The sequence below is a fragment of the Zeus faber genome, assembly GCF_960531495.2.
Source record: "Zeus faber genome assembly, chromosome: 16".
Taxonomy (NCBI): Eukaryota; Metazoa; Chordata; class Actinopteri; order Zeiformes; family Zeidae; genus Zeus; species Zeus faber.
The window spans coordinates 3,003,248-3,073,314 of record NC_137202.1 but is presented as its reverse complement, the minus strand read 5'-3'; the positions used below and the strand labels follow the sequence as shown (position 1 = coordinate 3,073,314).

General features: G+C 45.0%; 1 protein-coding gene across 1 annotated transcript; it reads left to right on the top strand.

The window, feature by feature from the left end:
• Positions 1 to 21,755: 21,755 nt before the first annotated feature.
• LOC307242501 (golgin subfamily A member 7B-like) lies at positions 21,756 to 64,942 on the top strand (the record flags this gene model as incomplete). Its single annotated transcript, XM_080016999.1, has 6 exons — positions 21,756 to 21,852; positions 41,110 to 41,141; positions 47,936 to 48,061; positions 49,515 to 49,667; positions 62,853 to 62,954; positions 64,856 to 64,942. The coding sequence occupies 6 exons, from the start codon at positions 21,756 to 21,758 to the stop codon at positions 64,940 to 64,942; spliced, it is 597 nt and encodes a 198-aa protein (XP_079873125.1).
• Between the last annotated feature and the right edge of the window lie 5,125 nt (positions 64,943 to 70,067).

Sequence of the window (70,067 nt, the reverse complement as noted above, 5' to 3'; positions counted from 1 at the left end):
TTATAGTCCTGTTCACTTCATTAGATCACACTGTGGGGTATGATGTGTTGCAGAGAACGGCAACCACACTCACTTTGTGTATGTCTTTCTCTTTGTTGGCCCCTCTCTCCTTCACACACACACACACACACACACACACACACACACACACACACACACACACACACACAGACACCACACCACACACACACACACACACACACACACACACACACACACACACACACACACACACACACGAGTAGGAATGTTAGCATTGCAAAGAGAGGTGTGGAAAATAAGCAACTGCAGTGAGCTGATGTGAACAAAGGAAATAAAGCATTAGAGCAAGCGAGCAAGCGAGAAAGAGAGAGACAGAGAGAGATAGAGAGAGGGGAGACAATTTGTGGGGGTGCACTTACAGGTGGCTATAGGTGATTTAGCCACGCTATGTGAGATATGCTAATGTGTGTGTTGGCCCTGAATAGAGGCACGCTGCCTCTCTGTCTCTTTCTATCAGTGCCACTGACACAGTGAGGCCCATTGCCGAGGCAGCAAATTCACTAGAACAGACTCCGAGACTCAAAGGACGGCGTTATTTGGTGCCATTGGCTTGGTGGCTCACTTGGAGGGTGTTCCCCCTTTGGAATTCCCAACAAAAACACCCGGGTCCAGACCGCAGAACACAAGTAGGAAAGATTTGATCACTTTTGACTTATTGTGCGGCTCGAGCATAAATGTTTTAGCACGCTATTTTGCAAATGTCGTCTATAAAAGTAAACAAAAGGATTTTCCGTGTTTGCAGGATTCAAGGAGGTTTGATTGTTAATTCAATTAAAAGGGCAAAAAAAAAAAGAAGTGAGCTATGCTGTTTGGAACGTGATGAAGTTAGACAGTCGTGTGATTGCAGAGTATAGGAAATCATTAAATACAAAACACACAGCTATGGCACTGCGTGTGTGTGTTTGTGTGTGTGTGTGTGTGTGTGTGTGTGTGTGTGTGTGTGTGTGTGTGTGTGTGTGTGTGTGTGTGTGTGTGTGTGTGTGTGTGTGTGTGTGTGTGTGTGCGTGTCTGTGCGTGTGTGTGCGTGTGTGTGTGCACGTGCTGTGGGAGCAGACACTCCTTATCTCTTCTCAGCCATTGAATATCACTTAGAAAGTAGAAACAGGAAACATCTTGTGACCAAATAGTTGAGATTACTCTGTGATCTGACCAGCAACTAGTCGACTGTTAAACTCTCCGTGGAGGTATTGGCGTGTGTGCAGACACTCCAATCAGCGGCGTAAACAAACACCATCTTCCCCTCGCCGCAGCCTTGTTTCCACGATCCTAACAATGGAAAAACCGGCTAATGATTGGATGGCTGAAGAATTCCTCCTCCTCATTATCAACATCATCATCATCATCATCATCATCATCATCATAATCATCATCATCATGAGCACTGGTAGATCTGAAATGCTATCTTGGATGAGATGAGTCATATTAAGCCTAATTAAATACAGCATGCACTCTCCCTTGCTCCTCCGCCCAATTCTCCTTTGCATGTCGGTGCAGCAACACCCCGCCCTCGTCTTGAGACTGCTCTCCTAACCTTTGAGCCACAAAAAATCAATATTAACTCCAGCTAATAATCTCTGGAACTTTACTCATTGCTGAACTAGAGAAGGGTGATTTATTTAGCATTGAAAGAGTCATGAAGAGTTCTACTTATAAGAGCAGAATTAGGCAGCATGGCGGTATCTCATGTGCATGTAAGTGAACGGGTCGTCTTTTCAAGTTTTCAAGTTTTCAGCATTTCCTCAAGAAACTGTCATTCATGCTAATCAAAAAACAATAGTTGTCTCCTCTTGTTCTGCTTCCCCTAACTGGCCCCTGTGGCCACTGGCCAATCGTTCACTCTCTCCAGATTTTAAAGCCCTCTGATTGGATGACGGCGGTAAGGTTAGGTCCAGCTTGTATTGTTAGGGGCCAAAGATTCAGCGAGGTTTGAAAAGAGTGTCTAGGCAATTGTGTGTGTGTGGGGGAAGAGATTCTAAAGAGGAAAATGTGTGGGTGTGTGTGAGGTATCCAACAGCCCAGATATGCCGACCACACTGTGTGGATTCTAAGCCACACAAGAAGACATAGAGGATTGTGGGAAATGGATCAGTCATAGCAGTAGCACCATGTCCCTCCTATACACTGTTTCTAAAAAACCCAAGACTAAGATGTATATAGTATGTAAAGAATATATTGGGGAGTCCTGAAATACACAAACACACACACACACACACACACACACACACACACACACACACACACACACACACACACACACACACACACACACACACACACACACACACACACACACACACACACACACACACTCACACACACACACACAGACTTACAGTGCTGCACCTCATTTTCCCATACTAGTCATTTAAATAAATCAAAATGTACTGGGGATGGGATATTAATACTGGTATTGCTTATTGGTCTGATACCAGGTGAAACTGGGGGGCATCACCATCAGGGAGTATGATAGTAAAAAAATCTGAACAAGAATTATATAGTCACATCTACAGTATATGAAGCGAAGGGGGGTGGGGGTGGGGGGGGGGCAGTCAATTGTATGTCTTGTCAGTGGATAGTTTCACAAACTGGTGCAGGGTGGAAAACAAAAGTTTACTAGGAGTGCTTGTTGTGAATAATGTTTGATTCAGCACAGCTTTATGGAGGGGCGGAACGAAGTGTTAAATGTTTTTTTGTTTTTTGTTTTTTTTACCAATCCCCATCTTTGGTGAACTTTTTCACCATGTTTGGGTCTATAAACAACTAATCACTACTGGTGAGAGAGACAAATAAACATAGAACCAAACAACAGCATGTACATGGAAAAGCATAAACATGGACGAAAACATGTATCGAAAAAACAGAGGTAATTAAGTCCAGGAAAACTGGAACAGCAATTGGGCTTGTGGCCTCTTCCTGTCATAGTTATGGCAGTAAATGAGGGAGAAAAGGAGAGGAATGCAACCAGAAGGGTGCTGGCGTGCGTTAAGAGCAGGAGCCTGTGGCGTGAGCGCGTCTGTGATGAGACCGCCTGTTGTGTGTGTGTGTGTGTGTGTGTGTGTGTGTGTGTGTGTGTGTGTCGTGTCGTGTCCACTGGTGAGTATTCAGGTCTTATCCCAATTGACCTTGATGTATAAGGTCGGTATTATGTCGTGGCGCCTCCAAACAGCAGGAAAGGCCCCGAAGCCACCCCTGAGTCCCGCAGCCGTATAGACACTCCTCGACTAGGGGAGGCACGCTGCTGTGCAGCCACAGAAGACCCCCCAGCCCCCAGAGAAGCCAAGAGAGAAGCCCCTTGGAGAAACTCCCACAGGAGCATGAGGGGACCCAGTTCCAGGAGCACGAGGGGACCCCACGCCCCTGTGGTGCACACATACAACCCAGCACAAGATAGGCAGGTGCAGAACCCAAGCCGCGGGCGTCAGACACAGACCGCTAGCCCGGAGCCAGGCCCGGCGCCGACAGACCGACACCCCGCCTGAACCGCCCACCCCGCAGGCAAGCCGGCGGGACCCCCGTGTCCACTCACGCCCCACAAAGTGTTAAATGTTATCTTACGAATACAATATTCTTCTACTCTGACGATAGTTGATGAAACTTGCGCTTTGCCTTTTAGAGAATTCTGTGACAGGTAAAGAGGTTTCAACCAACGTCGAGTGACAATGTAGAGTGCACATCAACGGGTATGTGCACATAAGAAAAACAAAGTCTTACATCCTTTATTTACAACTTTTTTAAAGTGTGCTGATGAAAAACTTCCACGATGGCAACATTCATGGCTTATTACAACATTTGGTGTCTGCTACCATGCCACGAAAGCGCAACACGCATAAGGTGAGGCATATCCATCTATCGACTGCTCGGAGGACGGCTTTTAAGAAGCATTTTAACGTGTTTGCCCATCGTGTTCAAGTTTAACGCTTCAGTGAATGAAAGTCTACATCATCTATTTTGCAAATATGTTAAAGTCAGATTTTGATATCTATCAGAATATATTTTTATGTTTAATTTTTATATTCTCTGCAGACGCCGCGCAGATGTGCGTTCAATGTGAATTGGCCAGCGGTTTGTGTGAGAAAGACAGAGAGAAAGTATGTTTTATTGTCATGGATATATCAGTAGGACCTATCTGGCGATGCAGCATGCAAACTAAACAATATAACCAATCATCAGTCGTATTTTGCGGCAACCCATTCACTTCATATGTCACTCTGCCATGGCAACTACAGACTTGACATTAAGTTCAAACAAGACGAGTTACTGATGTTATCCTAAAGTTACAAATTGCTGCACATGGACAAAGGGAAATTATTTATTTATTTATTTATTTATTTATTTATGTGGTGTGGAATGGCTCCATCACGGTGTAATATATGTATATATATATAAATTTATATAATATTAAGTATTATTAAGAAAGTATTGGACCACCCTGCCCCACCCCAAAATCGTACTAACCTGAATTATATGTCAAAATTATACCTCAAACTAACAGTCTAACCCTTGTGAAAAATAGTCGTTTCAGTCCATCCCCAAAAATTGTACTAATTATGAATCAAAGCATTCAACGTAGCTGCTTTCTGATATTATTTTTTTGAAAATGGACATTGTTGAAATTAATTAAATACTTCTGACACCTATATTTCTGTTTGAGATTATGTTTAGCTGGCTGCACCAAAGCCTTGGCTATGCACTGGCTCCATCTCCCACTGTTCACCCATCTTCCAGTCACACACACACACACACACACAGACACAGACACACACACATACACACACACACACACACACACACACACACACACACACACACACACACACACTCACACATACACACACACACACACACACACTCACACATACACACACACACACACACACACACACACACACACACACACACACACACACGTACACACACTTTCTCCCTCTCTCTCTCTCTCTCTCTCTCTCTCTCTCTCTCTCCAAAGACACAACCTGCAGATTATGAAACAGATGTAACAACTGAACTTTTCAAATTACCCTTGACCTTAAAGTGTTTAAAGGAATTGTTCCTGTAGTTAAGACTGATTGGGTTAATAGCTTAATTAAATACGGTCAGTTAAAAACAAATTACAATTTCGACAAACAGTTGGTGGTAATGGTGAGTTCAGCAGAAGGTTTACATGCAGGATACTTTTATCTCTATGTGGTGGTGTTTAAATTTAGGCCTGGACTTCATTGAAAACTTGAATCTATTCTGGGGACACTGACACCTCTTCAGTGTAGATGGCCTTCAGCCAAAATGATCTGGAGCTAAACTTCTAATGGATCGCCTCCTCTACTGCCCTTCAGCACCCTTCGGCCCCCCTTGCCCAGATTCGTCCCACTATGAATCAGACTCTCAGCAGCCGCAAGACGACCTCCATGAGACACCGCCTACCCAAGATCAAGGTGGAAAAACGGATGAATGCTGCCTTTACGCCCCTTTAACCCTAACCCTAACCCTAACCCTAACCCCAATCCCCTCCCCATTCCATTTTTGCCGGCCCTCAGGATCCACCACCCCCACAATCCCCACCACCACCACCTTCACCCATGTGAGGTGTGTCTCAACAGCACGGCTGATACCAACGCCAGATCAGATAACTACTGAGGTTCTCATGGTCCCTGCTGCTGTGGCACTGGTGACATGGGACTTCTCTCATACCAAGCTGGGACCCACCCCCAGTGCCTGTATCCTTCCCCATTCCTGTCCTGATTAGAAATACAGTAAAAAAGATGTACTCACCACTCACTGCAAATTTATCTCATCCGATCGTCAACCACAACCTACCATAGAGCACCAAACAAAAAAACACCCATAAAACTAGTTTTGCTTTATGTCAGATCGGCAGAAAATAGCAGGACAAAGTGCCCGTCTGAATGATTGTATAAAAGGGATTGGAGTTTGAAAACCTTGTTTGATGAACTCAAAAACCTCAATCAGTTGATGGTGTTGAATCTGTGGGAGATTACAGCTTGTTAGGCAATCTGAGTCTAAGTCCCTCTTGTTTGCAAACAAGCAAATTTTGGTGGGGTCAGTCAGTCCACACGCTACAATGGGTAAAGATCCCTAATCCTTGAACACACACACACACACACACACACACACACACACACACACACACACACACACACACACACACACACACACACACACACACACACACACACACACACACATTTAGGTACACACTGAATAAATTCAGCTTGGAATCAGCATTATCACAGTTCTTGCACAGAACAAACGCTGGCAACTCTGGTGGCAACATAAAATATACGGCTTACATGGTCGTAATTGCTGCCCCGGCTGGGTTAGTTCAGTTCTGTGTCCACAGAGAGAACCGTTCGAGGAGGACTGTTGCACATGGTTGCTGAAATGTGATGAAATCATGTTGGAAGATTTTAGCACCACACAGTCAGATAGTGCTAAACCCCTGGATGCCTGCCTGTCATGCTGGGCAGTGCTCGCCAGATATAACGCTGCTGCCAACTGTTTGCTCTCCTTCCTCCCCGGACACCCACCCAGACTCTCTTGGCCTTTGCACTCACTTTGCTCTCTCTCTCTCTCTATCTCTCTCTCTCTCTCTCTCTCTCTCTCTCTCTCTCTGTCTCCTTCCCCCTCGGTTTTCCCTCCGTGTTGTTGCTCCCACTCGGACGCTGAATGGCCCTCCTGCAGATGTCAGGGACTGACACCGGGTCAGAAGGTACACTCCCATAATCACACAGACAATTTCACCTCCTTTCACCCTCCCATCCCTACAACTACCCTCCACCTCCACCCCATCCTTCCGTGTCCTCCCCCACCCCCCGCCTCCCCCTTCTTCGTGAAGCTGTCAACTTGAGGCCAGATTCTTGCATTTGGCTTCAGCCTCCCCCCAATGAGGCAGTGGGTCTCTGTAAAAGCGCTTTGACTAGATTACCGTCATGGACGCCAATGTGAAGAGACAGAGAGGAGAAAGGATCCCCCCAAACTAGGGCGAGGTGTGTGCAGGGTGCCTTTGTGTGATTGTGTGTGTGTGTGTGTGTGTGTGTGTGTGTGTGTGTGTGTATGTGTGTGTGTGTGTGTGTGTGTGTGTGTGTGTGTGTGTGTGTGTGTGAGTGCTTGAGATGCAGTCAACTTCCAGTAAAAGGCTTTGAGTAATGTGAGACTTTCACTGATGTGTCGGCATCACCACAAAGCCTTATGGGATACACACACACACCCACACGCACACGCACACCCTATAAACACAAGCAGTACAGTATCCCCGACACACTGTTATTGTCACAGGGCCAGAGATTATTGCTCTTGTCAGCATTTCACGTAAAATTTCTATCCGGGTGTTATAATTCACACCATGGGTTATGTGTGTACGTAAGTCTAAACATGCGAACATATCCTGTCAAATATGACATTGTGGAAGTAAATGCCTCCAAACTGGAGAATGAATATACCTTTTTCAGCCTTGTCAATCAACCTCTAGCGACCTCTAACAACTATACTACATATTTACAACGGATGTCACTCTTGGCCATTCACACATGTTGAAGTGTGCACAAGCGGAGATGAGTAAATGTTCACATATTTAACAATTTCGTCAGCACCCACAGTGTATAGGAGGAAGACAAAAAAGGAGCAAAAAGAAGAAAAGACCAGAGAGGAAAACAAACCAAAAAAAGACGGCAATGACCTTGGGAATATATTCCCTGGGGGGAAGTTAACTGTTCGCAGGGCACTTTCCCAAAGCCCGTTGCTGTGTGTCTTGACAAAACACAGTCTCACCAGATATAACCACTCAAAAAAAGACCAGAAAAAGAGGGAAACATTTACTGACTAATTTCATTTTAGGATCAAGCTGGACAAAGTTAAGAGCAATGCTTCCAGTTTTTTTTTTTCCCCGCTTGACATTTTTACTACTTGATCTGTGTATTTCTGAGAAATGACTCCTCACTGAGTTCAAAGTAGGGATTTGATTAGCTTTGAATATCTCCTTTTCAAACTGAGGTTTTGGGGGGGTGTCGGCCAGGGAAGTCTCACTGTAATGAAGTTTTGGGCAGAGCTGACCATGACTTGAACACTCCAAGTAACGCCAGGTCAATCCCAGACATGGAAATCCTACTTTCATATAATTGAATATCCAGAACAAATAAATGTTGTGTTTTTAAAACGCTAATATGTTTAAATGCTTGATCTCGAACTTTATGTGGTCTATGACCCCTACCCTGGGTTCACCCACACTGCTCATATCATTTGACCTATAATTTGAATTATGGAGCTGTTTGGTTCATAAGTTGCTGTGAATCTGTGCATCAGTAGAAAGAATCAGTGAATGTGTAATTATCATTTTGGGGTTGAGTCTGACATCTCCTAAATGAACTGCAATCTTTTTCCATGCCTTACCCCTTGCTCCACTCTGGTATGTTGTCCACTGTGTGTGTGTGTGTGTGTGTGTGTGTGTGTGCGTGCGTGTGTGTGTGTGTGTGTGTGTATGTGTGTATGTACACGTGTCCCCGTCCCGGTATATGTCTGTCTGTGTGTGTGTATGTGTGTATGCACACGTGTCCCCCTCACGGTATAGGTGTGTTTGTGTTTGTTTTAGTACATAGATGTCACCAAGGACAGATCCTCTCTCACGGCGTAATCTCCTCATCATTGCTTGTGTGGTCGTCTGTGTGCGTACGTTTCCGAAACACTCATCTCTAATCGTCTCTAATCATCTGGGGTCATCAGTTAAGGATCCGGCTTCACCTCCTTCGTACGATAGCGGGATAGGAGTGATGACAAAACCGCCGGGGAATTTCTCATATCTGAGAAGAAACGATTGTGTGGTAACCTTTTTTATGTGTCCGGAGGAAAAGTAAAGCCTTGCCGTTTATGACAACAAGGATTTGTCCGACCCTTGAGAAGTCCTTCTTTTCCCATCGGTCCTGGAAAACTCCGACTCCATTTTTGAGGTGAACACATTTTGCGCTTATTATCGATTATTCAGAGATTTATTGCGGTCTGATTGGACAAAATAAAGTCATTGTTCACTTCAGATATTTCTTCTTGAAATGTGAAATACTGACACACACCAGGCATGCAGATGCAGACGTGATGGAGCTATTTTGGTGATGTGGTTTTGCTATTTGAACGTACTTAATCTGATGAAGACTCATAAAACCATCACCTAAGATTAAAATCATGTCTAATACTGACACAAACTGACAAGTACCAAATGAATGAAAGAATCTGTAAAAGCGGTGCCCTTTTTTCTGTCTTCAGTTTTTTCAGTTTTTTAGTGGTGACTGGTTATTTGAAAGGGAAAAAATCAGGCTTTCAGCAGAATATTCAAAGTCATGGAAATGATTTATCTTTAAAAATAAATGGTCCATTTGTGGAGGCTATTTTTATAGTGTCACCACATGACAACTTCTAGATTTGTCGATTTCTTGTAAATTGTTGTTTTTGGACAAGATGCTTATACTTATATTAATACTTATACTTCTAAACAACAGTTTGAGGGAAAAACGGGACAGGATAGAACAGGACAGGACAGGATAGGAAAGGACTGAATAGGATGGGTAAGGGTTAGACAGAATAGAAACTGAACAGAACCGGACAAGGATGAGTGGAATAGTAAAGGCCAGAGAACAATGTCGCATGACAATTGATCCGTTGTTCTTAATCTTTGTGAGAGGGATCATCATCTTGTTCAACATTGTTGCCCAGACTGTACGACCGAAATGTAGACTGTATATTCTGTGTTTCCTGCAGCATTATGAAGGCACTGCCAGGGAAGGTAAATGGAGAACCTTGTCTATAATCTCTCCAACAACTGCTTTTCAGGTGTCCTTAAGTGGGAGTCCGATGGGAGCCGCTCTGTGGCCAGCAGTAGAAGACTGCGGTCGGCTTGGAGACTTCCCAGGTTTGAACACGTTTAAGTGCAAGAATGCAAGGCAGGGCGTCGCTGCAAAAGAGTGTGCACATTCAGCAAATTGTCCATAGATAAATAAAGGCTCAGAAAGAAAGGGGAAAAAAACAAAACAAGTTCATTGTTAAATACAATGGATCTTTTCACTCATTTAGCAGACAGACACACTGTACCTTGGCCACTGCATCTTGTTAATGGAGGAACAGCGCTCTCACATTGGCAGACAAGCTGCCGTTCCAAACCACCTCATCTGTCCTCCTGCAGCCTAATTCACCGTACACCCCTGCTGGTTTTGGACGGCACTATCATTGGACGATGCAGAGGATAATTCGCTAACCGCCCCTCTCCCAAAACACACGCACAGACACACACACACCACTCTTTCTCTCGAACACACACATAAACATTACCCCACACATACCAATGTGAACATATGAAAAATGTCACGGACGGACCACCTGCGTATTCCACGCCAGGCCAAAGGAAAATCCTCCCTTCTCCATCAATGAGGTGCAGTGTGCGGGGCCCTTTTCTGTCCCACTCACATATCACGGCCATTAGAGCGGCATGTGTTGGGCGGCCTCCAGCGCTGGGCCGGCTCCGCCTCTTCCTCCGCTCCATAAAGTCCCATTCATGACACCAATACAGGTGCTAAACTGTCCGACACGCAGGAAACATCCCTGATAATCCTGCTGGTGGAAATCCAGCAATGTGGAGAGAGAGAGGCCCGTTGGACAAACCTGAGCAGCACGTTCGACTGTTGCCAGCTGTGTCAAGTATGACAGAGCAACACATTACATCATGGCTCCTTCTGCACCCAAACAGATTTGTGTTAACATTGAACAGGGAAATGGCCTCATTCCGTCATGCTCTTACTTCCGTCTACGGAAAACGGCTAGAAATCTCCTAAGGAGCCCGTGGAGCAGAGAAGTGGGACTTCTGGCACTAGTTGAATAAATAAAAGCCTATAATATAATAAGAATACTGGGGCTGCCCCCAAATTGTCAAACAAATGTTGGTCGACAAGAAGATTTTTAGTCAACCAAGTTTTTTTTATCAGAATCAGAATCATAATCAGAAATACTTCAATAATCCCAGGGGGAAATTACTCCTACTATTACTTCATTGGTCAGTTGGTCCAGGAGTCCATTCGGGGCTGCACCTTGTCAAAATTAACCTTAAAACCTACATGTCTGGATCCGTGTATATATATAATGCTGGAGGGCTTTAAATTTGAAACTAATTTTAACAAAAATAAATGTCTGAATAAATGTCTCCTTTCTGGTTGTTTCTACACATTCAGAAGAATAATTTCAGCTTTTGATTGTTTGCCGTTAATTAACAGGCGTCTCGCTTTATGCGTAGGCGCCGTGCAGCACTTGTAAGTTAATGACATTTATATTTTTAAAGCTGTTTTTAAGTTATTCTGCTGGTGTAACTGATAAATTAACAAAATGTTCAGTCCCCTCGCTGGTTGTTCCGACACATTCAGAATAGGGATGTTCTTAACGACTAATTTTCCTGACCCTTATCACATTCTTCAATAACCAAATCGTATCTTAAATGCTCTGACGTATCGGGCGGATGTGAGCCGGAGGTAGCGCCGGAGGGGTGCTGTAAAGCCGGCAGCCAGATGGGGTTCCCGGCTGGGGACGGGGAAGGCTGGTTTTAAGGGTTTGTATTTATCTGTAATGTAGCACAGTATTAACAATCTTAGTTATAACATTAACATTGTGTATATATATATATATATATATATATATATATATATATATATATATACACACAGTATATATTGTAATAAGCTTCACAGGTTCTGTAGGAACTGTAGCTTATCTAATATTGACAAGACGGCGTGTATCCTTTTAGTAGCTTTATTCCCCAACAACTCAACCCCACGAGGTCAGGTTATACTCTGGCACATTCCATGAATGGTCCGTCGCCTATTGTGTTCCCCATTAGCTGACCATAGTTCCACCTCAATCTCTCCACATCTCCCCCTTTAAGTGAATACCAACATTTCTTTTAAACAAAATCAAATAGTATTTTAACTCAAATTCACTTCCTATCTAGGGGTTCAGGGTAGACTGCCTGAAGAGTCCCCAAAGCTGTGCAGGGATTATTCTGCCCTGTTGACCACAACTTTCTACCTAAGACACAGGTTATTACAAGTCCATCCTGACTGGTCTTTTTATCATGCGCCCTGATCTAGAAACAGTAGGAGTCTCTGGAATGACCCTGATGTGGGATCAGTTTCTGCAAAGACTTCCAGAGGGCAGCTCGATGTTGTAGGATCTTGGCGTCTGGGCTGGACCTGTGATGATTCCAGGCTGCTTGGTGTTCTTCACCCAGACTCTTTGTCCTGGTCTGAGCTCTTGTTTCTGTTGTGCACGATGTCTGTTATTGAAACAGGATTCTTGTTTCTCCTTCAGGTACTTATCCTTCTCTTTGAAAGCCTGTAGGTCAGGCCACCTTGGCTCCAACTTGTCCTGACTGACGGGCAAGGGCGTCCTGATGTTTCGACCCATCAGTAGTTGTGCAGGAGATGCACCTTGTGCCAGGGGTGTGGCTCTGTAAGCCATGAGGGCCCTGTGTGGATCCTCTCCCTTCTTCAGGAAAGATGTCAAATGCTGTTCGCACAGCCCTTTCAACCTCCGAATTACCTTGAGGATAACGGGGGCTGCTGGTCACATGTTTGAAGTCGTACTCTCTGGCAAAGTCCGCGAACTCCGCTGCAGCTAGCTGCGGACCATTGTCCGTGACCAGAACCTCAGGGACCCCGTGACATGCCCAGATAGACTTCAACTTCTCCGTTACATGGGCTGTAGTAGTGGAAGTGAGGTTAGCTACTTCTATGTAGCAAGAGAAATAGTCGACCACCACCAGGTACATAGCTGAATTCCATTGGAACAGATCTGCTCCAACACACTGCCACGGCCTGTCTGGCAACGGTGTCGTCAGCAGTGGTTCTGGAAAGTTATGAGCCTCCTTGGCACATCTCGTACAGTGTTCCACTTTCAGCTTAATTTGCTTGACAGACCTGGCCACCATATGGATTGCTGTGCTCTGCGACACACTTTGTGATGCCCTGGTGACCTTCATGAATTTTGTTCAGCAACTCCTCTTGCATAGAATCAGGGATTACCAGTCGCTCGCCTTTCATCAGCAGTCCATCAGCAATCAACAGGTCCTGGCGATACTGCCAGTACTGCTGAAGCTCTGGTGTGAGAGCCTTCCTGGTAGGCTATCCATTTTGCACCAGGTTCTTTAGTCTTTTGCAGATACTGTCTACATCTTGTGCAGCTCTGATCTGAGCCAGCCTCCCTTCTGATGCAGGTAGGTGCTCCATTACTTGGTTGACATAAGCACCGACATCCTTCTCCAGCTGTGTATCTTCCACTGTTAGCGACACTTGGATCGGAGCCCTGGACAGTGCGTCTGCTGTGATCAGGTTCTTCCCTGGTACATGTTCAATCTTGTATGTAAAGCGAAGCAGTCGCAGTCTGAATCTCAGGACTCTAGGGGGCAAGTCATCAGGGGCTCTGCTACCCAGCAGGGAAATGAGGGGCTTGTGGTCTGTTTGAATAAGAAAGTCCATCCCTATTAGATAAGACCGAAAGCGTTCACACGGCCAGGTCAGCGCCAGTGCCTCTTTTCCAATTTGTGCGTATCTACGCTCCGACTCCATCATGCTGCGTGAGCAGAAGGCCACCGGATGCCATTCGCCTGACGGTTGCTTCTGAGACAGAACCCCTCCGAGTCCAAATGAGGAAGCGTCCGCCGCAACTTTTGTCGGTCTGTTCGGGCAGTATTGTGCCAGCAATGTGGCTGAGCTCAGCTCCCGACGGAGCTCCTCGAATGCCCGCTGCTGCATGCTCCCCCACGCCCAGTCACTGTCAGATTTGAGCAACTCTCTTATGGGCTGTGAGAGCTCCATGATCCAAAGACAAGAATGTCATCTGCATGACACACTGTTCCTTCCAGTCCTGCCAGCATCTGTGTCAGCCGCTTCTGAAAGTGCTCGGGCGCTGACGAAATTCCAAATGGCAATCTGTGAAAACAGTACCTCCCGAACGGTGTGATGAACGTCATCAGGGGGACTGATTCTGGGTGCAGGTGCACCTGCCAGAAGTCAGCTGTGGCGTCGAGTTTTGTAGACACTTTCGCATCTGACAGCTTGGCGAGGGTTTCTCCCACTGTCGGCAGAATGAGCCTTTCACGGCAGACATATTCATTCAGGTGGGTCAGGTCCACGCAGATTCTTATATTTCCATTGGGCTTTGGTGCCACAACAATCCCTGCGCACCACTTTGTCGGCTCACCGATGGGCGCAATCACTCCCAGAGTCTCCATTCTCTGGAGCTCCACTTTGACTAGTAAGGGTATAGGCACACGATGGGGCAGTGACAATGCATAGGGCTTGGCATCCTCCTTCAGTTTAATTTTGTACATGCCTTTCAGGCATCCTAGGCCTGTGAACACTTTGGGATACAGCTTTTTGATGTCAGCTGTCTGAATAGTGTCAACTGTGTAGGCTAACTGCAGTGCTTCAATTGCTGGCAGACCAAGTAGTGGGGTAGCTAATCTTTCTATTACAAACACTGGCTTCTCAGTTGTCTTGTTTTTGTATTTTAAGGTTCCCTTGAACTGACCACCCACTTGTAGAGCGCTGTTGCCTGGTCCTAGCAGTCTCTTTGTTGCAGCGGTGAGCGGGCCATGCTGCTTCTTTGAGTAGACTTTAGCTGGGATGGCTGTCACGTCCGCTCCTGTGTCCACCTTAAATGTGGTTTGTTGACCATTTAGCCTCAGTGTCTTCTGCCATGTTTTTGACTGACCACCAGCTGACACCCTGCCTATGAAAACTGTGTCTACATCATCCTCTTCCTGGATTTCATCCACACTGCTTAGCTTTGTTTTACAGAGAGCTGCATAGTGGCCTTTCTTGTGGCATTTCCGGCACTCTGTATCCCTTGCAGCACAGTTGTTTAGGGAATGTGGTGGTGCTTTGCCACACTGTCCACAACTCTTTTGCCCTTTTTCATTGTCCTTTTGACCCTGACCCTTGCCTTGGCTTTTCCCTGTCTGTGTATGTCTCTGAAACTTTTTCTTAAATTTCATCATGTCCACATTAGCTTCTCTTTGGTCTGGGCTGTTTGTGTCACGCACAATGGGATGCTGTTTCTTAACCTCTTCATGCTGTCTTATTTTCAGTACAGCTTTTGCCAGTGTTAACTAACTGTCCATCTGCAGACTCTCTGACAGGCCCTGGTGTCTCATGCCTGCCACCAACCTGTCTCTAATCAGTTCTTCCTGCGGTGAACCATATTGGCAGTGTTCTGCTAGTTTGTAAACTGCAGAAATGAACGATTCAGCCGATTCACCTGGCTCTTGGCTTTCTTTTGTTAAATCTGCATCGTTCATAAATCACATTATGTTTGCAAACAAAGTATTTATCAAAGGCTTCTTTTACACTGCCGTATTTCTTTTGGTCTGCATCACTTAAGCCCAATGTGCCCAGAATGTCATCAGCTTTATCACCCATGGTGTAGACTGAGGAATTTACTTGATAGTCTTCATCCTTTTTGTCGAATCCTGCAGCAATTCTGAATCTTTCAAACCTGCAGATCCAGTTGGGCCAGCTGGGAAAGTCTGAGGAGTCAAAATTCTCTGGTGGGCTTATGGAGAGCAGGGAATCCATCATCTTCTTTTTTTTTTTTTTTTTTTTCCTCAAAAAAGTAAAATCAAAAATCTTCAAAGCAGGATCAAACGCAATGCTTTGCTCTCTACACCAGCACTGAGTCTCAAACTGTTTCCCCAACTCGGGTAGCTATTAGCTTTTAGTTCTGCTACTACTGTTTCTAACAGCTAGTTTAGCTCCTTTAGCTTAGCCTTTTCCGACCGGGACTTATTATGCAAACGTCTGTGTTTACTCTCACCAAACGTCGCCACTGACACTCACTGGAGACGGGACTGAGCACTCTGACACCATGTAATAAGCTTCACAGGTTCTGTAGATACTGTAGCTTATCTAATATTGACGAGACGGCGTGTATCCTTTTAGTAGCTTTATTCCCCAACAACTCAACCCCACGAGGTCAGGTTATACTCTGGCACATTCCATGAATGGTCCGTCACCTATTGTGTTCCCCATTAGCTGACCATAGTTCCACCTCAATCTCTCCACATATATAGTTCGGGCATATCCAGGGATCTCCAGCTGCTGGATTGTGTCCCTCAGGTTGGTTTGCCTGCAAGCCCATCCTACTGCGGAAACACACAGTTATACCTTGCTGTTTTGGGGATCAGGCGAATCAGCAGAGTCCTTGATTAGGCTGATACCCAGCAGCTGAGTGGCCCCAGGATGGGAGACTGCACCGCCTGTCTACAGCGGCGGCTTGGTCACACCCCCTTGGTCCAACACATACCCCCACCGTCGCAGTTAGGCCGGGTGCTGTCCCGCCGACAGCTGACTCCACCCCCCCGCCCCCCCGGAGTGGGAGAGGAAGTCCGCTACGACCATCTGGGCACCTGGCCTGTGATCCGTGCGTTGGTGTCTTTCATGTGGTGGAGCCATTGTAGTGGGGTGTGGTCCGAACAGAGGGTGAACCTACCCAGGAGGCAATAGCGGGGGGTGGTGTCCGCCCACTTTATAGCTAAACATAATTTTTTTTTGTACCTTGTCTCCCGCTCTACAAGCTTGCGGCTGAGGTACAGCACCGGCTGGTCCACACCCTCAACCTCTTGTTACAGGATGGCTCCAAGCTCCCTGTTCGACGCGTCTGTCTGCAGACAGAAAGGAAAAGCAAAGTTAGGGGTATGCAGTACAGGCTACCCACAGAGAGCTGCCTTTAATTTAACAAATGCCTGTTGGCACTGCTCTGACCACTGGACTGGATCTGGAGCACATTTTCGAGTCAAGTCAGTCAAGGGGCTGGACAGTGCCGCAAATTCTGGCACAAACCTCCTATAGAATCCGGCCAGCCCCAAAAACTGCTTTACCTCCTTCTTAGTCTTAGGTCTAGGCGTGTTTGCGACTGTGGCTGTCTTATCTACCTGCGGTCGGAGCAGGCCCTCCCCACCAGTGGTGCCCCAAATACCGTACCTCCCTCCGCCCAACTGTGTACTTCCTTGGGTTGGCAGTGAGCCCCCCGCACCTCAGGGACGCTAGCACTGCGCCCACATGCTGCATATGCTGCTCCCACGTAACGCAATGAGTAACGACATTGTCTAAATATGCAGCGGCAAATGCTGTATGCGGGTGCAGGACATGGTCCATGAGTCTCTGAAAGGTCACAGGGGCACCAAACAACCCGAGGGAAGCCCTCGGAATTGTTAAAGGCCTTGCGGAGTGGAGACGGCCGATTTTTTCCTTGGACTGCTGGGACAAGGGAATCAGCCAGTAGCCCTTGCTTAAATCCAGTGTCGTAAAAAACAGAGCCGTATCTAACAGGTCGAGAAGCTTGTCGACGCGTGGCATCAGGTAGGCATTGAACTTTGACACCGCGTTCACCATCCGGTAATCTATGCAGAACCTCACTGACCCATCTGGCTTACCCACTAGCACGATGGGGCTGGACCAGTCGCGCGTAGATTCCTCTATTACCCCCATGTCCAGCATGGCCTCTAATTCCGCCTGTACTGTTTTCCGTTTGTTTTCAGGCAGGCGATATGGCTGAGAGCGTACTTTTACCCCCGGGGTTGTCTCCATTTGGTGGATTATGAGGGGCCAGACAGGGGAGAGAACACATCAGCAAAGCGCTGCTGCAGAACCGTGACGTCTGCGCTCTGGCCAGGAGAGAGATGGTCATTCAACAGGATGGCAGTGTGATCTGCCGGCTTTGGAACCTCTGCCCCCAACTCGTCCCTCTCAATCGTCGCTGTGGCCAGTGCCACGGGAACACCTTCCCTCCATATTTTAGGAGGTTTAGGTGGTAAATTTGGGCAGACCACCCCCCCCCCCGTCTGTGCGTTTGACCTCCCCCACGCATTGTGTGACCATGAAAGGTCCTTGCCGCTTTGCCAGTAATTTCGAGCTGGATGTAGGGAGTAGTACTAACACCCTGTCCCCCGGGGAGAATTGTCTTAACCAAGCCCCCCTGTTGTACAGACGGGGCTGACGTTCCTGGGCCTGAAGCTTTGCTTTCAGGTCCAGGACCTCGTTTTTACTGGTGCTGGGACCTTCCTGCCAGTTTTCCTTAATCAGGTCGAGCACCCCACAAGGTCTCCTGCCGAACAGTAGCTCAAAGGGGGAAAACGCCGTGGAGGACTGGGGAACCTCCTGCACCGCGAACAACAGGGGGTTCAGCCATGTGTCCCAATTTCGGCTGTCATCGTGGACGAACTTTTAGATCATGTTATTCAACGTTCTGTTGAAGCGTTTGACCAGGCCAACCGTCTGTGGGTGGTAAGCGCTAGTCCGAATTGAGCAGATGCCTAGTAACCCGTACAGTTCGCGCAGTGTACGTGACATAAACAAAGTGCCCTGGTTGGTCAGGATTTCCTTTGGAATCCCAACCCGGGAGATGACCTGAAACAGGGCCTGCGCCACATTTTTGGCCGTAATACTGTGCAATGGCACTGCTTCTGGGTATCGGGTCGCATAATCCACTAGGACTAACACGAATCGATAGCCCTGAGCACTACAGTCCAATGGCCCGATGAGATCCATAGCGATTCTCTCGAATAGAGTCTCGATTAAGGGGAGGGGGCTCCACGGTGCTCTGAGAATAGCTGGTGGATTCACCCGCTGACACTCGGGACAGGCAGCACAGTGCTGCTGCACGTCCGCCCAGATGCCCGGCCAGCAGAAATGGGCCATTATCCGCTGGAGTGTTTTTGTGTGTCCTAGGTGACCGGCCATCAGGTTATAATGAGCTGCCTGGAAGACTAAATCTCGACGGCATTTAGGGACCAACAATTGGGTTACTTCGATATAATTTATCCCTAATTACCGCAAAATACGGGTGACTGAGGGCAGCCTCTGGACGCACTAACACGCCATCGATTTTATCTACCCGCTCAAAGGCCCTGCGAAGCGTATCGTCCCGCGATTGTTCCAGAGGAAAATCCTCCATGGGATGGACTGAGGGTCCTGGGGAAGTTCCCATCTGGGGCTCCCCCTCCTCTGCTCTGGTGACCTCCACCAGTACAACCGTCGCATTACCGCGCGCCACACAACACTCACATATGCCTACAGACCGTGAGCACCCCCCTCCCCTCATTAGAACATCGAAACTTGGCCAATTTGTACCAAAAATCGGGGGGTGCAACAGGCGGGAACCAATCGCAGCTTTTACCATATGCTTTATTCCCTTGTAGAGAATTTCGAGCCGCACTATTGGATAAGTGTGAATATCTCCATGCACACAATATCCCCATCCAAGATGCCTCTACCAAAGCCTCGGTTCGAACCAGGTGTTGCTGAATCATCGTCTGCGAGCAACCTGAGTCCAGCAAAGCCTTATGTCTACCCCCTTGTAACCTTACCGGCACACGGTAGGTCCCTTCTCGACCGGGGAGGGATCCGGCGGACCGGCGACCTGAACCACCTGGCCGACCTCCATCATTGGGCAGTCCTGGATGTCGAGGTCATGTTTCCCGCATCACCAGCATACCTGCCCAGGCACCTGCCCAGCTCTCGGTGGTCCTGAGAACGTGCCGCTCAGGAAGGCTCAGGAAGGCTCAGGAAGGCTCAGGAGGGTGGATAGTGGTAGGCGGTGGTCTCCCTCCTCTGGCAGGTGAAGGGACCGGAGGTGGGCCCTCCCTGGGGTTCCAGAAGGGAGGCTGGCGATGGCCGCAAGGTCCGTGGTGCTGGTACTTGCAGGTCCCTCGTCGACTCCTGTGCCGCGTCCTGGTGCAAGTCCCTGCTCAGGTGCCACTTGTAGAGGTTTGTTCTGGCTCAGGGCGAGGGAATTAGGAAGAGGAGGCAGGCGGAGGCGAAACAGCACCAGTTAGCGTGTTTTTTAACTTTTTAACAACGGTGGCTCGTTGGCCAAAAAAAACTCCGGGCTCGCAGGCCCATACATATATATATATATATATAGTTTGGGGATTTCCGGGGATCTCCAGCTGGATCGTGTCCCTCGGGCTGGTTTGCCTGCACGCCCATTCTACTGCGGGGACACACACACACAGTTATACCTTGCTGTTTTGGGGATCAGGCGAATCAGCAGAGTCCTTGATAGGCTGATCCCCAGCAGCTGAGTGGCCCCTGGATGGGCGAATGCACCGCCTTTCTGCAGCGGCAGCTTGGCCATGCTCCCTTGGTCCACCGCAGTTGACTAATGGCTTGAACTGATGACTAATTGTCGACTAGGACAATCTTTAGTCAGGGGCAGTCCAATAGAATACACACTTCATTCTCATTCAGAAAATGCTTCTTTTTTTTTTAGGTTTGGAAAGAAAGTGAATGTGTATTCTGAATTACACACAAACTTTTAATGTGATTGGGATAAGTTAAGTCCAGATGTCGGCAACAATCAGAATTGGAAGAGCCATTTTTAGAAAAAAGAATGTTACGTCAGAACATAATGAGTGTTATGGATCCGACGAGCCCACAGACAAAATGAATACGATTTGTATTCAGGACAGTTCAAACATGCTGTCGTTTGGGTTTCATCTAGATCGGTTCAGTATTGTGGCAGAAGTTTTTGATCAACAAAACAAAACAACCCCACCAAGATGCCACCCTGTATAGCTGTAGAAATCCTTATGTGCATGTGCAAGTTGATGGAGTACACAGATCATGTGATAGCACCACAGTCTACCAGGCCAATACGAGAGAACTTCTCGATAAAATATACAGGAGGAGATAACCAGGACTCCGGGCTCTCCGTGGACCCTTGTTTGCTCCGGCAGGCGGCGTTGTCGGCTCTAATCGCTCTGCTCGCCAATTGGACTTTCAGCAGAGTGGAATTTGCCTTCAGAGTAAATAATCCGTGCATCAGTGCGCCAGAGGGAGCGAGCTGCAGGCTCAGTGGAGCTCAGACACACACATACATATGATCCGTGTTCATGGGACACACAGGGCTTTTTTTGTTTCGTTGAATTAGGAAAGACTAAATACATCTAGTATAATCAAAACACTGTTTTTATTTGTTTAATTTGGAGAAATGGGAAATGAGTACGTGGAGCTGTGCTTATTGGAGTCTCCAATTTACGCATTTACGCCACTGCTCTACCCCCACCTGTTTCACAAATTGTGAGTCTTAAATAAATATCGTGGCAGACGAGGAAGCATTGTCTTGCAGTGGGGATCACGTGGGGCAGGAGACATGTCCCTGCGGACCAGATTGCAAGAGACACAGACAATGATGAAGATTATTCCAATATAGATTTATGTTCACGTTTTGGCCAGCAAGCCCTTCTTATGTTAGTTTTAATAAAAACTCCGCCGTGTTGGCAGCTTACTCCCCTGAAAGTCTCCGTCTCCCTCCTTGAAATCATATTCATGGGTAGAGCCTCCCACAAGTGGCACCCAAACAGGGACCATGAAAGAATAGACGAACTGCTCGCTGCGGATACGCATCATCAAACTCAAGGACGAGCACGACTTCCTTCGCTGCCAGCTGGACCACTTCATTGTTGGCCTGAGCTCCTGTGATCATGGGGAGGATCCACGGTAGCTAGCAAAGTTCCCAGCCCCTGGCTCTTGGTCTCCCTCTCCTCTGTCCCCCGGAAGACCAGATCTAACCCTGCCCTGCACAGTGCGCAGGGGCCTGGGCAGCAGCACCACGTTGAGGAGGAGGTGCCAGGTGGAGGTGTCACGGGTTGAGATTTCATCTTTGCATGGGAGTTACCCATGTATCAGATGATGCAGCTTCTAATTCGTTACAAGGAGAAAAAGCATAAGGTGAAGGCTGCAGTTAGTTCCGGCCTGTCACACTCCCTGATTTTGGGTATGGATTGGCCAGGGTTTGACATTTAATAAGGGATGCTGGGGGAGTGCGCTCACGGTTGGTCGGGATATGTGAGCAATGTGTGGCACATGCGAATGCAGAGGGGTCATTAGTGGTCGCTATGTTGTCGGAAGCAGAGGAGTCCCTGCTGGGATCTTCCCTGGTCCCAGTGGTTTCCTCTACGGATGATTTTCAGCTAGACCCTACGTGTGGCCTTCAAGCGGGTAATTAAAATCGATGGCAAATTGGTGTGCCCAGATGGCACACTTACTCACCCAAATTTTTCAGTGATAAGAGGTTAGGTTATATCGAGTGAGCCATGACACTCAGTCAGGAGAGGAAATTTCCCAGTTTTTGGTTCCGAAAAAATGCCGGGATATGCTTTTCCAGGCGGCCGATAACCTAATGTCACCTCAGACATGGTAAAACACTGCAGCAGTTGATGGCACACTTCTATTGGCCGGGCATTTGGCCAGATGTGTGTAAATGGTGCGCCGCATGTCCCTAGTGCCAATAAGTCAATGCTCTGGCTACACCAACCGCACTATCGAGGCCCCTCCCCCTAGTTGAGGTGCCGTTCAAAAGTCTCAGCATGGACCTCGTCGCCCGTTAGACCTCAGTGGCCACAGGTATGATTTTGTTTTGGTTCTTGTGGACTATGCAACCCAATACCCGGAGGTGGTGACCCTACGCAGTATTTCGGCCAAAAGTGTGCCATAGGCACGGTTTTGGGTCATCTCCCAAGTCTGGATTGTCCCAAGTCTGCCCCCCCCACACTCAGGAACGTCAGCGTGGAGAGGTTATATGACAGAGGGGGGGCTCAGGCAATTTGCAGCAGGAGATAAGGTGTTAGTGTTGCTCCCTACGTACAGCTATAAATTACTCGCGAAATGTCAAGGGCCCTTTGTAGTCACGTGGCGGGTTAGGGAGGTAGATTATGAGGTTGTGCGGTCGGACAGGGGCAGGCGACTCCTATTCATCATCTTTACCTCCTAAAGGAGTGGAAGGAGCAGGAGTCCATGTTTCGGGCCACTGATGATCGAGGGGGATGAGTTGGGGCTGTATGTTCCAAAAAGGTCTGATCCCACCCCAGCTGTTGCCAGTAACCATCTCTCGTCCGGCCAGAGCCGCATTACAATGGCAGTTTTCTGATGTCTTCTCCCCGCTGCCAGGCTGCAGGTCCCTCATTCACCACCACGTGGAGGCGACCCCAGGGGGTAAAAGTATGCACCCGAATGCTTGTTTGCCTGAACATAAATGCAAAGTCATGCACGACATAAACTCAAAGTCACAAACGACTGGATATGACTATGACTGGTGTAGTCCCATCGTGCTGGTAGGTAAGCGCGATGGGTCACAAAGCTTTTGTGTAGACTACTGAAAGGTGAACACGGTGTCAAAATTCAATACATATCTGATGCCCTGGGTCGACAAACTCCTTGACCAGTCAGGCACGGCTCGATTTTTTACCACATTGGATTTAACCAAGGGCTACTGGCAGATTCCGTTTGTTGCCATAAACTGGCACGGTCGCGAACGGTGCCAGTCCTTCGGTGGCGGGGAGCGGTGACCGGCGTGACAGGGTGCGATCCCCACACTCACAACATTTCACAGTCCCCCGTGCAGAAAAAAGTCGATAACTTCTGATTTTGGATCTAAATGGGATATGAAATGATAGAATTATACACAGATACATTCCTGTCTAGGTAATTGGGGCCCAGGATCAGTGTGGCTGCATACCTGTTGTCCGTTGGTTGGTATAACGAGTATCAGGTAATACCCCCATCCCCCACACACACTCAGGACAGGAGCCCTTGTCATGACATGTGTCCATCTGCTCCTAGACTTATTCCACCTAGCCCACTCTCTACAATTAATGTGTTTTCTGTTTCTCTGTGCCGGAGGTCCCTGAAAATGCCACTTGGGGGGCGTGTGGTAGGCGAAACTGGCACACCTGTGTCTATTGCAGGGTCATTTGACCCAGGAGTAAGACCCCAGTTTTCTCTTTCCCACTGGTGACAAATGTCGGATGTTAGTTTGGTGCAGTGGGAAAGGAGTATAATTTATATATAGCCTTATATATATATAGCCTTATTTATAGCTAACTTATAGCCTAATATATAGTCTCATGTAAAGAAAGCCCTATTAGTCCTAAGATTTGTACATTTCGTACATTTCGTCAATATCGTCAATATTTAGTAAATTAATAGTGATTATCATTTCAGCCATAATCATGCAACACGACTTCAGAATGATAACCGTCGTTAGTCGTGCTGTAGAAAAGCCACTCACAGCCGCAAACTCTGCCCGATCATAGAATTACACTCTAACCAGGCCGGAACAAATTATCTTCTGCAGTCACAAAACACACCGAACAGAGAACCAAAGCACACTCGTCCATTGAACTTTAACGAAGGGCCGACTACCATGGACCCCACGTATTGTTGCCTGCAGCTGTATTTATTATTAATATTATATTTTTTTATTTGGCATACACGTTTTTACGATTAAGAAATGTAAAAAATAATGATAATGAAAAAACATTATGTTTTTATCTAATGTTTTTGTCCTAGTGTGGGAACCACTGAGGAGGGGTTAAAGAGCCACATATGCGGCCAATGAACCGTAGGTTGCTGACCCCCGGTTTAGTCCATATCATTCATAATACGGGTGTGAATGTATTCATATGTACAACATATACAGCGAGAAGCAATTGGCAATTGTTTTCTATCCCTGGTTTTCTATCCGCAGCTCTTTCCTGTCACTAGGCTTCATGTCTTCCAGGTGAATCAGAGTGATGCAGGATGTGGCATGCACGCTGCAGACAGAGCTCTCACAGCGAGGTGAGAAAACAACCTGCGAGGCCACGGCCCTGGCTCTCCTGCAGTGGAAAGCGTTTGGCCCAAAGCTTCACTGTAATACTAACTTGTAATTTTCCGATGGACTTACAATGCAGCTTCTGTTAGGTGGAAAAATTCCAGAACAAAAGGTTTGGGGAGTCAATTTTGATGTCTGCCGTGTTGCTGTAAGTAAGCAGTATTCCAAGCACCAGTACACATTGTAATGAGCATTAATCAAAGCTGATGTATTTAGAGCAAGCTGGATGACAGTTGAGCTGTCGTAATAATTACATAATCGCTGAATCACAATTATCTGAGCTGATCGGGATCATTGTTCAATATAGTTAGATTCCATGATTATATGTTTTCATCCGAATACCAAGGGAAGTTTAATCCCCTGCTGCAATAAATTCAAGGGAACAGGATGAGTTTTCCATCAATTGAACATCATAGGCTTATACTGTTACTGTGGAATTAAATGAAGTGTAGCTTTCGGAGATGGTTCTGCCAGACAACTCGATGGGACACACGCTTCTATGCCCTTATGGACTGGCCTATTTAAGCAGCCATTCCTCCTGCCCTACCTGCTTTGCTGCCTGCTTTGCTTTCCTGTGTTGCTGCACTCCCTCCACCTCCCCTGTATCCACCTGTTGGACTCTACTTTTCTATCCAATGGCAAGATTCAATCTCATCGCCCCAATCTCATTTAGCGATAAGCATGCCAATGTTTTTTGTTCAGTTCGCCGGGAGTGATGAGCAGTAGAGCCCAGACGCCCAAACTCAAGCGATGCTCAATAAATAAAGATAATTTTAAATTAAAGTTGGATCTGTCAGAAAAAAAATCCAGTTAAATTGTTAATCAAAATTTTAACAAACAACTGTTTTTCCAATGACAATTAATCGTCAGCTTAAATGGCATGACCATGACAGTGTTCCAATTTCCTCCACGAAACAAGGCAAATGACTGTTCAGCTTTTCTCTCAGTCTGTTCTGTTCCTTGATACCACCAGTGCCCTCCTTGTGACAGAAGAGCTGAATCACCGCCGTTCCCCTCCCTCCGTCCCGCCTTTAGAATTCAGAATCATGACAGTTAAAGTCTCAGAAATCCTCCCCCTCACCCGTTGCTCTATTTGCTCTCTCTTACTCTTTCTCTCTCTCTCTCTCACGTGCCCTCTCTCGCTCTCTCTCTCTCTCTCTCTCTCTCTCTCTCTCTCTCTCTCTCTGTCTCGCTCTCTCTCTCTCACTCTCTCTGCCAAGGTAGGTACTGACAGGCTCTTTCTCTCCCGTTCTCCTTCCCACCCCCGACCCTTGACCCCATCCCAGACTGCCCCTCCATGGATGTGATTGGCTGTGACATCTCCCTTCATTTCTTGGGTCTGGTTAAGCTTAGTGTCATGAAACGCCCAGCGATGAGTGCAATTGCCCCTCCCTCCCTCAACAAACCAGCTATTGTACTGCATTCGTGTCTTGGTTCGACATGTTTTGTTACAATTGGATCAGGTACGTTGGAAATTAGTCACGGAACCTGAATGTATGAGCATAACATTTTTTTTGTCAAGGGTCTTGCAGGCTTTTTTTATAATGATATATTTAAAGAAGTTCATTAGAAGGAGCTGTTTTGTTTTTCATTTTCAAAACAAATACTCTACTGAAGTGAGTGCAAAACGGCTTTCATGCCAAATTTGGATGCATGTGGAACTTGTTTTGCGAGTTCCACATGCAAAACACTCAGCCAATTTAACCCTTTTTAAAAAAAATATATTTTCATTTCATTGCGTATCCACTTCGAGCATTGCTCTGGCCATGTGGTGTAGCCTCCCACGGCGAGGCTTCATCCTGACGGATATCTGGAATAGCTCACACGTAAATCACACATAAATCTCCTGTCCATTCCCACTCACTGCAGTCACCTTCATCAACGCTGCCTCTTTAAGTGCAGGCCTTTAAAATGGAACCTTGGCAGAACCTTGGCCTTGAAAAAAAAATTTATAATTTTTTTTTTTATTTCAGACAAATTGTTTGGGTGTGCCTGCGCTGCCAAAAAGGGATTGTCTCAGTGTTGGCTTCAACGTGCAACTCATCCCACAAGCCCAATACATTATGTCCCAGTCCTATGAACCACCTTCCCGAGCCTGAGAATACATGTGACCTGTGCTGCCGAGGAAATGTACAAACTAGATCAGTGGTTCTCAACGTAGGGTCGGGGGACTGCGCCCCAGGGGACCTTCGAGGGGTTCCAGGGGATTCCCAGCAAAATGTATGCTCAAACTTCACTGTAATTTTATTTACAAGACCTTAGCACCATTAAGGATGTACAGTGATGACTGGTTGGATCCTAGTTTCACCGTTATCTCCATAACTGGAGTAAGGAAACAAAATCAAATCTGACAATGAAAATCTCTTCAAATTGCAATCCTATAGACTAAATCTGATCAAAGGGGGCCCATGGTCGCATATGTATTACATTAAGGATCCTTGGTGTAGGGGCGGAAGAAAATAATCACTGGTCTAGATCATCCAATCGAATCATCTCTGTTTCCTTCATGTTGAGGGTAAAATAAGAATTACACCCCCTCCGTTTTGACCTTTTCTTTCTCTGCTTTTTTCTCTTGTTCTACACCTGCGTTCTGACAGCGCGTGTGTGTGTGCGTGCGTGCGTGTTTCTGTGTGTGTGTGTGTGTGTGTGTGTGTGTGTGTGTGTGTGTGCGTGTGTCTGCATAACTGTGTCTGTACAAACACAATGTTGTGCATGTGGGTTCTTGTGTGTGTGTGTGTGTGTGTGTGTGTGTCTGTGTGTGTCTGTGTGTGTCTGTGTGTGTCTGTGTGTGTCTGTGTGCCTTTGTGCTTGCTGTGCGTAATGTGTATCCATTTGTGTGTGTATGTAATGAGGCCTGACGTTCACCTTCAAACACAAGGCAGTGACATACAAAGGAGCTCTTCACCCAAATGTCCCGTTTCACGGCCTCGTCGCTGCCGTTAAAATAAGTGATAATGTCCCCGAGGCTTTCATGTCGGGGTCAAACGGTCATTTGGACACGTCGTCTTTACTGGGGTCTGCTTTTTAATGTTGCATCCAGTAGGACGGCCTGAGTTTGGATCTTTATGTCTGTCTGTCTGTAGTTCTCTTTCTTTTTGTCTGTCTCCACTGTCTCTGTTCCTCTTATCTTGCTCCTTTTGTTTCTTTCTCTTTCTTTCTTTCTTTCTTTCTTTCTTTCTTTCTTTCTTTCTGTCTTTCTGTCTTTCTGTCTGTCTGTAGCTCTTTATTTTTGTCTCCATTGTCTCTGTTCCTCTTTCTTTCTTTCTTTCTTTCCTTCTTTCTTTCTAGCAAACCTCCATTGTCTCTGTTCCTCATTTTTCTTTCTTTCTTTCTTTCTTTCCTTCTTTCTTTCTAGCAAAACTCCATTGTCTCTGTTTCTCTTCCCCCCTCTCCATTCATTTAACATCTCTCTCTCACTCTCTCTCTCTCTCTCCCTCTCTCTCTGTCTGTCTGTCTGTAGTACTCTTTTAATTATCTGTCTCCATTGTCTCTCTTCCTCTTATCCTGCTCCTTTTCATTCTTTCTTTCTTTCTTTCTTTCTTTCTTTCTTTCTTTCTTTCTTTCTTTCTAGCTAACCTCCATTGTCTCAGTTTCTTTTCATACTCTCCTTTCATCTCTCTCTCTCTCTCTCTCTCTCTCTCTCTCTCTCTCTCTCTCTCTCTCTCTCTCTTGCTTGGACCAGCATTCTCAATCTAGCGGCCCAAAGGTCAATACGTTTTATTTTGCTCTGGTTGTTTGTGAAAACATCCTGTAGTTGTGTCCTGCTCAGGTCTCTCCTTTAGAAGGAGGGTCGTATTTTCGCCTTCATTTACTAACATCTTATTTTTCCAAAATAAATAGTTTTCTTATTAATTATGGCAATGAAACACAAAAACAGTGGGTGATTAAAAACAGGCAAATCAGATCAGTTGGATGTCTTGAGTTCCTTTTATGCTTGAGCCCAATTGATAGAATATTATAAGCTCTTCTGTTCTTTCTGCTGTCGGTCTCAAATTCTGCTCTTTTTTTGTTGTTGTTGTGACTTTCGCAGATGCTGACGCAAGGAAAGTGTTACCGATATTGTGTATCTGATAATCAATCACTGATTGATTTCCTGTCCTGTCCAAGTATTTCCTCCCAAACCGCAGCTTTAAGAATGACTTTTGAGTTGGGGTAGAACAATAAAAACATATAAATATTTTTTTTTGTTAAGACTGGCGGCAATTGCACTCACAGACCTTATTGTCCCCATTTGTCCATTGTAATAGCGCTGTCTTTTCTCCCAGATGTCCACTAGAGGGGGCAGTGCGTTTGGTTGCTCTTTGGCTTCCGGTCCTTAACCTGTCCTGGAGCAAAAGGTTCCAGGACCAGTTTATCACCTTGTTGAACTATCGACATCGAGCCATGTTTTTACACAATAATAAGCCAGTTGTTAATCTTCTTAATCACAAAAGGACATCACTTGGACCTGCGTAGTCTTATCTGCTGTGTGTGTGTGTGTGTGTGTGTGTGTGTGTGTGTGTGTGTGCATGCGTGCGTGTGTGCGTGCGTGCGTGCGTGTGTGTGTGTGTGTGTGGCCACCTTGGAGATTAAGCTTAGTCACGGCTGCTTCTGTCGGTTGGCGATGTGGAAGTGAGAACAGTCAGGGTGAAGATGACGGCTGCTGATGGAGAGATGGTGCTGGTGGTGAAGGAGGGGTGGAGGGAGTGTGTGTAGCTGCCAGGACAACACTGCCATCTGCTCCGCCATCTGATCCCAAAAATGGGACTGGTTTTACTCACCACTACGCCACAACACTGGTTTTCCACAGTTAAGCCCCTTTCCCACATGGAATGAAAGCCATAAATCCACTGGCAATGTTCAATGTTGGCATAATGTGGTAAAAGGAGTGGTTTCGATGTTCCAGAAAAGTCGCTCCGTAAATTTCCCCACTCTCGACCTAGTATGCAAATTGAATTTCAGTGCCCTACTGACCAATAAAGTTGTATCGTATCGTATTGTATCGTATCGTATCGTATCGTATCGTATCAGTTACGGGAAAATGTTGGTACGTTTGTGAATGGAAGTGTGTGTGAATGGAAGCAGTAACATTTCCGGGACAAGCACATAAAGTAGGGGTGGAGCTGAATCAGAATACCGCCAAAGCACATGTAGTGGGTTGTTACGAATATTTATTTTGTACAAATATTTCCAAAGTTATTTGTTTTTGTGGAGAAAAAAAAAACATAAAAAAAGCGGGTCCGATCTGAACCGTGGCGCTCGGCTGCAAAGACGAGAACTTGAAACGTGTCCAGTCTCTACGAACAGAGGCCTTTATATTATTAAATTGAATTCATGGCAGATTCACCTACCACCCGCCACCCAAGTGGCGTTTCAGGGACCTCCAGCACAGAGACACAGAAGACGGGGGTTGTAAACACCAGTTTATTGTAGAGAATGGGCCACCTGGAATTAGGCTAGAAGCAGATACTGTAGCATGTGTCATGACACAGGCTCCTATCCTCAGAGTGTGTGTGTCGATGGGGGTTTTACCTGCTGCTCGTTAGACCAACCAACGAGCAACAGTTATGCAGCCACTCTGATCCCAATCACCTAGATCCAGGTCAGGCTTGGCTGCTCAAACCACACCATCCCCACACCACAGTATTATTTTTCTAAAATACAACTCAGTCATTGGACGTGTTAGGGGTGTGGCGCGGTGACATCAGGCACAAGCTCTTCGCTTGTGCACCGGCTACACCAGAGAGCGGAGCCAGAGAGGGAATGAGCAGACAGAGAGCGGTAGAACGGTGGAGAACGTTCCTTCTCCGGAGGGAGCGACAGTAGGACAGGTTGAAAATTATTCAACCTGACTCGCCCATCGCTCACGGGAGTGCGCTATGATTTTCTTCCAATCTGGGGCTTTGCTCGGCAATCTCCAAAAACCTGTCGGCGAGTGGAAAATCAGGCCAGAATCGAGAAGTCAGAACTCGACATTAGGGTCATTGCGTTTTGGGACGGGGACTCTGTCCCCGCTCAGTGGAGGGAACCGAGTACAGCTGGGAGAGGTGGGGAGACAAGGAGATGGAAACTGAAGCCCTGGTCTTTGAGAGCCAGGAAAAAAAACGAAAGATTGTACGTCCGTTGCTGACAGATCGCATCTACACCGGACATAATGTACTAACCCTAACCCATTACGTGCTGTATCCGTAACAGTCAGCTATGTGGGAGCCGACTCCATTCAGAACTTCTCCATAAAGGAGGCTGATGTGTGAATGACTACCTCCTGCCTTTGCCGGATATTTTTTATCCACCAATGTTACGGATATCATGTGGGAAAGGGGCTAATGAGAATGAAGCTTCCACACTCTGGAGGCGTCTTCTCACAGAGGAGCTGAACAAGCTTCAGATGATGATGCAAGACCCCAGATACGTCATGTATTGAATAAGTGACCATATTGAGAATAGTTTTGGTGAGATTTCAAGGAACTCTGGGTCCTTGTTTGGAAATAGAAGAGTTGCACATACAGTACACCGTTTAACCTGGAGTGACTCATTTAGGGTGCCCACTCATCCAACAGTGGGAGGGTGGCTGACCGGCTCACGTTCCTCACTGTGAAAGAAGTACCGTGGCAGCAGCCAGAAAATTTACTGTGGCTTTTTTTTTTTAAAGAAAGTGTTTAAATGTGTTGGGAGAGTTGGCTGTGAGACTTAACTTCCTGAGCCAAGCTGTACATCAGCATCAACATAAGGTTTTTCTTTCCCTCTCTCTTTGCTTTTCCATGACAGAGTCATTTTTCTTCTCTCAGTACGACGGCTGCAGCTCATGGTATCATTACACCTACTCCGCTGTGGAGCACTTTATCACTCGCTATCCAGGCACTTACCGACGATGCTGCGATGCTGTCTATCTATCTATCTATCTATCTATCTATCTATCTATCTATCTATCTATCTATCTATCTATCTATCTATCTATCTATCTATCTATCTATCTATCTATCTATCTATCTGTCTGTCTATCTATCTATCTATCTATCTATCTATCTATCTATCTATCTGTCTGTCTGTCTGTCTCTCTGTCTGTCTGTCTGTCTGTCTGTCGGTCGGTCTGTCTGTCTGTCTGTCTGTCTGTCGATCGATTGTTGTGTTTATCTATCTGGCTGTTTATCTACCTCTCTCTCATAGACACACACACACAATCATGCTTTCTCTCCCTTTCTCTTACTCTCTCTCTCCTACCTTTCCTCCTCGAAATTAAGACTAATTTGGTATTATCTGCCCTTTGGCTGAACCCTCTCTTTATCACTAGAGATGAAGCTGTTTCCTGAACTCTGTGTGTGTGTGTGTGTGTGTGTGTGTGTGTGTGTGTGTGTGTGTGTGTGTGTGTGTGTGTGCGTGTGTGTGTGTAACCTCTTTCTGATCAAGGACCCTCAATTTGATATGCATTAGTATAGACCATGTGATAAGATTTTGTCTCTGGGACCCCAATCGGAATCAATCAATCAATTAATCATTTTGCTGGGGACCCCCTGGAACCTCGTGAAGGATCCCTGGGCGGTCCCTGGACCCCTTGTTGAGAACAACTGTACTAGACAGCACTACTACCAGACAACTCCGCTCCTCCAAACCTCCTTGTTGTTACAGCACGGACCATATCCAATAAATATACTTTTACCAAAGCATCTAATCACAGGACATGCATCACTGTCTTGGCGACGAGCTGAGCGGACTCCACAGACTACTTCCCCCCATATCGTCTCCGGGGGCTGTCGATGAAACTTTTGATCAAACAGAAGACAACAGGAAATGGCAAGTGCATGCAGAACTATTCAGCTCAATTTCTCCCGCCTGTGTCAGATCTAAACCAGTTTGATGTGCAGCGCTGTACTGCATTATGCGGACGACAACACACCAAAATACTGTACTGTATCAGACGCAGAGCAGCGCTGTCTTCACTGAACTCATTCATTATTCATGAGTGTATTTCCACCAAAATGTTTTTTTTTTTAAATCCCACACTTCCCTTGTGCCTGAGTAACAAGTACTACTTTTACAGCAAGACAGGGAAACTGTTGTCGTTGTTTTTTTTAAACACCACACTTCCCTTGTGCCTGAGTAACAAGTATTACTTTTACAGCAAGACAGGTAAGTGCAGGTATATGCAACCATAGCAGCAGAATCATATTCATCTGCATGGAGCATATAGTGGGCTCTGGGGCTGCGCTGGCTAATGTTGAACAGTGCAGCATGCTACTGTACATTTCTTTAAAGCAACACTATGTAACTTTTTTACCTTAAAATAATAGCTTTAAAATCATTTTGATGCTACACTGCTTTGTAATATGGAGAATGCCACCTCCTTCATTGCCACCCACCCCCCCGGAAGCCTGTTCTTGCACTATGTAACTTCTGTGTTTGGGTACGAAACCGCTGGAAAAGTGTGTTACGCTTTATGTCACTTTCTTGATATTTGGCTCAGATTTTTTGCCTCGCAAAATTGATAAAAAAAACTTGATAAATAATAAACCTGCAGGTCAAAATGTCCAGAAATAATGCTCATACAAAATGCAGCCGCTCCACCTCCGTCTCATTGACGGCGCGGATGAGACGGGCCAGTGGTGCACCCGCACCTCAGCCGGTGGACTCCGGCCCTCACTTTCATTGGGCCACGGGGTTTATTTCACCTTCTGACTCGCCGATCTGCCAGGCCGAGCACATCTGGTACATACACCGGTGGCAGGGGGCCGAGCCCCGCTCCTTCTCTCCCAACGGCTTCCGCGGAGCCCTGGGGAGAGAGGACGAAGGGGGCCCCTGGACTGAGTGCTCGTTGAAGCGGCTAGGTCAATGCAAGGACCGCTGTAACCTGGCGTACATTTGCGTTTGTAACATTAACTGTTATTGTGACCTGTAAATGTGACCGATAAGGTTCAGATTTGTCTGGTGAAATCCTTATTTTTTCCGACACCGGACCGAGTTGAGACAGTTGTGTAAAGTTGTGTAAAAGTGCAATTGCACTCAGAAACTGTAGGGGTGCCAAATCCCAAATACCAAAAGTTACATAGTGCTGCTTTAAGATAGAAGAAAGAAAGAAAGAAGAAACAGTCTTTATTCATCACGCAACACACCACACTATAACACATGCTTGCACACACACACACATGCACATGCTTTTTGATGGTGGCCGGTGAAATGGATTCTCTGCTTTTTGACCCATCCTGGGTTGTCCTTCCTCTGGGGGCACAGCCAGGAGCAGTGGGCAGCATACGTGGACGCGCCCGGGGACCAGGTGATAAATGTCCATTGCTGGTCAGACAATGATGGGTGCATGTTTTTGGTGGGGGTCCTTACTGACGTGAGGTGGAGGAAACCCCATGTGAGCACGGGGAGAACATGCAAACTCCACACAGAAAGGCTCCTATTTGGGAGATAACCCGCCGGAGCACGGTGCCAACAGCGCCCCAGGCGGGAATCGAACCCAGGACCTTCTTGCTGTGAGGCAGCAGTGCAATGCACTGCAATCTGCTCATCAATGATTCAAGATCAGGGTCAGGATATGTATGAGCACCCATGAGCAAAAAGGAGGTTCGTAGGAGTTGAGGAATAAACAGGGTACCAGAAGGAATGGATCGAGACCACTGTGTGCAGCAGAATTAAACTTTACTGCAAGTAACCACAGTGATCAAAATACAATACAATTTACAACAGTTGGCAATATTTCCCAAAAATAAAAAATGGGCCCTTTGAAAATAAATGTTCCTGTTAAATTTGTTTTAGCAACACATTTGTTTGTTTGTGATCACTGTTTGTTTGTGCATTAGCTTTTGGAGACACAAGGGTTCGTTGTCTTCAGTTTCTTTCAAAGGTTTGGGTAGCTCGCCATCAATCGTTTCACTGAAGCTCCTGGACTCTTCCGAAAATCACTCGGGAATGATGGAATTTCAATTAAGTTCAACCCAAGTCTGGAGAAAGACCTAAGGCCTAAACCCGGCCTCAGACTTTGCCTGCATAAGAAAAGCAGGACTTTGATCCTTCTACATCTATATCAAGATAAATATCAATATTAAAAAATAAAAAATAAAAATAAATATATATATTGATCAATAACAAAATATAGAGAAATATAATCAAATATATTTTAATGTAAGTATTATGTCATAACACTTAACAAGTACTAGTTATTAGTGCTTGAACTTTAACATTGTCCAATCTCATATTGAAATGTAGACTAAACATAAGCATTAACCATGATGTAGTTGGCTCTCCAACACTGAAATTTCCTCGCCTGAATGGTACATTCAACACACCATGACATCACCAAATGGACAAATTTCAAGGCGCACTGAAAGCATCGCAATGTATTACGGTGAAAAAATCGATCTTACAACATATACAAAGGTTTAAGAAATAAATAACAGAACAATATTGTATTATGTACCCTTAGTATTGTATTGAAGTGAGGTCACTCACCTTAATTGACTTCAATGATTTTCTTAATGAGCAACAAAACACTTTACAAGGCGGTGCACTTAACCAGACAATCAATGTCATTGGATAATGACTTTGCTCGACTCAAAGCAAAATAATAAGGCTTTTTTAATTCAAATAAATAAGAAAAACTTTTACTGACTCGGACTCAGACCTCATCTCATCAGGTACTATACCGTTGGGACCAGTGACAGCTGTCATTTCTCGTTTTTATTTCTGCTTTCTTGACTAGAACCAAGACGAGGGAAACCAAATGCGCCCTCTGTTGTAAATGCAGTAAAGGTTATACAAGAGCATGATTCATCTCAGGGAAAAGTTTGAAAGATGACCCTGCAACACAGTCTGCATGTCCGTGGGTGAGTCTGAGAGACGAGTTTCGACATTTTGCTGCTGCTGTGTGTTTCCCTTCCCCTCTCGTTCCTCTCACTCTCTGTACGCCGCACTGTCTCTGTGGCTTTCTCTCTGACTTCTCTTTATATGGCAGTGGAGTCCTGTGCATATAAATGATCTGATCAGGGATCAGTTGGCTCATCCCCTTCCTCTCATCCCGTTCCCACTGGCAGTCGCCGGGCGGCCGCAGCTTTTATCATGGCAGACAGTAAAATAGATCTTTATTTAATAGGACAGAGAAATGGCCACGAGCACTCTTTCTGCTGGGATTGCATGTGCAGAATAGCTGAAATTTATGCCACAAGCAACGATAAAGCATGTTTTTAAAGCAATAAATTGGAGGACTAACCATTGCCTGTGATTTGCCTTTATGAATTGCACCTGTCATCTTCACATTAAAAACGTTAATATACATTTGGTAAATTATCCATTCAAACTGCAATCACGTTGGCAATGCAAGGTCTGGCAATGCCTTTGACTGCTGCAGTAAAGACAGTGATTTATCGCTGTTGCTCGCATCTGCTGTCAGTCCTCAGAAATCTGGGGGGAAAACGCCGTCCCCGCTGGCGACCTGAAGCAAGCTGGGTTTGCCAGGGGAGAATTTCACTCCATGTGTTTGTTATAATGCCTGCCAGCCAATACCATCGTCCTTCGCAGGAGATTCATCTCTGTCTCTAGCCTTGTTTTTTTCTTGTTTTTTTCTCCTTCCCATTTCGACGTTGTCCCTGTCCTGGTCTCTCGTCTCCGTCGACCTTCCCTCCTTAATAGCTGAAAGCAACTAAATCCTGCTGATATCGCGCCCTTGATCTGAAATGTATTCGAGGGAGATCTATTTTGTCCCTGGTGTGTCGCTCGCTCGCTTCCCCCTCTGCCTCCGCCTTCTCTTCTCTTTTTCAGCTCTCTTGTAATGTTCCTCGACTTCCCCTCGGTGGAATAAATACTGAATTTCTATACAGCTGGATTTGTAGTCGCATGGCAATTCCTTCCTCTTCAGCTCCGCACGCCGGCCCTGATGTCTCCTGGGCCACGGGTGGAGAGCGGTCATGAAATCAGATGTGGCGTAGCGCACCAAGGAAGTTTCCCATCACCACTGATTGTGTCTTGGCCTGCGCCGTAATGAGGAACATACTCAGCTCTGCGCTCCTGGTCTCGTCCCTGCGTCTCGGCTGTCGTCGGTTTCATCCCCGCGTTCCCTCACATCGTGGGAGCGTGTGGGCACACAGGCCGATGCTCTCCCGCCTGCATCTGATCCCTGACTGCATCCTGCCCCCATCCTACACACATCTCTTCTCCTCATCCCATCATTTGCCGCTTTGTCCACAGCCCCTCATTACTTGTCTCATTTGTTCCCTCTTTCTTCCTTCAGCTCTCTCTCTCTCTCTCTCTCTCTCTCTCTCTCTCTCTCTCTCTCTCTCTCTCTCTCTCTCTCATTAAGTACGATTGCTTTTTTTCATTATTTGTTCGATCTGTCCCAGATGAACCCGAGTGAAGGCGATTGGAAAAAAACTGCGAGGTAGCCAAATCGATAGAGAGTGGTCCAGATGCGCAGACGAAGTGTGGCTTGAGCCGCTATTCGCACGACAAAACAGAAGGTCCGCGGCAGAGACAACAATCAGGGTGACGTATGAGTACATCTGCAAATACAAGGAATTTATCTCGGCACATGCCCTCTCACACAAACACAAACATGAGATCTATTCCAGGGAAATTGAGTCATCTGTAGGCTGTCGTGCACCATTACACACATGCACATTGTCATGGAGAACAAAGAACTTCCCCTTTTTGCAAAGCTCCACATGACTCGTGGAGGTTTCTCCACGGTGACCCTGTCACCAGTGGCTCAGTGGAGACGGTTGAGGGAATGTTTATTTGGTCATACCGCTTCCAAGATACTTTTTCTTTTCTTGTTTTTTTTGTTCTTTTTTTTTTTATTTCTCATTTCCTGTTGCGTTAGAGGGGAGAGCGGGATCTCTTCCAACATGCTTCTCTGGTAGTTGTGTGTGTGTGTGTGTGTGTGTGTGTGTGTGTGTGTGTGTGTGTGTGTGTGTGTGTGTGTGTGTGTGCGTGTGTGTGTGCGTGCGTGCGTGCATGCGTGCGCGTGCGCGTGTGTGTGTGTGTGTGGGGGGGGGTGTGTGTGGATGTGTGCGTGTGCACGTGCATGTGCGTACAAGACAGGATGTGTGTCGTATGTGTGTGTTTGACCAATATGATTAAGTCAATAACAGAACAGTGTTTTGGATGGACCAATGCCCAGAAGACAACAACACAATGGAGACGATACCCAAAACGATCTGCTCCCACAGACCCATGCACGTGTGAGACTGTGGGACATGATAAGCATGTGCACGTCACCGCCGTCGCACACATACAAATACTGAGATCTCAAAGTATAATTAAGAAAGTCTTTTTAGGGGAATGTAAAGTAACCTGCCAGGAAACACAATCTGTTCCACAAGCTCTGTGTTTTGGTTTGTTTTTCGTTGACACGAGGAAGACATGCAGACGTGCGTGCGTGCATACAGCAGGTGATACACACCCAGACACACACACACACACACACACACACACACACACACACACACACATACACGTGCACTCACACACACACACACACACACACACACACACACACACACACACACACACACACACACACACGCACTCACACACACACACACACACACAAAAACACAGGTTTTTACATAAAAAACCCACTGAAAGAGAAAAACACACAATGTAAATGCACGCATGTGTGCAGCTGTCGGGGGAGGGGCATAGCTCATAGCATTGTTTATTGCTGTAGTCATTTCACTGGTTTTACTGTTTGTTTTTTAAAAATGTTTTTTACGTTTTTCAAATCCTGTACCATGAATATTTGCTAAAATAAATATTTCATGGGCCAAGAGATGCATATTAAGGCATTATATATGTATATATTTCTGTGCGCATAAATGTTAGTGCCCAGCATTTCTCACATTAAAATAATCTTGGGAGAGGGGAAATTATTATTATTTTCCTATAAAGTGCATATGGGATGCATTTGTAGACCAGAGATGTGTTGTTTTTAGGAACACTCTCATCTTACATTACATTCCCATTACAAACGGGAATGTGCTCATTTAACCGTAAAGGAAATCTAACCTCGAAAACCCAGCAATTTTGTGCTGTCTTCCACCTTCCAGTGGTAACCCAACAGACAACTGGTCCAAAACCAAAACCCAAAGTCTAATATCCTTCAAACGTCATTCAAACTAGAACCAAACATGAACACGTTTTTAGCCCTGTTTATAACTGTACATGTCCCCTCTGACATGCACATGGAGGACACGCAAACAGTGTGTGCACGGTGCTGGAATTCAACAATGCACAGTGTGAGCAGGGCCTCCCAGTCATAGATGACCTTCCAGTTGTTTATTTGTTTGTGACTGACCAAAGGAAACCTGTCATCCTGCAGGTTTACAGTTTGCCTTCTGGTTGAGTTGCATACATCATCGCTGACATACGTTGTATAAAACCTCAATCACATCAGTTTGGCTTTGATGGATTATTGAGATTACTGTTTAAAAAAAAACATTAAAGGCAAACAGCCAGAGCATCACTGGCTTTGTACGTGTGAGTAAAGGAGGAGGAGAGAATCCGATTGTGCAAGGACGAATATTGACATATATTTTCATACACACACACACACACAAGCTACTCCCTAACAGCAGGTGACATACACACATATACATAACACATTACAGATTTTCACGCCAGAATGTTAGCGACGCATCTTTTCAGGCAATCGAGAGGAAGCAGCGGGATCTAGGCAAACACTGTTACTTCTGCATAATTCCTGCTTTGTCTTTGCTTTGCTATTCCTGCGTTCTACTTCCATTAACAATAGCTGGATTCCGCTAAAACGGGTGTTTCTTTCTTCCCTGCATTGGTGAGCATCTCTACGCTTGCCAGGAGGCAGAGTAGAGCATCCCCCTGGGAATGGATAGCATAGTGATAGTGGAGCTGCCGAATTTCAGCACGTTGCAGCGACTCACAGTGTCAGAGAGGCTTTTCAACCAAATTTGGATCAAAAGGGCAAATTCATTGTTTTCTACCATCAAATGGTCTTTTTCTTTTTTATGTTGAGTTGAAATGTAGGCTCCCTTGGGAGTGTCAGTGAAAAAAGGACATTCTAAAATGTCTCCTGTCCATATTTTTTAGTAGGTCAAAGTGTTCTATTCTGGAACTGAAAGGGATTTGCTATCTACGATAAGAGTGTCCATATTTGGCGTTCAAATGGACCCTGAGACACTGTTATGAATGTTTTATATCTGCACTTTCTACCGATATTGAATTAAACTGAGTGTTTCTCTGACCACTGTAGCTGCCAAAGCTGATAAAGAGTTTTAATATCTATAATATAGATATTATAGGTGCTAGCACATGGTGTATAGTACAATGTATTTGATTTTAAAGTTGATTACTTTTTTTTTTGTATTTGTCCTTGCCACTCTTGCATATATAATGCTATTCTTCCCTATTTGTGTCCATTCCTAAGAGGGTTTTCTCCCCTGGTCAAATTATTAGAGCAGAAGAGGATTAATGAGTCGTGCCTAATTGTTGTGGACTGCAGATTGTGGGAGAGAGCTCTGGAACCGAGGATGAATTATTAATAAGCAATCGGATTATAAATTAACGACTGAAAAGAGACATGAAAAGAAATAAACATGGTCGCAGGCGAAAATTGTTTAAGTCTGCTAGTTTCACTCTAACCTTTGGGGACTAAAGCTGAAAGTGAATGCAGGGCATAGAAAAGCATAGATTCCGTGTGAATGGGGGATTGTAACCCCTCCGAAAATCATACCAAGATGAAGGAAAAAAAATATTATTATCTCTTTATGTTTAAAGCTTTGAGACTGTGATGCACAATATGGTGCAAACGATGGGATGGTGTGGAAGCTTCCAGGGTATTGGCAGCTATCAATGCTGGAGTTGTGTTGTATTGTTACTTAATAGTACTTAATCCGTATTATCCTCTGATAACATGGGTTAGGCACTCAAGTACAAAGCTTCTTAAGATATTGTATATTCCAGTGAATGATACATATACTTGTGCCAAAAATGAATAACTAGAAAAATCAAATACTAGAACGACACAATGGTGTGTTCCAAATTGTGTACTGTTATTATAAAGCGATTACGCAAATATATCATCCTAGTGTCCTAGGTTTGATATTACTTCATTTGTTAACATATGCATTTTGCTAATTTTCTTCTAATGATCCATAATATTCGTTTTCCTTCCATTAATGTGAAGCACTTTGAGTGAGATGTTGTGTATGAAAGGAGCTATATGAATAAATGTTATAATAATAATAATAATAATAATAATAATAATAATAATAATAATAATAATAATTGTAATAATAATAATAACAAAATTCTCCTTAAAATTCAGGAGAAACCATCATTTAGAAGGTGGTTACTCGTTACGCCCTGGGAACGCGTCTTTAATTAACACGCACGCACGCGCCACCGCCGCGTTGTCCCACTCAACGCGTGAAGCGACTCGGGACGGAGGCAACATGGCGACAGAGGTAGGACACGAAGCTTTAATACACACGGGGGAGAGGGGGGACGCTTCGCGGCGCGGAGCAATGCCGGCGACACGACATCCCCTGGGAAAGGAACGTCCGTGGGCGTGCGACTCCCGCGATTCGCGACCGAATTTGTCCGGAGGAGGGTTCGGACGCCGTCTCTTAGGTGTGGAATTGGGATGTGTTCCGCCGCCCGGTCACCGTTTAAACGGTTGTTTATTATTATTAGTATTATTATTATTATTATTATTATTATTATTATTATTCGTTGAATTTGAATGGCGGCGCTGGAGGTTTTTGGTTCAAGTCGTGATTTGACGCCCGGGCATCAGCACCATGGACAGGGACACTGGCACCGTTTCCCTCCTTTTTTCTCTCTTTCTCCTACTTTTCCCTCCATCCCACGACTACGTTTTATCTTCCGCAGATACGTTTGAACCAATGATAGCACAAATATATCATTCTACCTAGACAAATGATAACTAAACAATAACAAATACTAGAGTCTTGCTTGGACTGCGATTTACAATTTCCTTAATTCTATTGCATAATTTACAACATTATACATACATGTATAAAGTCTTGTTATCGTTTCTGCTCTTGCGTGCGTTCATATAGGGTTTTATTTTTCCCCGAAAATGCTTCAAAGTTAAACACAAAACAAAACATTCTTTGTGATACAGTAGACTATGTTGTAATGTCCTAGTGCTTCTATGCAGTGATACAAGTGTATTGCCCTTAATGGTTCGTCTCAACAGGGATCAAAACAAATTTCAGTCCAATAGCGCAAACATCCGACTTTATGTGTGTTTACGTCCTGTTGTGCATTTAATTCCGATAAAGTTGAATTAACATCAGTCACCGACTTCAGCCCTCACTGCACTTCTTCTTCAGGTGCATCCTCGGTTGTAAAGGAGCGAAAGTTTAACTTGCATAATCAGCATCGCCAATTAATTTCCCTGCGTTTTGGCGACTTTCAGGAAAATGGAGTTTCCGAGATATGCAAATGTGTTGACCGACGCATGTTTCTAAGGCGCCGCATCAGCAAATCAGACTACTGTACTGTTGGATGTCACTCCTAACCCTGTGCGTTGGCAGCTGATATCTCTCCTCCAGTTTGCTTCCGTCGGAATGAAATAAGCTTGGATCCTTCGACGCCGAGCGCGACTCGTCGGCGCCAGCGGCATCGGCAGCTCTGGCCGATGTATTTTTAGCGTTGGCGATGCCTAGTAGCGCCGGGTCCAGAATGGCATCATTCCGTGTCCTTGGTGATGTCACTAACCCTGCTGCTCGGATGCCCGACGCGTTTATGACTGCAGCACAGCCGACGCCCGTAACCTCAGAACCCCTGGGGCTGTACGGTTCAAGCCGCAAGCCGTGCCTACACATGTCGTGTATTCGGTCTGTGTGTGTGTGTGTGTGTGTGTGTGTGTGTGTGTGTGTGTGTGTGTGTGTGTGTGTGTGTGTGTGTGTGTGTTGGTGTGTGTGTGCCCGCGCGAATGTGTACGTTGTCGTTCACATATACCTGTAGCATTCACGGGTCAGTGGAGCTGCGGCGAGATGCAGCGTGCAGCTGTCAGGACCAATCGGTTCTGTTTTCCTGCTCCTGAGAGACGATGGCAGAGCGGCACTAATTTCCCTCTCGTGGTTTGCCAGCATCCGCGTCCAAGCCGCATGAGCTACACGCACACACTCATGCACAGAACACTTGCGCACACACACCAACACAGGCATACGTGTACACAGCGGACGGATTTTGTGTCCAAGGCCCATCAATTATCCATGACATATTTAATGTGAACAGGCTGCTGCAGTTTGTAACCATCAGTGAGTCAAGTCCCTTTACAGCATTCTCTGACGTTCTTTATCTGTTTTCTCTATCTCTCCTCTTTGCCATATTTCTCTTTTTGCTCTCTCTATCTCGCATTTTTCTTCTTTCTCCCAAACCGGTCCTGAAGTTGACTATGTGATGTAGGACTTGCCAAGTCAGCAAACAAACCAAGCGGGCGTGTTTCAGAATGCATTTCAATCGGCACAAAACAAATCATCTCCATTTACAGTGCCCCGCACCCCACGTGCTGCAGGACCGACGTCCTGGAGACGTCTGCTCTGAACTATGGTCAACGCAATCAGCTAAACAGCACTTAGAATACCACTTTGTCAAGGAAATTGAAGTGTCTTGTCTGTGTTAGCCAAGCTCAGGAGGAATAGTTGAATCATGCTGGGAGGAAGGGAACACGTTTAAAGTAGCATAGTTGAATCAAGAATAGAGAAAATCAAGAGTTAATTCAATGAAATGTCGAGCTGTCAGTGTGCACGCAATCCGCTTTGTGTGTGTATGTTGCTGTGTGCATGAAAGAGCATTCGTGTGTGTGTGTGTGTGTGTGTGTATGTGTGTGTGTGTGTGTGTGTGTGTGTGTGTGTGTGTGTGTGTGTGTGTGTGTGTGTGTGTGTGTGTGTGTGTGTGTGTGTGTGTGTGTGTGTGTGTGTTCTGAAACAGCAAACACGCCATAAGAAAGACTGCTGAACAGACAAAACCAGGAGATCAAAAATGGCTCCGGGCCACCTCCGAGGACCTGAAAGGGCAAACCCTCCATGTTGTGTTTCCTCCTCCAAGGCTTTCTGATGTGCTCCGGCATTCAGCATTCCTTCTCTCGGTTATTTACAGAACAGTACCAATGGTTTTGGCAACCCGTTTCAATGTGACGCAGAGAGAGGTGATCCTGCTTAATATTGAAAAATGTTGTTCTGCTTCTTTTTCATCTGGTTTGCATTATTTATTTTGGTTCATTTAGATCAGTTTTTGCCTTGCATCTGTTCGTCTTTTCATTGTTTCAAGATTTTTTCCTAATGTTTAAATGCTGTAATGGTTTTATTACCTCTATAAATGTAATCATAATAACTTTTCAGCTTATTAGTGTATTTGACATGCACTGTGTTGTGGCCAAGGAAGTAAAGTCCAATTGAGAAATAAGGCCAAAGTCACTCTTGATGCTGGTTCCAGAACAATTCAGAATTTGCTCCATTCCATGTACTGCAACTGTGTGTGGACCAAATGTCAAATTATATAACATTTCAAAAAGTGGCAAATAATGCTTTGGATCACGTGTGCTCTGACATTTAAACTGATTACCTTCATAGGTAATATCCCTCTCAATGTCTTACATCATATAATTGTGATATACAGTATATGTGACTTGATATATTGGTATATAGAGTGTCTGTGAAATAAACAAAACAAACTATGAAAAATGTAAGAAGCAATATGCCACAATCATAGCCATAATTAACTATTTATGACAGTCATTGGTTTTAGCACTTGAAACATACAATCATGTTGAAAATATAATCAAAAACGACTTATAAGGTTCTAAGTTGGACAGTGCCAAACACCGTAGGCGTCGTCGATGGAGGCGGCAGTGTGGTTTGTGCTGTTGTCTGCCCGGCCTCTATTTTTAGACACAATGACAGACCGTGTTTGAACCCGAGTTGCCCATGCAGGAAACCACACATCCAGCCCTCAGTCAGCGGGGAACTTTAATTGTTTGAAAGAAGTTTTTTTAGGCTGAGAAGGTCACAGCCAGAGGTTTTTTTTAGGTCTTGCTACGTAGGCCTCTGTGCTTTCTTTATTGAAGTCCCACTTATTTTTGCAGATTCTAATGTAAGTGGAAATTTGGAGGAAAATGTGGGGTGAGTACACCATAGATAGACAGACAGATAGACAGACAGACAGACAGACAGATAGATAGACAGACAGATAGATAGATAGATAGATAGATAGATAGATAGACAGACAGACAGACAGACAGACAGACAGAGAGCGATAGAGCGATAGGGAGAGAGAGAGAGATTTACATAGGTACATGTTTGTGGGTGTGACACAGAAAGAAACAGAGAGAAATAGACAAATAAACAGCGCCCCTGCCTTCTTGGCTCAGCTGCTGTGTATTGGAAACAGCGTCTCTCCCTTTAAGTTGCTGTGCTCCATGGCACAGAGCTGTTAGACGGAGCAATCAGGGCATCAGCAAAGGTCCTGAACACACTCTGATGTCCCACTGGCCCCGAAACAGAGCACATCAAACATCTTACAGTGCAAGGTGAGTCGGCCAATTACACTCAGATGCCCTCGCTCATCTCGGGCCCTGGCATCAGCTGCGGCTTTCTGCACGAAGCATCGTGGGTTACCGACTGTGTCACCAGCATCCAGAGCTCTGTGTCTGTAGACTCCCAAAATTCTCTGTTCTCTCTATAGAAAAGTGCTCTGTGTTGTACTCCAGACACACATTTGAGTTGATACACATACACACACGCACACACACACGCACACAAACACACACACACACACACACACACACACACACACACACACACACACACACACACACACACACACACACACACACACACACACATCAGGATGGTGTGAATTCAGTTTTCACATATATCGGGTCTGAAACGTTATGAAATAGTCTTCAATTAGAATTTACCAAGTCCTCATTTCAATATAAACATTTTGTCAGATTTTAATTATTCATTTCATCCACTTATTTTTGTCTAAATTTGTCGAGTTCTTCTGCATCAGAGTCAACATTTCTTACGTACCAACTCACTCTATATTTACCTTCAGACTTAACTGTAGAGAGAAATCCAAGAAAATCCTTGTGCATACAAGTCTGAGGTTCTGTGGACAAAAGTAATGTTTAGATTTATTCCAGTTCCTTATCTCCTACCTGGCTATCTGACATAAAGGCAACTCTCATAACAACTGTTCATAGAATCACCTAGTTCATAACCTTTCCTGTTTCTACCTAATACCTAGAACTTACCTGCAATCACTTATTAACTAAGAGAAAAGTCCAAAAATCTGTCTTATTATTCCATTATAATTGGTCTTAAATGAAACACTTTAATAATTGCAGAGACCCTGAAGAAGACCCTTAAGAATTAAGAATCAGGGATCAGAAATTTGCATTACAAACATAAGTTTGTATAAAATTCAAGTTTATGTAAGCCTGAATATACATGGATCCTCAGTGAATTCATAATGAGTTACATTAATTACAGCAAATTATGTGATGATAATTGCTTCTATTAATAGAGCAACTGCCCGGATGACCTTGAGGAAAGGGCGGGATGATGGGGCGAGGGGAGGGTGGAGGGGAGGGAGCTGAAAATGGAGGAGTTGAGAATCTGTATGAAGACGGGAAAAAAAAAAGCGATGTTGAAAGCTGTGGCGAGACAGCGGCTGTGTGATGTCTTTGGCTGGTTTTGCAGATGAAAATAGAGGTTTGTGATGCTATTTTTGGGTTGTGAGTGATAAAGGCTGTGAAGTGCTGAGAAGTTGGCGTCTGTTCCTCCACTGAAAACACTGTGGGACACACATGTGAGCGTAACAAATATTGCCCATATTACCCTGGTAACTCGCAGTTAAGCTGGAGTGTAGTTATAGCCAAACTCTGGCTGTGATTCACATTGAATAGTGTCCAGTAAATATAGAATGTAAAATGCTGTGCTTGAGGAAAATGTGAAACTGAGCTGAAGTTTTTTGGGGGGTCTTTTCCCCCCAAAAAACTTCAGCTCAGTTTCAGATTTTAATTCTGAATGCGCTCCAGTGCATTATAAAAAACACTTACATTTTTAAAAATTTAGAATACGAACTAAAAGTTTTAGAGTTCCCTTTTATAACCCCTTTTTATGCCTGCCTAGATCTCTCCCTCTCTCTGAATTACTCTGCCTCTGCCTCTGCCTCTTCTATGTCTCTCTCTCTCTTTCTCTCTCTCTGTCTCTCTCTCTTTCTCTCTCTCTCTCTCTGCTCCCCCCTCTTTCTGTAGGCTCTCATGTCTAATTCCCCATCCCCTTGAGGAGTGTAATTCAGCCCAGCGGGACACCAGTTTTTTCTGAACCAATCTGCCTCTGTAGCTCTAGAGTGCACGTGTGTTTAGGTGTAAAACTCACCACTCAGCACCAAAGAGCTGTAAAGGGGGCCCTTTCAAAGTATCCGTTATAACTGCAATTTGGCTCTATCGATGCAGGAGGAATGCGATGAGGGTGCGAGCAGGGCCTGCGCTGGTGTTGACAGAGTAACGCAGTACCCCACTCCATGTCCAGCCCATGTGCACCCGTGTCATCTGCTCGAAACACCATACGGTACGAAATTCAGGCAGGAAATATAGCATGTCATAATCTAACGACGGCCCCTGTTTACGTTGGCTTTTCAAATGTGCAAATAGGAGGTTAGAATTGAGCTTGTGATAGCTCTGCTCAGCCTTAACACCTCTGCTTCCACCCCTCCACCACCATACTACCATTCCAGTGAAGATCTACTCACCGCTTCTCTACAGAGAATGGAGCCTGTTGAATTGTCTATTGCTGAAAAACAAGGGAGACACACTGTGTCTCCCTCTTTTTGGTTTAATCGTTCTTTGTCTGCCAAGTCTCATGTGGTAGGCGCCAATTTGCTGAGGCAAAAGTTCGTATTTGCCAACATTTTGATGAATATATATATATTTTTTTACATTGATATCATCATGAGTAACGAGGAAATTGATGAGGGAATGCCTGATGACGTCACAGACGAACATCCAATCCCTAAACCGGAAAATAACAGATTTACTTGATTTTTTCATGCACCCATGGATCACTGCTACAGGGTACTGATGAGGGAATCCATCATTTTAAATTATTTTGTGTGTGTGTGTGTGTGTGTGTGTGTGTGTGTGTGTGTGTGTGTGTGTGTGTGTGTGTGTGTGTGTGTGTGTGCGTGCTTGTGCGTGTGTGTGTTTGTAAATGTGCAGTTCCACAACCTCCAGGAGATGAGGCACAATGCGTCCCTGGCCAATAAAGTGTTCATTCAGAGGGACTACAGCCAAGGGACCGTCTGCTGCTTCCAGACCAAGTTCCCCTCAGAGCTGAACAGCAGGGTAAGCATCAGACCTGCCTATTTTCTACAGAGTGCCAAGTTTTGTTGACTGACACCAATGAGAAGTGTCATTGTTCAATCATTACCATAATCTACCTACACCTACACCCTAATTATGAATCCAATTCGAAATCAAAAATCAGGTGAAATGACCATTCGATTTCGAACTTCGAAAGCATAAGCAGGTTCGCGATTCTCCCCGTATTTTTGTGGGTTTATTGTCCAACATGGTCACCATAATTGGGCGGTCAAGGTCCGCCAGTAAACAAATGCAATGTGTGCTGGGGGATGAGGGCCCCTCCATGGAGTCAACAGCGGCTCGCCCGGCTCCAAACCAACTTTCATACAATTGAGTTCGGAGTTGGGAGAGGTTTTTTTTTATTGGAATTTGCAGTCCATTTAGGCCAGTGTTTCTCAACCTTATTTTTGCCACGGCACACTTTTTACAATGAAATAATCACGCGGCACGCCACTATCCTGTTCACCATGAAAAATGTCAGAGACATGTACAGCTTTATTTATTATTATTATAATTATTATTATTGCTATTATTATGGCCTAGTAATAGTGATGCAACAATTCGTTCGTAGCGAACAACTATTTACAAGCGAAAGCAAATTAAATTTGCTACTGTCTTCCTGTGTAACACATGTCGGAGAAATGGGTTATTTTAGACCTGTTTTGTAATTAATATCTGAAGCTGACACTATCAGCGGTAAAGAGAGAGGTAGAGGTAGAGAGAGATAAAACAAATAAAATCAAATACTGCCCTACCTACTTGGAGAAATGCCAAAATGTAGCATGATAGCAGCTGAATGTGTAACAGCTTACGACAAGTAAACTCAGCAGAGCCAGTGGAAAGTGAGTTCAAAATCTTCTCACTATGTTCTTACATTCATTATTCCGCTTGTTTTAAAATAACTGCTTGGTTATATCATGCATTGGCAATTTGAAATGTACACTTCACCATGCCAAACAAGCGTCATTGAATTTAATTGAGTTGAGGAACAGGGAACACAAGAGAGAGAAAAGAGAGACATAATGAGATATTTTTTAGTTTGCAGTCCTTCACTGGAAACAACATCCAAACTCGAGTCCTAAGGGGTTTCTGGGCCGTCTGCATTTGTACAAGATCAGCCTCAAACAGCCAAAAATTCCTAAGGACGCATGTTTTTTCGATGTTGTTTAATGTGTATTTTGAGTGCAGAATGCAGCTGTTATTTTCATTCATTTTTTGTTGTTGTTGTTTGTTGTTGTGTGTTTGGCAGGCTAATTTATAACTGAACAGCTTGCTCTCACAGCTTTGCTCACTCTTCTTCACTGACTCAGTCCATCTGGTGTGTGTGTGTGTGTGTGTGTGTGTGTGTGTGTGTGTGTGTGTGTGTGTGTGTGTGTGTGTGTGTGTGTGTGTGTGTGTGTGTGTGTGATGAATGTGTGTTTGTTCCTTGGCGTAGATCGAGCACACCCTCTTTGAGGAGACGGTGAAGACCCTCAACTCTTACTATGCCGAGGCCGAGAAGATCGGAGGCCAGTCGTACCTGGAAGGCTGCCTGGCCTGTGCCACCGCGTACATCGTCTTCCTCTGCTTGGAGACGCGTTATGAGAAGGTGTTCAACCGCCGACACACCCCCAGTACACACCTATAGTATCATCATATCATCATCACTGACCGAACCTCTGATGAGGCTTCATGAGCCTTGAAATGCCAAATTTTCCATTTCTCCTGACTCCTCTTCCCAGAAAATGGTCCAAAAGTGGTGTCATGGTGGGGGCTGGGTTCCCTGTCCCAGGGACTGCGAATTATTACTCATGGGAATGATCGACAGATCACGTAATCCAATCGAAGAATCGAAGACTCTGCATTCACATCGAATGGCAGAGGAAGTGACAATGCTGCGCTTCCGTCCAACCCCTGCGCAGTGGTATATAAATGCAGCAATAGAGTACCTCCCTCTGTTCCTCTTTTCTTTCTTTGCGTAAGAAGAATCTTACTTTAGATTCTCGAAATTCACAGCATTATCTGTTTTACCTTCAGGTTCATAACTCGTACGAGTTGGTGTGAGTCATCGTCTCGAGTACCATTTAGTGAGGGAGCGCAGTGTTTCTCACTATTCTTTTTCTTATCTTGGTTTGGGAGCAAACTAACACGGCGTCTAGGAGGGTGTACCCAGACTGCGGACACCGCAGGGAGAAAGTAGATTGCCACCGCTCCTGCGCAATGTGCCGGGGAAGGCAGCATGACGAGGAGGACGAAGCTCCTGGAGGATGATGCGGAGTACCCAGCGTGCGCCAAGCTTCCTTGCTGGCGTGAGGACACCTACGGCGGTGCTATGTTGGAGGATGAGCCCGCTTCCCCAGCTAGCGATAGCACAGGAGCTGGCCCCATTCAAGCGGTCGCTCCTCCTTGTGCTAGTCCAGCCCCCATACCCCTGGTGGTTTATTTCCCGATTTACTGTATATCCCAGAGGAAGCATAGCAGGGGATATCGTTTGGGGCCCATATTGAGTAGTTGGACTTGGGTGATGAAGAGAGCCTCCCCAGCTTCCCGGCAATCTCCAGCCTGACCTCGGCTCCAGCCTCAACTTGGGTACTGGAGGCCAAGCTTGTCAAGGTGTCCCAGCGAGCGGCCAACAAGATGGGCTCCCCCACCATGGCTGTACTGGGCACGGAGGTGTCCATACTGGACGGGGAGTTCTACTCCGGCGCCCCTCATTTAAGTGCTCCATCTATCTGGCTGTTCTGCAAGGTGCACAAGGAATTGACAAAGGGCTGGGCTCGTCCCTTCTCTGTGTGAGCGCCAGTGAGGGGGTTCGACGCCTACCACTGAGTAGACCAGGCCCAGGAGCTTGACTTATTGTCCTTCCCTCCAGAGACTGCCCGTCGCTGGCTGTCTTGCCCCAGGTGAAGGCATCGGACTGCGGAAGAAGCCCACCCTACACTCCAAGGTGGCCAAACAGCAAGCATCGCTGGCAGAGAAGGCCTACTAGGCGTCGGGGCAGGCGGCCTGCACAATTAATATGCAGGCGACCGGGCGCAAAGTGTCCAGCTGAGCTGGCCGGCTTGGCCACGGTGAAGGAGGAGATGCTGGTTGAGATTGGGGAAGGCCACGGACCTCTCCCTCCGCCTCACTCGGCCCAGGCTACCAGGTGTAGCATGGGCGCTTGTGTGGCCCTACATCAGGGCCTTTGGCTAGGCCTGACTGGGCTCCATGACCGGGACAAGCTGCCACTGCTGGATGCTCCTGTGTACCCCACCAGTGACTTCTTCTGACAGCCAAGTTCAAGGAGGTGAAGAAACACCAGACACTACAGCAGATATTTTGTCGTGCTGAAAAAAGACGCAAACCTCCTACCAGCCCTCAAGGGGAGAAGAAGAAGAAGAAGAAGAAGAAGAAGAGAAGAAGAATCTTAAATTGTCACAAGGCACGCCACTACAACACATGCATCCACACACACAAGCGATGCATCACGAGAGATGACACACTGCCCATTAGTGTTCTCGCTGGGAGAGGACCAGCCCCCATTGGGTGTATACATGCTGGCCCACCCATGGCAGCAGGCGCCACTCTCGGCTTGGGCACCTGTGGCACTCATCCAGCCGTTGCTGAACAGAGTGCGGGAGGACAACCTGTCACTGCAGCTAATGGCTCCGTATTGACCCAGCCACCCACCTGCGAGTGTGGGTACCTTGCCTTTTCTCCGATGCATGGCATGTTTGGTGCACAAATTTGAGTATGCAGATGCTATAGAAAGTATCCCACAAGAATTTTCCTAACACGTCCACCTGCCAGTCTGGGACAAACACTCCAGTGTCAGGTACGTTATTATGTGGACCTCCCTGCGGGTGATTACCACACTGTCGCGTGATGGTGTACAGTCCAGTGAGGTCCCTGTGAGACGTTCCTTATCGCAGGGACAGCGATAGGGAAGGTCTAGGTTGCGAAGGCACCCATGGTTCCCTGGGAAGGGACCAGCTCTATTACTGCGCTGCGGTAAAGTAACGCTCTGAGGTGCTCAGCAGCGAAAAGAGGAGGAGAGGAAGGTAGTAGGGTTTATATATCCTCGTGTTGGGGCGGGACAGAAGCGCACATCGTCACTTCCTTTGCCATCCAGAGTGAATGCAGAGTGTTCGATTGGATTACATGATCTGTTGATCAGTCCCATGAGTAATGGATCTGGGAATCTCAGGGAATCAGCTTGCCTCCATAACCTAGACGTTATGTTGGTTGGTTGTGACCAGTGGATCGTAGGACACGCCTTTAACACGGGTTAAAACGCTTGCACTCTTGACATTGCTGTGACTAACTAGTCCAAGAAGCACAATGCTGTAGGCAAAACACCAGCTGATTATTGGAAATCCCACAAATTCCATCTTAAAATTTCAAAATTACAGTAAAAAAAACCAAAAAAAACCCCTCTCTCTTACTCTACTAGTACTTATTGTTTCTGTGATAAATGTACTTTGTCACAGTCGCTTTGAAAAATGACATCATGTTATAATGTAATCTTATTATTTCTACTATACTTACATAGTAATGGCCACATGAACACATACAAGCAGGCACATGGACAGAAACGTGCACAAGCACACTTGTACAACATTTCAAAAGTTCACAAACTGCAACCTTGGAACACACACTCACGGCGAGACGGAGCCAAAGAACGTGAGATACGATCAGATTTGTCTTTTTTGTGCTGATCTCAAACAATGTTCCTATCAGCCGTCCATCCGCTACTTCTGAATGCCTCCTGCCCCCGAGCCTGCACCTGTGTGCACGGCGCAGTGCGGCACGGCATGCCAGCCGCGGCGCTGGGCTTACCTTCAACGCAACCGAAAGGCAGACGTCTCCTGTCCTGACAAGGGGCAGGTCCTCCTGTCAGCTGCGCTGCTGCCTGTTGCTTACTGAGATGGAACAGGCTCAAAACACACACACTCACACACACACACACACACACACACACACACACACACACTGGAAAGTACATTTTCTGTACATTTTCATGTATCTGTAATTTATATTCAGTTTAGGAAACTTTCAACATTTACTCCATTACATTTCAAAGCAAATATCTTGACTTTGCCACAGGCATGTTACTTAAGTTAAAAATTGTAATTTGTAAATAGCCACTGTAATATCACATCACTGGATAGGACAAGTACTTTTACTTTTAATACTATAAGTACATTTGAATCCAAGTATTTATATACTTTTACTTGAGTAGAGATGTTTGTGCAGTACTTTCACTTTTATGAGAGTAATTTTGTGTCAGGGTATCTGTACTCTTACTTCAGTAGAAGGTCTGAATACTTCTTCCACTGCTGCTCGCACACACACAACACACACACACACACACACACACTTCACAATAAGTTTGATTAATTGTCTGCGAGGCATCTGTGTATATTTTGTAGCAAGTAAGATGAAACGGGGTCGCCGTGAAGTCCCAGCACGCTCCTCTTCTCTGGCCACGTCACCCACGTCATTCATCTGTCACAGCTTTTCATCAACATTTCTTTATCAAACCGATACAGAGAAATGGGGAGCCAACTGAGAAGCACAAAAAAAGCCATTGGGTTATGGAAGCCATGCAGAAATGGCCCTGCACAGAACGTGTTTCATCTGCCTGTCAGCCAGGTGCCACTTCAGGGAGAGGTTGAGACGTTATCGGTTTATTTACCAGCTTGACTAAATCAACTCGTCCGCATTTTGAATGAACATGATCAAATGCACCCACCCAAGTTGATTTGTGTGCGTGTGTGTGGGTGTGTGTGTGGGTGGGCCCGTGTGTGTGTTTGGTTGTGTGCCTTTGAGCGTGTGTGTATGTCTGTGTGTGTGTGTGTGTGTGTGTGTGTGTGTGTGTGTGTGTGCGTGTGTGTGTGTGCATGCGTGCGTGTGCACGTTTGTGTGTGTGCATGTGAGCTCTGCCCAGGCTGATTAAAGGCCACACTACAGTGAGCTTAGATCAGTGTGCAGATCTCCTTCAGTTCCCATGAGTCTTTAGGCTACTAACCAACGTGTCAGAACAGATACATGTGCACATGAGGACTCACACACTTTTTCCCGTTTCTCTCCGTCTCGTGGTCTCCAGCCCCTCCTCCTCACATGTGGGAGAAGCATGCACACATCGTTTCCCCTTCATGCAAGCAGACGCACAGTCCATGGCACACAGGTCCAATACATTGTCACATCTTGCTTCTGTGGGGGCACGATCACAGACAGTTCCAGCAAAACATTGCGACAGATTGGATGCTTTACTCCATGTGAGGTTGCACAGGACTGAGCTCCTCCATGCAGAAGTTCCCCGTTTATTAAAATCCCTGTTTATTCCTTCAGCCTATTTTTATTCAAGTCTGATGATGCGGTTATATACATAATTTAGTAAATTGTGTAAATGTTTCAATCATTGGTATCAACTGCCCATCGATGCATTCTTTTTCTAGGATTAGGTTAAAAAAAAAAGAATGTTCCTTTAACAGCAGATGATATGTGACCATATTTTCTCATGTTTTCCTTCCAATGAAAATAATTCTGGATGATGGCCTGTTACAAAGCCATCTTGATTTTCCATATTGTTCTTCATTGATAATGGCATTTCATGGCGTTCCCAACCTTTTGCCCTAAAAGATGTGTAACCTTTTTTTTTTCCTGCATTAATTAGGTGACTTGGTTCTTTTTTCATGGTAGAAGGAGAAAGGTTTTTAGAGCATAGATTACAGGCCTCACAACTGCCTTGCGATCTCTGGTGACCTCTCATGAGGGTCTTGCACCCCAGGCAGGGAACCCATGACCTATGCTTGTTTTGACGGTATAGTAGAGTCGGACATGTTAAAGTATGGTCTGTGTGTAAAGCCATCAGTTCTAAGCTTCAATGGAGTTCTATACGGATGTTTTGGTGAATATCATGAGAAACCGTTCTGTCTAAAGAGATTTTTGAACCATGGTTAAGTCATTTTACGAGGAGATAGACGTGGCTATGTACAATCGTGTAGAAGCAAGGCACATCAGAGTTGTCATTTTTCACAGATTGGCTGGTTGAGAGAGCAACTGCTATCTGGCATCATCCATCAGCGCTCCTTCAGCTGCTATCAGATGTGACCTGGGACTCTATCAAGATGAGTTCTCATCTCTTAGTCACTTTGCTGTTCTCATGGGCAACCGCTCTATGAAAGTCTTCATTGGACTTTTTGTAACTTGTAACCCACTGAAGATAATTTGTGTATCACGGTACTAGGGATGTTAACAATTGATCGGGTATCGATTAATTGCCAATCTGTCTTATCGATGATACCTGAACAATCTGTGGTGTTGCTCTTATATCAACAGGAGTCTTTGTGGGGTGCATGGCGTTTCGAGAAAAAATACCTAGCCAGGAAGAAGTAGTACTCACTGGAATGACAGGGGGCAGTGGAGAAAAAAATGCTGAGTGGAGCAAGAAATAGTACTCGAAGTAGATGGAGGCTTCCGGAAGAACGACAAACAACGAATATGGTTGCGCATGCGTCGATGCCGAGGAGGAAACTATGTTTAAAGTTCCTCAACAACAAATGCTGCATTCAGATGGAAAACGGTAGACTGGAACGGGATAATGGCACCTTGTGAATGGTACAGAGGGAGGTTGCTATGGTGATTACCTCAATAAAATATATTAAACTCAATTATTTTGTGTCTGTTTATATATAAGAATTTTACTGTTGTAATGTTTAGTATTTGTATTAGCATCCTGTTGTCCATATCTGCACCAGACTTGATCTGCTATTTAACATTCGACTCGAGCAAAAAGTTTAAATATTTTACTCGCGCCAAGACGAGTCACAAATATTCCTGTATGAGCGAACCAGCTTAGCGAGTCTTGCCTCGAACTTACCCATTTTGAAATGAAATTAAATGAGGAGAAACGCTCCTGCACCATGGCGCACCCCCCTGGTGAAATCATTCGCTTTTATATTATCAATTGATCTAGGATTGTTTGTTAAGGTTAACTATTGATAAGGAAATTCCTTTAAATGTGCATCCCTACATAGTACACATGTGGATATATTCACAATATGTTTTTTTCTTATTTGTCTTCTATAAAATCATATCCGCAAAAGCAGAGCGATTTGAAAATACTCATAACCTCCACTTGTACTTACGCATGTGTTCATCCATTTCAACATGTAAAACGGTTTTGTATTACTTTTCAATACCACAAGTGCAATACCTTTAAGCAAACTTTTCTCATTTTACATGAAAGTATGCTATAATTATGTTGGAATGCAGTATTCTGTTGTGGGCTTTATGACATACATGTGAAAATGTATTTAATACCGTTTTACAAAGCTTTATTTAAGTACATTTGACGGACAATACGGGTGTGTGTAATACAAGTACAAATTTTACTAAGTATAATGTAAATAAATACAATAGTAAGGCAATTAGAATTTATTGTGATACACAATTTTGTACACTGCTTGAATACACTTAAAGTGAATTTTAATCAAGTGGTATTTTTCTTTTTTAAATGTACGTTTAAAAATTTAAAACATTTAATTTAAGTTAAAAAAAGTGATTAAAAAGTAATTTAACTCTGACAAGAAAGTGTAACATATTAAACATAAATAAATGTATACTGCCAACTTAAGTAGCAATTAATGATACTTTTGACTATACTACAAACCCAATTCTCAAGAGTAGGCTCATATTTGCTTAAATATAAATGTAAAACAAGTATATTCTGATAAACTATTCACAAGCAGAAAAGTTCAGATGGAGATGAAAATCAAGAGAAGAGTCCAGCTTGAAGGCAGCAGTAGAATGCTGTGTTGATGGCGGATTAGAGTCCAGTATTGGGAACCACTGGGACATGAGAGATGAAGTCAAGGTGCTGCCCATAGGACAGGGAGAAAGAAAGGGATGAAAGGGTCAGCGACAGGATCATTTTGCATTGATCAGGCCAACTGTCCTGCTTCTGATTCCATTACGATGGAACTAGAACATTTACTGGTCACCTGACAGCGGTAAATGTAGGCCATTGAATTGCTTGGTAATTCCAGTTGTAGTATGAAATACCAATTATTGGGAAGTCCATACATACATGTCCATGCTGGTTGTGTTTACCTGACATAAACATAAAATTAGCCATGCAAGTCTACAATTGTCAGCATTTATTGCTGCTATTCATGCCTGACATACAGACTCTCTCTGTACCTGAACTTAAAGATCTAACATGGGCTTGCTTGTACACAAGCAAACTGCAGGTAATGGCGGTAAATAAGCAAGCACAGCACAGCACACCCACCTGAAGATGACAATGATGAAGCCGATACTGAATCACAACCGTTGGGTTAAATGAAGATGCTCCTTTTTGTCTTTCATGTCCTGGTTGAAGCCAGGCCGTCCTTCTCCTTGCTGTCTCCTGCTGTTGTACGGATGCTTGGTGGACTTTTCTTTTAGACTTATTCCAGTACAGCCTGTAGTTCCGTCGGCTCGCGTGAAGGAATGTCACCCCCCCGCTGGTGTAGCTAGTAACTGCACCCCACATTTGCGGACCGTTTTGTACAGATTCGTACAGCGAATTGGACAAATGAATAGAGTACAAATGAATAGAGTGCTGCAGGATGAGTCCTAAAACCTGCAAATAAGTTAGCATTCTTGCACTTCCGGTTCCCTCGTCTGAAAGTCAAGGTCTGTGGTTAACACAGGCATACACAAAAAAATGTCAGTAAAAAGCTAAGTCATAAATTTGGAAGCGTGTCTTAAAAATTATAATTGCTAACAAGTGGTTAAATGAGACTACAGAGGTCAGGGACATTAAACGTTATCACGCCGAATGCTGAAAGTCCGCCTTTATGGCCTCTAGTTGTGTTTATACTCTCTCTTTTGCAAACTGTTCTAACTCAAAATTTCCAGGCTTTTTCAAGAGGCAAGTGCACAAATAAAATTACAAGTTGGAAGCTTAGTGGTAGTGACGTTGAAGTCATGCGACTGTGGCGGAGTTCCTTTATTGCCTAACCTCAGCTTTTTACTTCTGCCGATTGCATTTACGCTTTAAAAATCCGAAAAGTGGTGTTTACTTGTGAAGATTATCTTTCAGAAAAAGGTGTATCATTCACTTGAAAAAAAAGAAGCACAAACGTTTGTTTGCCACAGAGCTTATTTTCTGCAATGATCCAAAATTCAATTAAAAAATCACCATTGGTTTTTGGTCAAGGGAACCAGGGCGTTGCAAACTTCCAGGTTGGCCTCCGAAAATATGTCTTCCCTGCAGCACTCTATTGGGGGGGAAATCACAAATATCAGGTGGCCCACAAACTGACAGGAATCGATTCACAAATGAGCAAAATCTGTTTCACATGTAAAAATGGATGCACAAATGCGTAAATATGACTTTACATGTATTTGTTGTGGTGAAACTATTTACATTTGTATAACCTTTATAATTTTTATGCAAAATTAAAATCCATGTTTAGAGATTAAGTTATGCGTATTTGCAAATCGCTCCATATTTGTGTGGATATGACTTTACAAAACACAAATAAAAAAATACATGTTTGTCAATTGTGAGATATTTGTGTATCATGGTACATATGTGTGGATTGTCTTCTGTGGGTTACAAATATTAAAGTTCAATAAAACTTCCATACCTTTGCCTGTGTGTGTGTGAGTGTGTGTGTGTTTGTGTGTGTGTGTGTGTGTGTGTGTGTGTGTGTGTGTGTGTGTGTGTGTGTGTGTGTGTCTTTCATGCCTTTGTGTGGAGCAAATTTAGTGCGCAGCTTCACTTCACTGCTATAACTCCGTGGTTATAGCAAAGCTGATGCAATGCTCACTTCGAAATTGCGCAAAAGCACCATGCCAGTGTAATCTAAATAAACTTTCCGCCTCACATTTTAGTATATTTTCAAACTGTGCCGACATTAGCCGAACATCGGCATTTAGCCTGGGAGAACCATCTTTGGAATTAGGAACTGAAGCCTCTAAATGGAAAAGTTCAAACAGAGAAAAGCTCCCAGTCGTCAGTTTCAGTAATTTAATTCAGGGAGCCTCGCTCGACATGAGCAGCTTGGAAGTGTGTATAAAAATATCTGCCATACTTTGAGCATAATGGAATTACTTTGAGTTTAGATTATAATGTTCAGGAAAAATAAAGACAGGCAATAACTTGGGATATTCAGTATCATAAGCCGTACCCTAACTATACACAGAAGTTGGACTGCAATCTCACTTCTTCCATCTTTAATTTCTTCCACCCTTCAGCGACGTACGCGTATTAACATTGCTTCAGCCCCATCTTTGTTTTACCTTTTTCTCAGATATGAGGATTGCGCATACAGTCAAAGTGTTTTCTCAAAAGTGCTTAACGAAAGGCACAAAAGGTGCATTTCTTTAAGTTTCCCTTATGTCTATAATGGTTCTAATCCAGATTTGAATTGCCTATGAAGTTAAATAAATTGTATTCATAGAGCCCTTCTCAAACCCTTCTCATAGCCCTTATGTTATTATCTTATGTCACCACACGCAGGCGTGACTTGTTCTATGTCAGGAGGTTGCGCCCCTAAGGGGCTACACTCCTATTGGAATGCATCCAACCCGCATAAGCGAATGTACTGAATTCATCACATGCACTCGGTTCAGCCAATCAGGATGGGGCAGCATTGCTGTATAAAGCCCTGGAGGTCCAGTTCAAGCTCAAGATTCTCAGTCGTCGAGTTAGTAGGAACTCCTTGCTTCCTCTGCGTTTTGAAATGGCGACTGTAACGCCAACAACGGCTCTTGAGCCCTGGTTATACCATTGTGCTGGCGGGGCGCAGTGTTGTGCGCAGAGCGTTAATAACTGGCACATTGTCCGTTGAAGTATTCTCAGGAACCACGGGTGGCAGTAGAGAGAAAGTACAGTGTGAAGCAGGAAGTAGTAAACGAAGAAGACCCTAGACAGCCCGCAAACATGGCTGCACGCATAGCGTCGGAGCTTGTACTGAGGAGGAATTGCTGTTCATGGTGGTTGAAACGCCAAAAGCAGGGAAAAGGAGAAAGGAAGAAGATCTGTCCATCCGTTCCATGCAGAGACAGGAGAGGGGGGTTGAAGTTATGTCCTGCTCAGCATTTTATTACAGAGGGACTAACTGAAGATTCACAAAATGTTATTATTCTCACTCGTTGCAAGACACTCTACAAAGAAACTGCACATAAGTACCAATAAAAAACATTTCCTTTTCCTTTTACTTTCCTTAAAGTGAACTTTACAACAACACTGTTAATTCACAATGTAATCACTAAACCTGGCGAAGGACAGGTTCACTGCCCTGCCGGCCGACAAGACCAACGTCCTGTCGACCCAAGAGGCAGTGGCGGCGACATCCAAAGACGCAATGCTGGCGACGTCACTCTCATCTATCCACCGGTAGAGAGTCGCTGTGAGATTCCAAGGCAGAGGAGGTGTCCAAGGTCTCTGTGGCTATCCTCCACCTTACCCAGGTGCAGGCCGTTTGCTTGGGCCATATCACTGTGCTGTTAGCACGAATCCAAGAAGTAAACGGTGAGCGGGTGTTCGGTGACGCTTTCACCGAGACCATCGAATGCCTCAGGAGGAGAGAGGACGAGAGGAAGCAGCTGTCCCTGCACTGGCAGCAAGGGCCACGGCTTCCTGGCGTGCTCATGGTCTACCCCCGCACCATAGTGACGTTGCCCACCTGTGGCGCCGCAGAGCATGAAACTAGCGTTACAGCCGTAACTACCGTCTCATGTCCCCAGCGCCCTGGGTGCACAACAGAGGGAGCAGCTTCAGACTCCCCCACACAAATGGTGAGATCTGAGCCTTCCTCAGGTTGCACTTTGTGTGCATTGCGGCAAGCAGCTTAAGCTCTTTCCCGTATAAAAGGAACACGGAGACCTTCCTTAATGAAGTGAATAAAGTTCTATCACCTTTTTCGGCCCTTAAACGAGGAGGTGATAGAACTGGAGGCTGCACGAGCATGGTGCCTCATGGTTGGCTGCGTGTCGTGCCCAAGCGAGGCTCCCATGGCTGTGACAGCCAGCGAGCGACTGCAGACTCCCCCACACGCACAGTGAGATCTGATCCCTCCATGGATTTGTTTTTATTTGATTTTTTTGTGTGATATTGTCTCTCAGATCCTGTTGAAGCGGTTGTCTTTTAAGACACCGCTGTTATCGATCTAACCTCAGCAAAGCGTGTCGGGGATCTGTGCTCTGTCCATGCAACCTGCCTGCTTAGCCATTAATGGTGATCTCAGCAGTGCTGTGTTAGGTCCTAATTCGACGTTAGCACCTAGGGTTTTGACGAGCTCATACAGATCGTGGGTGGTTACAATGGATGCTTTTTTTCCTCCTCCTCACCAGGGTGTGTGGGAGGAGGTGACTTCACTGTCTGTGTGCGCGCTTGCTTACTACATGGACCGCACAGCTTTAATTCGGTTGTCACAACAACTGTTTGTGTGCCATGGAGCGGCGGTGACTGGCCAGCCGTTCTCTGCACAGCGCCTTTATAATTTTTTATGTGTTTGTATCGCGATGGCTTATAAATAGGCGGGTCGGGATTCAGCAACCGTTCTTCGGGCCCACTCTTCTCGAGTTGACACTTGTACGCCACTGTCTTGGTCGTTGCCGTCTCCATTTGTCCGGTTTTACAGGCGGAAGGCTTCCGCAGGGTCTCTTTCCCAGTCTGTGTTGAAATTTTCTGTTCACAGGCTACTCAAATTTTCATATGTGCCGGCTGTACTTAGTGACTAACACTCTCTCTGTGCATACAGTGTGTGTGGTGTTAGTTGTTTTTCCATTGGCATTATCTGGGCGCTATGGATTGCCAAGGTTGCAGGGAAGTGTATTGTGCTCACTGTCGGCTTTGGCTGCTTCAGCCTTCACCCTGGACCTTTACGCACTTGGGCTGGTTCGGGTCCAGCGGGGAGTATAGTGTCTGGGGTCTCCGCCCCTGGTATACTTATAGGCACACAGCCCCTAAGGGGCAGAGACTCCTGACATAAAATGAGAGTAACTGTGGGTTTTTAACTACAGTTCTGTGAAGGAGGCGTAGCCCCTTTGGGTTTTATACCCCACTGGATCCAACCCCTGTCTTCCTGAATTAATTTTCAGAGGATGAAATGGCAGACCTCCGGGGCTTTATACAACAATGTTGCTCCATCCTGATTGGCTGAAGCGAGTGCACGTGATGAAATCATTAATTACACCATGTGTAATGTATACCAATAGGTGCATAGCCCCTAAGGTGCGGCGCCTCCTTCTTAGAACTGTAGAACTACAAAACTACAGTAATTCTTATTTCATTAGTCTGATCATTTAACATTTTCTATATATATATATATAAAAATATTTAATCTAATAATAATCGAATTGAATGAACAAAAAAAAACATTTAATTAATCTAATAACGTTAAATGAAGAACTTCAATATTTCATTCGAAAATCCACAAGACGTGCATTATTTTCAGGAAAACGGATGTCAAAGGAAAACGTTGGTATTTTTTAATGTATACCTTTATTTTGATCTTTGGAAGCCAACCTGAGTGATTGGGGTCCAAATCTTTTAAACTGATCCAGTATTCAGAGAAAATTCTAAACTGACTCCCAGCGTCAGGGGCAATGGCAACAAAGTTTTTCAGTGAACATGATTGCCCCAGAGCTCGGATTGACTCCCAATGATCAAAAAATAAGGGAGAGAGAATTTTTCCTTTCAGTCCAGCCACCTTCCAGTTATAGTACCAGACAATCTGCTTCACCACCTGTGCAACTGCTACTCATATCTGTCCCTCACTCTCACTGTCTGTCCCCTGCTCTGTTCCAGGTGATGAAGAAGATCTCGGGGTACATCCAGGACCAGAACGAAAAGATCTATGCACCCAGAGGTCTCCTTCTCACAGACCCCATAGAGAGGGGCATGAGGGTCGTATCCTTCTACTTCTACCTTTTTACTTTACAGTGGATGGGCAACATGTGTGTCTAGACACCTGTAGTGACTGACTTGTGGCTTAACCACAACAACAAAACATAAACGGGGGACCACGCTCAAACTGATGTGTCGAATGTCCTGCTGAACCATCAGGGCAAAGTGATTTTAAGTCTGTCAAAAAGTTGAGAAAATATCTCAAGGTTCTGACCATTTAAACAGTGATGTAGGCAGTCAAATGTTCCTATGATTTGTGAAATGGCCGACAGCGCGGCTCTCCCTTTCAATGGGAGTAATCCCTGTTCAGTATATTTGTCTATTTGAAAGGTAGGAGAGGAGAGCATGTGTCCACTAGACCATCACATACCCCTGGCTCACTGTAGCTGGCGTGGGCTGACCGTAAGAACCAGCTCCAAAGGACAGAGCCAACTTATTACCTACACTTATTAGTCAATACACATTCATACAATATGGCCTCTGTTTTAGATAGAGATAAGGCCAACTCAGACCGGGTTCTCCCAAGACAGTTTAGAAACTGTCCTATTTAAAAACATTGTGGTGTTACCACAGTCCAGGCTGATATTTTAAAAGAAGAACATATGAGGAACATTTTTAGCCTAACTAAACCAAAGCATAACATGTATTGCGGTGAGGAGACCCGAGTTTGTCGACCAAATCTGAGCACGCTAAACTCTTTTCATTTAGACTTTGTCATGCCAAGGCTGTTGCTGGGTTTTATATGCCAGCCAAAAGTAAGTGAAGTATATATTTTTTTATAGTGTTTAGTAGTGCTTGTCATTAATGAAAGTCAGGGTTCCACAACTTTTTTAGACCAACACCCCCGATCGGATGTTTAGACCCCATGGAGCCCATGCCCCTCCCCAACAAAAAAATACACTGGTGATATTCTGTAAAAATACACAAAGTATGGAAAAACATGTAATTGACGATTTAAAGATTCAATTTCAAAAACATAACTTTTACCCGAACTTTTTCTTGTTGTTCTGCACCATTTTGTAAAATCCTGACAAACTTTAATTTTACGCGCAGTATTAAAAACAATCGTTTCCGTGGCTATGTTCAGGCACGTCGTGGCCACCAAGCATCCATCCAATTGAAATGAATGAAGTTGACTCATCTGCCCAACACTGTGGTAAAGACGGGTTCAAAAGGTTCAGTGATGCTTTCCTAGCTAGCGTACTGTTGATGAAAACCAACAATTTGAGCCTTGTCTGGTATTGAATTGGAATTATTTAAAAATATATTTTACAACCCCCCATATTTCCTCCAATGCCCCACTTTCATCATTTAAGCCCCCAGGTCTCTGCTGTAATTTCAGAATGGTCCCTCGGGGGCAGTACCACCCCGCTGAGCAACCCCGCTATAAGTGATCATAACAGTGCCCCCCTCCTCCCGAAGCTGTTAAGGCAACGCCTCATTGTCTTTGTATTTTCTGCTCGCAATGAAAGAAATAATATGAGTATTAAGATACATGATATGCGAAACATCATTAAATAATCAAAAGTGCTGATTAGTCCCCCCATCATCCTCAGCATGTCATCGATTTGACTGGCTGAGACCCCCCAGAAACAACAATCAAGTTGAAGTGCTACATAGATGATGGAGAAAAGTACTTCTTTGGGGGCCAAGAAAAGATATGACAGCATGTTAGTAAGTTAATAAGTTATTAATTCTTGTTTTTATGCTATTAATTTCTTCATGAAATTCATGACTTCAATCTAGTTGTTCCAATGCAGCCAGTGGTTTATGGTGTGTGATCCTAATCTGTATCTGAGGGTCAAGCTCAACAACCAGATGATGTATATCAAGACGTTTACGGTGTGATAACATTTAGGTGTCGAACAGTCCCTGGTGATCCTTGACGTCATGGCCGTCCTCAGGTAGAGATCAGTGTGTTTGAAGACCGAGGCTCGGGCAGCTCCAGCCCCAGCAGCAGCGCGTCATCGGCAGGCAGCAGTGGCCGGTGACTGGAGGGGCAGCACCAGGGCTACGGGTACCAGCACAGGGGCAGCGGGGGGCTCACCAACATCCGCATGCTGAAACATGAGAGCACCAGGTTCTGAGACAGGAGCGGGACTCTACAGACCTACAGCATCCACACTGACGTATTGTATGCCACCATCCGAGCAGGCGTTGGCACACGCTTACACGCGCACACACTGGTAACACAAGGCAGAAGAGAACACACACAGATGCAGACAGCAGATGTAATTACAAGCTAGTCTCTGTGATTGAATGTCCCACGGAGCTACCTAAATCATAACAATCATCATAGTTTCCCTTCATATTTTCCTCATTCACCTATTCATTCCATCACTGTGTTTCTGTTTTCCATGAGTCAGGCCATTTCTGTGTTAGAGTTGATTCAGCAAGCTTAACTCATACTTTGGGTGGGGGGTTACTGTCCAATATGTCTATCTGCTGAAATGCCGGCGCTGCATTAGGGTCTTTAAAGCGGGTTTGGAACTGTGAAGAACCCTCCTGGGAGAAGCAGTGTTCTCAGGTCTTGCTGAATGACTGCATTCATCTCGGGAAGTCGGGGTCCGGTTATTTTGAACGCTGGCACGTCGGCCTGCGGGGGAACTGCCGGGCTCTGTGCTCTCCTCACATGAATTACACCTTGGATTATGTATCCTTCTCATTCGGATCTGAATGCTGCTGATCCTAATCACAGCTGGAGGTCACGGTGCTGCACATGCTCACAAGTGCACACAGGCATGCACTTATGAACACACACACACACACACACACACACACACACACACACACACACACACACACACACACACACACACACACACACACACACACACACACACACACACGGAGTGGGAAGTAACTAGTTACAACTACACTCATTGTAGTACTTGAGTCCATTTTCACCTGTAATGGTACTTTATTGAGTAGACATTATGTTCGGCACTTACCCCGGAACACATACACAAGCATACACATACACACACACCAAAAACAACTTGTGGCCACCAACCATGCACTCCTGCACACAGATCCTGGCAGGCACACAGAACACTTTCTCTGTGGTCTCAGCTCATTGGGACTGTAAACAAACCTGGCCTTTTCAGACCATGTTTATAGCTTTTTGTTTATATGAGAATGTACACACATGCATGCAGATGATGTGCGTGACTATGCACAGAATGTCATCTGTGCCAACGCTTAACAGCAAGTGTTAAGTTATAAGAGGTTTTAAAAGTGAAGAGATATCTCGACAATATGGGGTTGGTGAAAGGTTTATTTTTCACAGTGAAAGAATATTCCACATAATAATTCCATGTCTCATCAAAAGCTAAATTTTCTCTGCGGTATGTTGTCCGTTGTGTGTCGTTTCAAATTGTGGGACAGTTCTAGCCCCCTCTAGGGTTAGAGCGGAGACATGGACACACGCCAAGCCTTTGCATGCAAACCACCAACATTTTATGCCATTTTATGTTTCAATCTCTTTTTCAGTTTTAAAGGAAGTTTGTTCGATTTTAGCCACTGAAATCTCACTAAAACATCAGCAACAATAATTGAAAATGTAATCACAGCCCACTGCACAGTGACTGTGCTGTAACTATTTTCAACGGCCAACATAAACACCTGAAGCATTGAAATTGTCTAAGAGTAGGTTCTTCAGCCAGAGGATAATCAGGAGCTGAGTAGCAACAATGTCAGACCTAAACACAAAACACACAGAGATGTCCAGGAAAGGATGTGGTTAGAAGAAAAAAAAAACCCTTAGAAACTGTTTTGGTGTCTTGTCACATGTTATTACTATTTCCATTTCCATTTTTCTTTCGATTCTCATGTCTCACTTCTCATTTTGGTTAAAAAAAGAAAAAGAAAAAAAACCCACAAAACGATTTTTCAAACCTACACCCACCCTTTTATTCCTATTTTCAAGCTAAATTAATACCAGTACAGCTTCTGCCGCAGCCACACGACCGGCCTGGAGAACCTTCCCTGCAGAAGCTTACTCAGTTGCATATGTGTGTGTGTGTGTGTGTGTGTGTGTGTGTGTGTGTGTGTGTGTGTGTGTGTGTGTGTGTGTGTGTGTGTGTGTGTGTGTGTGTGCGCGCGCCGCCGCCAGTGTTCGCGATGCCTTCATGTTTCATCCTAGTGCAATGGTTACCCAACCTGGGGCTGATGAACCGAATAGCAACACACTGATCGCTGCCAACGGACAGATAAAGGAGCCCATTGGACAATGTCTATAGACCATTAAATGGACATGCAAAGAGAAACCTTGGAGCTGTGCAGGAACATCAGCAGCTTGGAACCAAATGGAACGGATCTAGATGGAAAAAAAATTAACTCTGACTTTATTTGAGTCCTCGTCCCAAATCATTTTTTACCTTGTAGGGAATGATCTCGGTAACGATTAGTGGACGTTGGACATATCAAGGGAGGAGTCATCCTGGAGTAATGAAACATAATGATGTAATTACTTTGATAATATTTTAGAGAGTAGCGGGATGATGAAGATATGTCATAATGTGACGTATATATTATTTTACATTTTTATTATTATGATTATCATTAGTATTAATTACACTAAGTTAACAAAAAATCACTAAAAACTTTGGTGACGAAGATGATGATGATGTTGTAGATGATTATGATGTTGTAGATGATGATGGCAATTATTTTAAAGATGAATCATGATTTAAAATGATCCTAAGGGTGTGTAAAGTAAGTGTATTGTATACCAAATCCATTGGCAACAGTTCTAAAGAGCAAGACACGAGAGAAAGAGCACTCTGGAATTTTTGGGCGAATGAGCTCGGAGGCTCGGAGACAAACCGAGGAAAAGTGAGAAAAACTATCAGAAAGGTATTTTTCATAAAATTATATGTATATGGAGATGTCAGTATGGTATTGTGACGTTCATACTTCCATGATGATTTAAGATGTTTAATATGAGAATCAACTCTGAAATGGTTTTCCATGTTAAATTTTTTTTTTTTCAAGGAAAACGGAGGGATGGCGTATTCAGTAAATGCTCGGGGAAGAGCATTTGAAAAATGTTAATAATTGCATGACAAATATTTAGCACTGTACTTGTGTGAATGTGCAGCGGGTGGAGTCTTAAGTTGGTTCACGTATGTAGTGCTGTTGTAATGAGTGGGACAGGACTCGTGGCCGGCTACAATGTCTTCCCAAAATGTTGTTGGTGTTGCGTATGGTCCTGGTACCGGCTGCTTTGCACTGTTATGACTATGGCTGTTTATTGGGGGATTCTGAGACAGCGCTGTATGCTGGATGCTGCATGCTGAGGCATCAATACGAAACTTCCAGATGGAAAAAAAATTCAACTCCAAATTCAGCTCAATTGTACCCAGAAAAAAAGAAGAAATGATTTGTAAAATTGTTATTCTATTCATGTGTTTGCGTAATATTATTTATATATGTATGGAATTGGATTCATGCACTCCAATTTTTTTCTCAGTTTATTTGCGTTTTGAAAGCCTGACGACAATATCAAGTTTGAAGTCACCCGGAGATGAATAAAGTGTTTTACGGAGCTGATGAAATGGAGGGTTTTATTTTGAAAAGGGGGTGCCGCTGGCGTTGCGGCCGGGTTCGTTCCATTGGAACAGCTTAGACGCGTACGTCCACAGACGAGACATTCGTTTTGTTGTTCGGTAACTAGATCCACGTTGGGCCTGCGCGGTATCAAGGGAATTACAGAGTGAGAGTTTATCTGAGGTCAGGGCTGGGACCAGAGCTTTCCTGTCTCTCTTTTGCTTTCTTTTCTTTTGCTCTCTCTCCATCTTTCATTTGTTTTTAGATGAAGGCGTCCACTGAAAAGTCATTTAGCCGTCATGTGACCTCCAGAATTGACTCAGGACTGGAAGGTACTTCACACACACACACACACACACACACACACACACACACACACACACACACACACACACACACACACACACACACACACACACACACACACACACACACACACAGACGGATTGATCATTTGCCTCAGCCTCTCCTGTGGTCGTCTTAAATAGATCTATATGATCCTCAATGGAATGTTCAAGCATTTTACTCGGGGGTACAAAGTCATTTGGACAGGGCTGTTGTGTGTGTGTGTGTGTGTGTGTGTGTGTGAGAGTGTGTGTGTGTGTGTGTGTGTGTGTGTGAGTGTGTGTGTGTGTGTGTGTGTGTGTGTGTGTGTGTGTGTGTGTGTGTGTGTGTGAGTGTGTGTGTGTGTGTGTGTGTGTGTGTGTGTGTGTGTGGGTGTGTGTGTGTGAGTGTGTGTGTGTGTGTGTGTGTGTGTGTGTGTGTGTGGGTGTGTGTGTGTGTGTGTGTGTGTGTGTGTGTGTGTGCTGCTTGTTAGCATGGTGTACCCAGCGGTTAATCCATCATGGCCTCCTCATAAGGCCCGCAGTGTGCGATAAGATCCTGCCAGGTAGCAAGGCTTGTTTAAGATCACATCAAACTAATAATTTCTCAGAGACATCGCGGAGGGTCGGAGAAACAATTGAACACCTGTGGGATAAGGTCACGCACCCGCTTGGTCTCTGTCTCTGTCTCTGTCCCTGTCTTTGTCTCTGTCTCTCTCTCTCTCTCAGTCTGTCTGTCTGTCTGTCTGCCTGTCTCTCTCTCTCTCTCTCTCTCTCTCTCTCTCTCTCTCTCTGTCCTCTTTCTGTAGTGCATGCAACTTTTCATTTATTTCTCCTACCTTGCGGTTGAGGGTCATTTGTGCAATTACTTTAACTTTCCAAGTTCACGGTACTTTATCCATTTTCTCGTTTCCTTCTGCTTGACTTTCTCCACACCCTTCCTGTCTTTTATTCCACCCTCTCTAATTTAAAGTGTTCTGCTCTACCATTCCACAATTTTTTATGCCTGAGTCACTGAAACTCAGAAAAAAAAAACTGTCTCTCCATGAACCCAATTTATGTTGTTTGATAAATGATCATTTCTAATTAACGATTATAAAATGTAAATAATAATTAATACAATCTAAGACTCAACGGTCTACAACGGACTCCGTCCGATGGCCTTTCTGTTGGCCCTGTAACACTGCACCCTGTTGAGGTTGTGCAGTAACCAGCAGAGCTCGATTGATTGATTATTTGCACT